This window comes from Macaca mulatta, chromosome 4, assembly GCF_049350105.2.
Source record: "Macaca mulatta isolate MMU2019108-1 chromosome 4, T2T-MMU8v2.0, whole genome shotgun sequence".
Taxonomy (NCBI): domain Eukaryota; kingdom Metazoa; phylum Chordata; class Mammalia; order Primates; family Cercopithecidae; genus Macaca; species Macaca mulatta.
The window spans coordinates 89,137,084-89,209,172 of NC_133409.1; the positions used below are offsets into that span (position 1 = coordinate 89,137,084).

At 38.9% G+C, this 72,089-nt stretch overlaps 1 long non-coding RNA gene and 1 pseudogene across 2 annotated transcripts; one reads left to right on the forward strand and one right to left on the reverse strand.

The window, feature by feature from the left end:
• The first annotated feature begins 15,643 nt into the window (after nt 1-15,643).
• On the forward strand, nt 15,644-54,292 carry LOC114677538 (uncharacterized). The gene is made up of 3 exons (XR_013417014.1): nt 15,644-15,762; nt 28,747-28,794; nt 53,245-54,292. It is a non-coding gene; the product is annotated as an uncharacterized LOC114677538 (long non-coding RNA).
• Nucleotides 23,509-25,960, reverse strand: LOC144329496 (cation-dependent mannose-6-phosphate receptor pseudogene; annotated as a pseudogene). The gene has a single exon (XR_013417013.1). The product of XR_013417013.1 is annotated as a cation-dependent mannose-6-phosphate receptor pseudogene (transcript).
• Nucleotides 54,293-72,089: the final 17,797 nt, after the last annotated feature.

Below are 72,089 nucleotides of genomic sequence, written 5' to 3' on the forward strand. Positions count from 1 at the left end.
TTAAGCATTGTCTACAACATAGAAATCATATCTGATTAACCTAGAAATTATAACATACCTGTGTTATGTTCAGACATTTATGTTATGTTCAGACATTTCCATTTATATAGATTAACTAACTGTAACTGATATTTTCTTAAAACATTGAAGTGAATATTTATATTAGGCAACATAGTCTGTGTTAAACCATTTAAGACTAAATTGTTTTATTAAATTTTTACAATACACTTGTGAGTTGAATGGTGAGAGAGGAAATATTGGCATTTGTGAGATATTGCAGAATGGCTTTTGGGCTAACTTAATTCACAGACAAGCTCTTTCATTTATCCAAGTGCGTATTTCCACAGATTTTGTATTCTGAATGCCAGACTACAGGGGAGAGAGAGAGAGAGAAAGAGAGAGAGAGAGAGAGAGAGAAGAGAGAAACCTCACCTGCTGGCCGCTCATCCCTGGGACCGTCTTGATCTGGACCTTCCTGTCTTGCACAGATAGTGCTGGCAGTGAGCAGGACATGATGGCTCCTGCAGGGCACCACTTCCTATCTGAGACCCGTATTCTCAGTTAATCAGATTCTGTTGGGGCAGGTGGAAGTTGGGTTTCCAAGTTCCACTCTAGATTGGGCCTCATCCTTCTTGAGGAGCCCTCCACTGAGCAACTGTCCCTTGAGCATTCACAGTGTATGAGAATATGCGAGAAGTTACTGCTTACTCTTCATTGATTGATTTCTTCCTCCATTTCTTGGAGGAAGGAGGGTTAAAGTAGGTTTGCTCCACTATTTCAATCCAACAGAATACATTTTAAACCAAAGTGTATTCTGAACCCTGAATATCAATATAGCCTACCCTTCTTCCAGGGGAAGAAAAAATAATCTGAGAAGGAAAATCTCCATTTCACAGGCTGATATCAGATTTACCCTTTGGATTTCAATGAAGATAAGATAATCACAAACATGAGATGTGTCCAGAACCAAAATAAAAACTAAATTGCTCCATCAGGCTCTAGTGCTTATGCTGTTAAACTTTCCATTTTTTGGTGCTTCCTATGAAAATGGTGACACTCAGCTATTTCCAAGTGGTAGGGATAGAAATGTTTGTCTAGGATACAATATAATAGCACACTTAAGATACAATTCCACCAGAATATATATTCCTTGTAGGCAAAAACTTTATTTACTGTTGTATTCCCAGTGCCTAGACCCTTAATAAATACTTGTTGAATGAATAAATGACTCTCAAGAGAATGGAATTTGCATTCAAACAGACCATGTATTAGTCCGGCTTTTTCAGATAAATAGAACTAATGGGATATGTACTGTACATCTATCTATCTAGAGATTTAACATAAGATATGCGCTTATATAATTATGGAGGTGGAAAAGTCCCACAATCTACCATCTGCAAAGCTGGAGACCCAGGAAAGCCAGTGGTGTAATTCCAGTCGAGTTTGAAGGTCTGAGAACCAGAGGGAGTTAGTGGCATAAATTCCAGTCAAAGGGCAGGAGAAGACTGATGCCTCAGCTCAGCCAGGCAAGCAGGAAACAATAGGGGTAAATTCTTCCTTCTTGTACCTCTTTGTTCTATTCAAGCCCTCAGTGGATTGGGTGATGCCTCCCTACACTGGGGAGGACAATTTTCTTTACTGAGTGCACTGATTCAAACCTTATCTGGAAACACCCTCATAGACACTCCCCAATATAATATTCAACCTAGCACCCCGTGGTTGACCAACCTCTACCTGATACTCTGTGACTATTCACAAAACTCTATAAAGTCACACTGTCACACTTTGATATTGCGAAGAGATAATGCCAAAGCATCAATGTTTCATTGCCTTGAGCTGAGTATAACAAATGGGCATGATTGCATTGGCTACCTAATATGTATCAGCGAATGGCAAGTAAGCATTTATTTGATTTAAAAAATTGAGAAAAAGCCGGGCGCGGTGGCTCAAGCCTGTAATCCCAGCACTTTGGGAGGCTGAGACGGGTGGATCACGAGGTCAGGAAATCGAGACCATCCTGGCTAACACGGTGAAACCCCGTCTCTAATAAAAAAAACACAAAAAAATAGCCGGGCGAGGTGGCGGGCGCCTGTAGTCCCAGCTACTCGGGAGGCTGAGGCAGGAGAATGGCGTGAACCCGGGAGGCGGAGCTTGCAGTGAGCTGAGATCCAGCCACTGCACTCCAGCCTGGGCGACAGAGCGAGACTCCGTCTCAAAAAAAAAAAAAAAAAAAAATTGAGAAAAAATAATGTGGCTGAGTTTCATGTGTTTTTGTTTTGTTTTGTTTTTTTAGTAGGGGTAGGTGAAGACATTGATACAAAAAAAAATTGAAGAGAAAGAGTCATTAGTTTCACTTTGCTAAGTTGCCCCCAAATTCATTTCAGTTATGTAAAATGTATCTCTTGTGAAGTTCAAGGTCTGTTGGTGATAGCCATGGTCACCCATGAGGAGGTTAATCATGACACTTTCTTGGATCACCTGGAAAAACTTCACCACCTATGTAAACTGCTTCATTTTTTTGAGAATTTTGAATGTCTTCTAAAACACTTGTATCTTTTATCAAAACTTACAAAATTTTAGTGTGTCTTTTCAGCAATATTCTGCATTTTTAAAGCCTATTACATTTCCTTTAGAGTCTTACTTGATAGAGGCATTCCAAAATCCATGCTAAGTTGAGTGCGACCTATTTAGGAACATAGCTTCTACTCTTTCTAAAGAGCAGGCACCCCCCAATGAGAGCAGTAAATCTCCCACCGAAGTCCATGGCTTTGTATTTCCCACAGCTCTTGTATTTCTTCAAGCCCAGCGGGGAGCCCAGGACGCTCATCATTCTGTGCTACTTCCACTTCGTGCTCTGGATCTCTTTAGGCCTGTAACCCTTGCTTTCCTGAACAGCTTTGCCTTTTGTTTCTTTTGTTTCCACATATGTATCCAAGGTCTATTTCTAAACATATTTCTAAACTGGAGCTTGTAGTTGGTGCTGTCACCTTAGCTGGCCCTTTAGGGACCCAGTGAAGATCAGTATGTCCCCTGCTCTGTGCCTATCTCCCTAAACCTGGCTTTTGCTTATATTTCACATTCCCCTGCTTTGGGATAAGCTTCCTTACTTTGATGGCAGTACTAATATCACTTTCTCCTATCCCCTTTTCTCTGGATTATAGGTGAGAAACAGGATTATGGGGAAGCCACTGCTGGGTCATCAGTAATTTAAAAGCCAGGACACTGAAGCTCGGTTTGGGCTGAATTAGGCTTGCCCTAGCCCCAGAAATGAGTGCCATGTCCACATGGAATAAACTGCATGTATTGGAAGTATATAATTTCTGAGTTTTGGCATAGGTATGTACCTATGAAATAGCATTACAATCAAGAATATGAACATCTATATTACCCCTGATGTCCCCTCTTTGGTATTCCACCCTAGACTTTAGAAAATCAAATTAGTGTGACAAAATTTTAAAATGTTGATAAGAACCAGTGTTGGTGAAAGTAACAGGAAACAGTCTGTTTCATCTATTATTAATGAAACAGGAAATTGATGACTACTTTAGAGGAAAATTTACAAATATTTGACCAAAGCCTTTAAGTTATAAATCCTCTTTGTCCCAGAAATGTAAATAAAGTGCATAAAAGTGGTATAAGAATTTTTGTCAAAGTGCTTCATATAATACTAATAGCAAAAAAAGAAACATAGAAACTAAATTTATTTTTAAAATGGAATGGTTAAATAAGGAAAATATATACATTGAAAAAATATATATGCATTAAAGAAGATAGATTATATGTACAGATTTCAAAGTATTTTAATAAGTAAAAGGAGCAAGATGAATGACATTGTTTAAAAATGACTCAGTTTTTGTAAGAAAATCTGTATAAATGGTAAAAAGTGTGGCAGATATAAAAAGAAATATCAGCAGTGTGATTTTTTTAGGTGGAGACATTGAAGCTGATTTCCTCATTATTCCTTTTACATTTCTGTCTTGTATGGCCATTTTAAAAATTGAACATTTATTATTTTATAATCTGAAAAGAGATAAGGCTATTTTTATTTGGAATGAGATAAAAATCCTGATAGCCAGCCTGGAGATTTTAGAGGACCATAACAATCTGTGAACTATTATTTTAGCATATTTGCATGGGCCTGTATTGCCCGTAACTTCATTGCTTTATAGTTCTATTAGTGGATAATACAGTGTTGGTGGATTATTTTGTTCCCCAAGACACTTATATATAATTACAAAGTTATCAGTGACACAGCTATAGCAAGCAGTCCATTCAGACTAGGCAATTACACAATTAAAATGATTAGTTGCAATTATACCTAAATTTCCAACTTAAGGATTAATTTCCATATGATGTGCAGTGTCAACACATATTAATATTTAACTTTAAAAAGCTCAACTAAAGAACCTCCTGATTACCATTATCTGCCACTTACCATGTATTTACAGTATCCTGTAAACTAATCATACTTTGCCTAACTTCCAGTCAATGAATTAAATATATTTTAGTTGAATTTACTATTATTCTAAATGGAAAAAAGACAAGCATTCTCCTTTCATCAAGTATCTTCTGTGGGAAATATTTATTTCATTTAATAAAGTACTGAAATATACCAATTATGTATCTATGAACTGAGCTATTAAAAAATAGCCACTAAGAAGTTTTCATGATTTAAAAATGCAGGGATTTATTCATATACCCTTTCCTCTTTCTCTTTCCGGTCTCGCTCTGTCGCTTAAGCTGGAGTGCAGTGGTGTGATCGTAGCTCACTGCAGCCTTGAATTCCTGGACACGGTGATCCTCCGACCTCAGCCTCCTGAGCAGCTAGGACTACAGGTGGGGGCCATCAGGCTCAGGTGATTTTTAAATTTAATAGTAGAGATGGGGTCTTGTGATGTTGCCCAGGCTAGTCGTGAATTCCTGGCCTCAAGTGATCCTCCCTCTTCAGCCTTCCAAAGTGTTGAGATTACAAAGGTAAAATTTCACCTTGATGTTTAAAAAGATTTCTCAGTAGAAAATTGTGGCTTGGCATGGTGGCTCACACTTGTAAAACCAGCACTTCGGGAGGCCAAGGCAGGTGGATCACTTAAGGCCAGGAGTTCGAAACCAGCCAGGACAACATTGCGCAACCCCATCTCTGTTAAAAATACAAAAATTAGCTGGGTGTGGTGGCACATATCTGTAATCTCAGCTACTCAAGAGGTTAAGGTGGGAGAATCACTTAAACCTGGAAGGTTGAGGCTACAAGTGAGCCGAGATTGTACCATTATACTCCAGCCTGGGTGACAGAGCAAGAGTGTCTCCAAAAAAAAAAAAAATTGTATTCGCTTATGTGAATTTTTTGGAGACTGTCATTAGGTCACCCCTTTGAGGTAGACAACAGAAGATGTACTGCAGGAACATGTAATCTACCTTTAAACAGGTGTGTTCAAAAAGAGTAGTCATGGTCCAGTCCCTAATGGGAGAGCAGTCATAGGTAACAAGTGTCCTGAGCAGGCAGCATCCTCAGTGCGGTCAATTGTTACGGCAGATGTCAAAGTATTCGCATAATTGTATTACTGTGTGACATTGGGAAGCATCAATCACTGCAGGTAGGTAACATCATGATTTCTCTCTGCACCTGTTAATTACTCAGTGAGCTCCTTTTGAAGGAAAAGTATAGCCATTTTGATCCAGTAATTTTCTAAACTTTTTGTCAGTCAAATCTAAAGTTCATGAAACAAAAGAACATTTCATCTGACACCACTAAGGAAATGAGGTATCATGAATAAAAGTATTTTCCAGATAATGAAAATTTTCTGCTTTGAAGCTTAACTATTTTAAGTTGAAATATTTCTAAGATATAGCCCAGACTGTCTTACTTGTGTAAAAACATATTTAGAGATTGGATTTTTGTTTTACTTGGAGGTCACTACTTTTTGTTTATTTATTTGAGACAGGGTCTTCCTCTGTTGCCAAGGCTGCAGTGTCGTGGTGTGAACATGGCTCACTGCATTCTCAACCTCCTGGGCTCAAGTGATCCTCCTGTCTCAGCCTCCTGAGTAGCTGGGACCATGGGTGCACACCACCATGCCCTGCTAATTTTTGTATTTTTTATAGAGATGAGGTTTTGCTATGCTGCCCAGGCTGATCCCCAACTCCTCCTGAGCTCAAGCGATCCACCCACTTCAGCCCCTCAAAGTGCTGGTATTACAGGCATGAGCCACCGTATTCAGTCAAGGTCACTGCTTTAAGTCAATATTGAATGGTACCTTTAGGATATTGTGCATACACATAGTAATTCCCACCCATCTTCTGGGTCTCAGTTTAAACTTTTCTATATCTGTAAACGTTCCTTAACACCCCAAATATGGGTTTTAAGCAACATCTATAACTTCCTGTACTTCTCTCTTTATAATTTATCCTCCTTTATTACAATCATCTGCACATTTGTGTGATTTTTTTCCTACCACATTATGATTTCCATCATGGCAAAGATCTTCTCAGTCATGCTTACACAGAAAAGTAACTGGTATAAAATAGGCAATAATTAAATATAGTTCTGAATTTTATTCTACCACATTTGATGTAAAAACGTCACATATTACTGTTTTTAAGATTAATAACTCTGATTTGAGTTACTTTTTTCCCATTCCTAGTTCATAAGAAATTCAATCTGTGTCATGTATGAAAAGTTTCCTCCTTTTATCTAGCGTTATCCAATGATAGTGAGACTCTTAAATTATACAAAACAATTGGGAAAGAGCACAATGGTTTCAAGCCTTCACTGGTCACCTTTGATATGCACATTTTCCAAGCTCACAAAGTCCTTCAAAGGCATGAGTGTCCACTACTTCCATTGGGCGTGAGCTCTTATGTGAAACCGCATGCCCAAACTCCCTAGTGTACTATGCATCACCCCCACCCCCAGTTCTTTCACCTTCTTGTAGAAAGTAAAATTCTAAATAAGCCTCTTGCCAGTCTCACAATTTAGGATTGTTCCCTCAAGTACCTGAAAGCCAGATGGCTGAAATGTAATGATGGAGGAAGATAATGCCATAGCTTCCATCTCCAGGAGATTATAAGTGTAATTTCAGCTGTCACTTGACTTCAAAGTCATAGAGATATGAGAAAATCAGCAATTTTATCTTGGGAACATAAGTGTAATGGACTATACATAAAAGAGGAGGATTTATAATCTATATAAAAGAGGAAGATTACTTTCTATCTTTACAATGTCTTTAATCGATTGCCTGTAATGTGAATTATTACATTCTAAGTTCAAAGTTCTTTAATAATAAAATCATTCTTTTTTCCTTCTATAATACCTTTAGAAAAAGGTTTTCTGAGTTTGGAGGGGATTTTGTTCTTCCCTTGGAACACTTACAGACTCTGATTCCAACTACCCGTGGGACACTCCAACCATGAATCCTTTCCCCAGTCTTTTAGTAAATGAGCATACTGCCCTCATTTCTATTGGCAATTGCCAACTGATACATTTTGCCATGCAGCATAAAAACCCCAAGGCAAATAAACATGGCAATACCCTGAATGGGAAGTGATGAAGACATGACTTTGAGAACAAAACTGAAATCTATATGCCAGTTAGGAAGCCGCTGAACAAAACTAGAACTTGTACTGAGAATTACTTTTAAGGATAAATGAAAATGGAAAATAAGGCTGGGCACGGTGGCTCACACCTATAATCCCAGCACTTTGGGAGGCTGAGGCAGGTGGATCACTTGAGGCCAGGAGTTTGAGATCAGCCTGGGCAACATGGTGAAACTCTGTCTCTACTAAAAATACAATAAATTAGCTGGGTCTGGTGTTGCATGACCTCTAATCCCAGCTACTCAGGAAGCTGAGGCAGGAGCATCGCTTGAGCCCGGGAGGCAGAGGTTGCAGTGAGCCGAGATCGTGCCACTGCACTCCAGCCTGGGCAACAGAGCAAGATAAGACTGTCTCAAAAAAAAGAAAAATAAGAGGCTTAATTTTCCCTGTTGAAAATAAGGAAAACTTCTCCCCACTCCTACTTTTTTAAAAAGAGCAATTACTTTGGAAAACTTGTACTAAGTGCTTTCTCTTCTCTTTGAAATGTGTAGATACTCTTTTGAAAACTAGGTAGACCTTTTGTCAGCTTTGTGGCCACGTGAAGTCTTTCTCAAGAACCTGGGAGCCATCTCTTTGAAATGTAATCATCAAGGAAGATGGTACCCCTTATTTCCCAGTATCTGTGGGAATGTAGGAGCCTAACTTTGGTGGGCACCTCACTACAAGTTGCAAAACTACCTCCTGTTATGAAGATATGAGAAGTTTGTTTCTTCTCTGGATAAAGCCAGTTAACTAAGACGATGCAGGAAGGTTTCCAGGCATCTCTTCCTCCAGAAGGTCTACAATAAAAACAGTGACAACACTTAATTATAATGCTTAAGGTGACAGTGGTTGTTTGGTACAATATCCTCATTTTGTAAGTCAGGTAACTGAGACTTGGATACTTTATGATGTGCTGTGTTGAAAGTTACCCAGACTTAGAAAGAAAGTTCTAACATATTTGTTTTATTTTATCAAATTACAAATAGATGTGGCAAAGAGAAAATATGAAATATAGAAATAAAATGTAGTATAAAGAAGATGGAATTCCCAGTTTCTCTCTAAGTTTGAATTTTTTGTGTGTGATCTTTGCCTTTAATATTGTAAGTAAAACTTTAATTCATGTGAGGTCTACAAATAATATCCTTATTGATATAAAGGAATTTTTATTGAAATCCCATATCTAAGAATAATTTTAAATATACCTTGCTCTGTTTTTTAATACACTTATACACTAGTTTTAAAGGAGTCTTGCTTTGTAGGCCCATGCTATTGAGCTATTTTTATGTGAAATTACCAGGTTTATAAGCAGAATGTATATTGTGGCAATAAAAAGGAGCGTAGGGAAAACTGGCAATATACAGCCTTTGTGGGTGTTCACATTTTAAAACAGATGGAAAACTAAATATTTAAAGTCATGTTTTCCAATTACAAATAAACATTGAAGAGTAAAACAATTACATTTTGAAAATCCTGATAAAAGCATTCTTTCAAAGCATTTTATTTTCTCTTTAGATAAATCTGGTCTTTAAAAACCTAATAATGGTTTCTTCAATACAGGAAATGGTGTCATTTTGATATTTCAATTATAGCCTCCTTAGGAGACATAAATGTTTGTGTTTTGCTAAATGTATCAACATCTTGCTGACACACTATCAAGTTCAGGGCTCAAGACGTCATCAACAATGTTGCCTGACTGATGGGAAAATGGGCAAAGTGCTTTAAAGCAATTTTTATAGCAAATTATTGATGGAAAATGAACATAAATATAGAGTTCCTAAATAAAAGTAGAAATATAAACTTAGTTATGTAAAGATTGTTTTGTTTTCCTGATTTCTATGTTAATTGTATCACTTCTGTGGAAACACCTACACAAAACATATTTAGGGAGTTTCCCCTCTCAGTGCTGAGATTGCTCTATGAGTCTGCTGTCACAGTTAAACAAATATAGTAAGAAGACATTTATTCACAATATGTCTGTGCAAATTACTGCCAGCTGTCTTGGAGACCAAGAGTGCTTGTGTTTAGAATGGTCTTAAACAAGGAACTGGTTTCTCTTTGTGTAATTTTTAGCTGTAGCCAAGTTCACTTATAACTTTTTACTATTACCAGTTTGCAGGCAGAAAGGTTATTTTCTGTTTCATCGAGCAATCGTTTGAAAAAATGTCTGACTTATACAGCATAAAAGTGATATCCCCCTGTTAAAACTCTCTGGATATACATTAAAGAGTTCTCGGAGAGCTGGCACAGAACACAGTTGGTGGGGCCATCTCCTCATGTTTCTATCTGTGGGAGGACATTCAAAACAATTACACAACTGCCCTTCAGCTGGAGTCAGGCTTTCATTCTCCATTTCCTAATCTTTCCATTGGTCTTTCAGATACCTAATCTGCCCTTCCCAAGGTGAGATTTCTTTGAAAAGGAAGATCTAACTCCCATAATAGTTGCTCTTCTTTGTTCCAAACTGTGCTGCATGTATAGCCCCGTCCAGAAAGATGTTAATACGTATTTTGAGTAGTAAAGAGCTTTAGTTAGAAATCAGTTTGGGTGTGCTGCTGGTAAGCCCCAGCTTGGGTGGGGGGAATCACTGTATCAGGGCCTGTTTGCCCACCCCCTGACAGAGCCCAGTTTCAACTGCATGAAGTCTTTATCCAGGCACTCTCACATGCAATATGGAAAGCCCAGGGAGTTAACCCCTTATAGGGCCATACTTGGCTAATGGGCAACACGACCCAGAGGATAAAAGCTCCTTCCACCTCTTAGGTGGGATGTACAATGTTGAGGCACATTCTCTGTTGCCCCTCAGAGGGTTTCAGGGAGATCTAGCCCAGTTTCCCATAGCAGTGGCAGTCTCAGTAACACAACTGTGTTAGACTGGCTTCTCCAAAGAAACAAAACCAATAGGATATATTAGACATCTAGATATATCTATATAGATATAGATCTATATCTAGATATATAGATAGGCTTATGGGATTATGGAGGCTGAGAAGTCCCCCAATCTGCCGTCTGTAAGCCGGAAGCCCTGGAAAGCTGGTGGTGTAGTTCCAGTACAAAACCAGAAGACTTGAGAACCAGGGAAGACAATGGCGTAAGTAATACTCTGAGTCTGAAGGCCTCAGAACCAGGGGACCAATGTCTGAAGGCAATAGAAGATGAATATCCCAGGTCAAGAAGGGAGAAGGAATTCACTCTTCCTCCACATTTTTTGGTCTATTCAGGCCTTCAACAGATTGAATGATACCCACCTGCATTGGTGAGGGCATCTTCTTTATTCAATCTACTGATTCAAATATTAATCCTTCTGGAAACACCTTCACAGACAAACGCAGAAATAATATTTTATCAGCTATCTGGGTATCCATTAGTCCAGTCAAGTTGACATATAAAATTAACCATCACAACATCCTTGGATTTCTTCCTTTCCTATTTCACTGTCCATAGTATGCCTCTTTGGTTCCCTGGGGTAACTTGCAAAAATAAACCACCTCAAGAAAGCCTATGTCTCATAGATTCTACTTTTGAAAGCGGGAGGGGAAGGCTAAGGCAGGCACAATGAGCAGCAGCTTATTGACGTTTCCTGAGAACACTTGCATTTAAAAAGATAAAAAACAAATAAGCACACAAACTAAAAACAAAAGCAGACTTGTTCAGCACTGTGTCTCAAATTATAGCTGTGTAATGCTTTTTTTTTTTTAACCAACATATTAACAATATATTATGTATCCTATGCACTAGCACTCAGACCCTGCATTAGAAAGGTCCTGTGTTGGTTTAATGTTTTTTATTATTATTATTTTTTTTGAGATGGAGCCTCGCTCCACCCAGGCTGGAGTGCAGTGGCGCGATCTCGGCTCACTGCAAGCTCCACCTCCCGGGTTCACGCCATTCTCCTGCCTTGGCCTCCCGAGGAGCTGGGACTACAGGCGCCCGCCACCACGCCCAGCTAATTTTGTTTTTGTATTTTTAGTAGAGACGAGGTTTCACTGTGTTAGCCAGGATGGTCTCGATCTCTTGACCTCGTGATCTGCCCACCTCGGCCTCCCAAAGTGCTGGGATTACAGGCGTGAGCCACTGCGCGGGGCACAACTTCTAGTAATTCATGAAAAAGGGCTCCACATTTTCATTTTTTTTTACTATTATACTTTAAGTTCTAGGGTACATGTGCATAACGTACAGGTTTGTTACATATGTATACTTGTGCCATGTTGGTGTGCTGCACCCATCAACTCGTCAGCACCCATCAACTGGTCATTTACATCAGGTATAACTCCCACTGCAATCCCTCCCCACTCCCCCCTCCCCATAATAGGCTCCATTGTGTGATGTTCCCCTTCCCAAGTCCAAGTGATCTCCTTGTTCAGTTCCCACCTATGAGTGAGAACATGCGGTGTTTGGTTTTCTGTTCTTGTGATAGTTTGCTGAGAATGATGGTTTCTAGCTACATCCATGTCCCTACAAAGGACAAAAACTCATCCTTTTTTTTGACTGCATAGTATTCCATGGTATATATGTGCCACATTTTCTTAATCCAGTCTGTCACTGATGGACATTTGGGTTGATTCCAAGTCTTTGCTATTGTGAGTAGTGCCGCAATAAACATACATGTCCATGTGTCTTTATAGCAGCAAGATTTATAATCCTTTGGGTATATACCCAGTAATGGGATGGCTGGGTCATGTGGTACTTCTAGTTCTAGATCCTTGAGGAATCGCCATACTGTTTTCCATAATGGTTGAACTAGTTTACAATCCCACCAACAGTGTAAAAGTGTTCCTATTTCTCCACATCCTCTCCAGCAACTGTTGTTTCCTGACTTTTTAATGATTGCCATTCTAACTGGTGTGAGATGGTATCTCATTGTGGTTTCGATTTGCATTTCTTTGATGGCCAGTGATGATGAGCATTTTTCATGTGTCTGTTTGCTGTATGCTTGTCTTGTTTTGAGAAATGTCTGTTCATATCCTTTGCCCACTTTTTGATGGGATTGTTTGTTTTTTTGTTGTAAATTTGTTTGAGTCCTTTGTAGGTTCTGGATATTAGCCCTTTGTGAGATGAGTAGATTGCAAAAATTTTCTCCCATTCTGTAGGTTGCCTGTTCACTCTGATGGTAGTTTCTTTTGCTGTGCAGAAGCTCTTTAGTTTAATTAGATCCCATTTGTCAATTTTGGCTTTTGTTGCCATTGCTTTTGGTGTTTTGGACATGAAATCCTTGCCCATGCCTATGTCCTGAATGGTTTTACCTAGATTTTCTTCTAGGGTTTTTATGGTATTAGGTCTAACATTTAAGTCTCTAATCCATCTTGAATTAATTTTTGTATAAAGAGTAAGGAAAGGATCCAGTTTCAGCTTTCTACTTATGGCTAGCCAATTTTCCCAGCACCATTTATTAAATAGAGAATCCTTTCCCCATTTCTTGTTTTTGTCAGGTTTGTCAAAGATCAGATGGCTGTAGATGTGTGGTATTATTTCTGAGGACTCTGTTCTGTTCCATTGGTCTATATCTCTGTTTTGGTACCAGTACCATGCTGTTTTGGTTACTGTAGCCTTGTAGTATAGTTTGAAGTCAGGTAGCGTGATGCCTCCAGCTTTGTTCTTTTGACTTAGGATTGTCTTGGAGATGCAGGCTCTTTTTTGGTTCCATATGAACTTTAAAGCAGTTTTTTCCAATTCTGTGAAGAAACTCATTGGTAGCTTGATGGGGATGGCATTGAATCTGTAAATTACCTTGGGCAGTATGGCCATTTTCAAGATATTGATTCTTCCTATCCCTGAGCATGGTATGTTCTTCCATTTGTTTGTGTCCTCTTTTATTTCACAGAGCAGTGGTTTGTAGTTCTCCTTGAAGAGGTCCTTTACATCCCTTGTAAGTTGGATTCCTAGGTATTTTATTCTCTTTGAAGCAATTGTGAATGGGAGTTCATTCATGATTTGGTTCTCTGTTTGTTACTGGTGTATAAGAATGCTTGTGATTTTTGCACATTAATTTTGTATCCTGAGACTTTGCTGAAGTTGCTTATCCGCTTAAGGAGATTTTGGGCTGAGATGATGGGGTTTTCTAACTATACAATCATGTCATCTGCAAACAGGGACAATTTGACTTCTTTTTTCCTAACTGAATACCTTTGATTTCTTTCTCTTGCCTGATTGCCCTAGCCAGAACTTCCAACGCTATCTTGAATAGGAGTGGTGAGAGAGGGCATCCCTGTCTTGTGCCAGTTTTCAGAAGGAATGCTTCCAGTTTTTGCCCATTCAGTATAATATTGGCTGTGGGTTTGTCATAAATAGCTCTTATTATTTTGAGATACGTTCCATCAATACCAAATTTATTGAGAGTTTTTAGCATGAAGGGCTGTTGAATTTTGTCAAAGGCCATTTCTGCATCTATTGAGATAATCATGTGGTTTTTGTCTTTGGTTCTGTTTATATGCTGGATTACGTTTACTGATTTGCGTATGTTGAACCAGCCTTGCATCCCAGGGATGAAGCCCACTTGATCATGGTGGATAAGCTTTTTGATGTGCTGCTGGATTCAGTTTGCTAGTATTTTATTGAGGATTTTTGCATCAATGTTCATCAGGGATATTGGTCTAAAATTCCTTTTTTTTGGTTGTGTCTCTGCCAGGCTTTGGTATCAGGATGATGTTGGCCTCATAAAATGAGTTAGGGAGGATTCCCTCTTTTTCTATTGATTGGAATAGTTTCAGAAGCAATGGTCCCAACTCCTCCGTGTACCTCTGGTAGAATTCGGCTGTGAATCCGTCTGGTCCTGGACTTTTTTGGTTGGTAGGCTATTAATTATTGCCTCAATTTCAGAGCCTGTTATTGATCTATTCAGAGATTCAACTTCTTCCTGGTTTAGTCTTGGGAGAGTGTAAGTGTCCAGGAAATTATCCATTTCTTCTAGATTTTCTAGTTTATTTGCATAGAGGTGTTTATAGTATTCTCTGATGGTAGTTTGTATTTCTCTGAGGTTAGTGGTGATATCCCCTTTATCATTTTTTATTGCATCTATTTGATTCTTCTCTCTTTTCTTCTTTATTAGTCTTGCTAGCGGTCTATCAATTTTGTTGATCTTTCAATAAACCAGCTCCTGGATTCATTGATTTTTTGGAGGGTTTTCTGTGTCTCTATCTCTTTCAGTTCTGCTCTGATCTTAGTTATTTCTTGCCTTCTGCTAGCTTTTGAATGTGTTTGCTCTTGCTTCTCTAGTTCTTTTAATTGTGATGTTAGAGTGTCAATTTTAGATCTTTCCAGCTTTCTCTTGTGGGCATTTAGTGCTATAAATTTTCCTCTACACACTGCTTTAAATGTGTCCCAGAGATTCTGGTATGTTGTATCTTTGTTCTCATTGGTTTCAAAGAACATCTTTATTTCTGCCTTCATTTCATTATGTACCCAGTCGTCATTCAGGAGCAGGTTGTTCAGTTTCCATGTAGTTGAGCGGTTTTGATTGAGTTTCTTAGTCCTGAGTCCTAGTTTGATTGCCCTGTGGTCTGAGAGACAGTTTGTTATAATTTCTGTTCTTGTACATTTGCTGAGAAGTGCTTTACTTCCAATCATGTGGTCAATTTTGGAATAAGTGCGGTGTGGTGCTGAGAAGAATGTATATTCTCTTGATTTGGGGTGGAGAGTTCTGTAGATGTCTATTAGGTCTGCTTGGTGCAGATATGAGTTCAATTCCTGGATATTCTTGTAACTTTCTGTCTCGTTGATCAGTCTAATGTTGACAGTGGGGTGTTGGTCTCCCATTATTATTGTATGGGAGTATAAGTCTCTTTGTAAGTCTCTAAGGACATGCTTTATGAATCTGGGTGCTCCTGTATTGGGTGCATATATATTTAGGATTGCAGGGGCCTTTGAAAACAGTATGCTGAGAATAGATAGGGCTCAAGGACAGTATCTCCAATTGAACTTTTAATGAACTCCCGTAGGCACCAAGAAGGCGGGCAGATAAGGAAGAGCATAGAAACAAAGAACTGAGTAGAAGGTTACATCTGGGAAAAGAAAGTTTGTTTTGCATTGCATTCTTTCTGCTGAGGTGGGGTTTATGGAGTATAAATAAAGTGAGGCAGAGGCTCTGAGCGCGGCCGCCATGTTCTCTGTGTGTCTTTGTCTTTTGTGTGTTCTTTCATTCTCCACCACCCCCGGCACGGACCCCAACAAGTGGCTCAGCGAGCAGGGTCAGCACGGGTGAGTAGGGGAGAACAAGAAGGGGAACCCCCTAGGGGCGGGTAAGGCCCAGATATTGTTAAGGGGAACCTTCTTAAGCTTTCATTATGGGGAATTCCATCTCTCTGGCCTCAGAATATTTACGGCTGTTTCAAGGACTATTGCTGTCTATAGGAGTAGAAGTGAAAGAAAAAGACTTTGAAGTGATTGTTTGCCCATGTTGAACAACATTGTTACTGGTTTCAGTATCAGACTAAAGTGCAGCTGAATCGCAGAGAATGGTTACAGGTAGTAAAAACTCTGCTTAGAGCTCTCCAGTTAGGGGATATTATGCCTCTAAAATTGTGGACCTTGTGTGACTCTATCACTCAGACATTAGAGTTACTTGAGACTGATTCAGAGTGTGGTAATGTAGCCACAGGAGGAAAGGTATCTGAGGATTTGGAAAAAAAAAATAATAAAATAAAATAAATCTGAAATGGAGCCCATTTGTGCCAGGATAACAGAGGATGGTGGGGGTAGCAAAAGGGGAAGAAGAGAAAAAGCCAGCTCTTCCTTCTTCTAAGGGAAATTCTGACATGCAGTGTATTATGGAAATGCTTCAACAAATGTTACAGATACATTCTTCTAATTCACCTTTGTGAGCTTTCCCTGTTTCTTTTCCTTCTGCCCTGTTAAAAGAGGATTTTCCAGTGCCTCCAACCCCCTGGCTTCCTTATCTTTACCTTTGTTTGGCAAAGTTGAAGCCCTGTTCACATCAGACATACTTTAAATTTATACTAAACACCTGTTTAATATGTCAAAACCAGTGTATATGTATATCTTGTTGTTTGTTAAAATATTATGAGTATTTCAATAGTTAATAAATAAGCACATTAATATTAACTATTAATATTAATATAGTATTAATGACCCCAGCTAGGAAATTGTTATGTTATAGGGGTGCATAGGTTCCACCAATTTACACTCCAAACAGAAGTTGAGTATTCGAGCTGCTTAACACATTAACTACCTCTTGATATTTTCTGTGTTTTTAAATTTTAACCATTGTATTGTGTATGTAATGATTCTCAATTTGGTATTAATATACATATTTCCTAGTGAGTAATGATGTTAGACATATAGATTTATTGTCATTTCCTTGTTCTGCTACTTTTGGTTGGGTTATTTGCCTTTTCTTATTAATATGTTGAGATTCTTTATATTTGGGGATATGAGTATTATTATATATTATATATACTTTTAATTAAAAAAAAATTTAAGGAGCTGGATCTGTTTCCAATTATTTGTGCTTCTTTTGCTCCTACTGCTCAGTTTTCAAATCGTGGCAATAATGTCCAATTTAATGCCTTACAAATTAAATTTTTAAAAAGAAATGAAAGCTGCCATTTCTAACTATGGACCTCAATCTCCTTTTATCCTTGGTCTTCTTGATATTTTTCATCAGAAAATTTGATAATTCCTATAGACTGGAAGACTTTGGAGAAGGCTTTTCTTGATCGTTCTCAGTGGTTACAATTGCACAGCTGGTAAATGAACAAGGCACATGTATAGGCTAGGAAAAATATTATGTGTGATCCCCCTGGACCCACTGAGGAACAACTCACAGGCATGGGCCAATATGCTACTCTTAATGCTCAGGCTGGTTTAGATGATGTTGCCCTTACTCAAATCAAGACTTTGTTTTTAAGGGCCTGAAATAAGGTAGAGATAACAGGAAAATGTTCCCTTTCCTCTGTGAAGATTTTACAGGGCACAAATGAACTATATCCAGATTTCGTAGCCCGTCTTCAGGATGCTGTCTTCAAAATTGTGGGTGCTGGCCTTGCTTCAAAAATTTTGTTACAAACATTGTCTTTTAAAAATGCTTATGCTGACTGTTAAAAATTGTTAAAATCGTTAAAGGCTAATGGGGCCAATTTAGATAAAAATATTAAAACTTGTGTTAGTGTTGGAGGGGCTATCTATAATGCTCAATTATTTGCTGGAGCTTTGTCTAAAGCCTTAAAAGGAAATAACAAACAAGGTGTTTGCTTTCAGTGTGGTAAACCTAGACATTTCAAAAAAGAATGTCATAAAAATTGAACACTTTTATCCCTCAAGGCAGAAAGCTGCCTTCAGAGGTGTACAAATATTGTGGTAAAGGTCGACATTGGACAAATAAATGTCATTCCAAAACTGATGAAAGTGGAAATTTACTGTCTCCTCTCCTGGGAAACGGGAGCCGGGGCCCACAGGCTTGGGGCCCCAACAGTTGCAATACAAGTCTACTACAATATTCAGTGAGCAATGGCCTACAACATTAAGGAATAAATTCAAGTCCTCCTTAAGGATCCCACACCTTACCCCAGTTTCTCAGCTTTATGCGGCAACTAAGCAGAGCGCTGCTGCTGACCTAGCTATTACTCAGCCTTATACTTTGTCTCCTAATAGAGGAGTATATAAATTAGCTATTAGAGTGTGTGGCCCTTTGCCAAAAGGACATGATATTACTAATAAAATTTTTATTTTGGTACAAGTTTCACAATTTATATGCCTAGAGGCAGGGGAACGTATTCTCAATAGAGAGGGTTTCGTAGCACAGAAAAAACTGTTTGTTGGGAAACTTTAGTTTCTAATCAAAAGCCCTTATGTTCATTGCACATTAATGGGATAGTTTTAAAAGAGTTAATTGATACGAGGGTGAATATGTCTATTATTTGTTTAAATTAGTGGCCTATACAATGGGAAAAAAGACAAGTTTCAGTTATACTCACTGGCTTGGGTGCTGCTTCTGTGATTTATCAAGACGTAGAACCTTTAACCTGTGTCGGTCCTAAAGGTCAACAAGGTCAAGGGGTTTTTTTTTAATTTTTATATTGTTCCTATCAATATTAATTTTTGGGAACAAGATCTTTCACAACAATTTGCTGCTTTTTAAAACATTCCTCATATTTCCTCAGCTGCCAAAAATATGATGTTCAAAATGGGCTACAATTCTTTAAACTCATAGCCACCACTCCTATTTAGGTGAAACAGTGACCATTATTTAAAGAAATACTTAGGACTCTAAAAGAGTAAGTCAAAAAACAAATGGCTGAGAGGAATATAAAGCCACGTATTTCTGCATGGAATTCCCGTGTTTGTCTTGTCTTAAAACTATAAATGTTTACATTAAACCTAGGGAAAGTTTACAGCCTGGTCTTCCTAATCCTGCCCTTATCCCACAAAGTTAAAACCAGTGAAAAGCAGCAAGATGCTTTTGTATCATTACAAACTCAGCTTTCTTTCTACTCACTTAATATTGCCACAGAAAAAATTTAACTGGATTTTCTTATTCAATATTTAGGTTATACCTTGGGGGCACAAAATATTCTACCCCAAAAAATTCAAATTTGACGTGATCATTTAAAAACATTAAATGATTTTCAAAAGCTTCTAGGAGACATTAATTGGATGCGTCCTGTTTTAGGAATACCAACATATCAGTTATAACATCTTTTTTCTATTCTAGAAGGAGACAGTCACTTGGACAACTCACGCCATTTAACTCCTTTGGCTTTACAGGAACTCCAGCTTGTTGAGAGCAACTTCAAAAGGCCCTTCCTTTTGTTTATTTCATACTTTACCTTCTCCCACAGGAATGATTCATCAAACTAGTCAACCACTAAAATGGATCTTTTTGTCCAATAAAATATCTAAACGGTTGGCTACTTATATCGATCGTTTAGCTGAACTGATCATCAAAGGACGGCATCACTGTCGACAACTTTGGAGAGGAGATCCTTCCTTAATTATCTCTCAATTCACTCATAGCCAGATCACTTATCTTCTTGCAACTTCTGATTCTTGGCAAGAAGCTTCATCAATCTTGAGTTACAGTTTATCCTTATCCCTCGGTGCAATAGGGAGAATTATTTGCTATTCTCATGGTCTTACTGGATTTCCCTACTACTGGTTGTAACATTGTTAGTGATTCTCAATACGCCGTTTATGTTACTTCTTATATTTCTCAGGCCACTTTACCTCTTTGTGCTACTTCTTCTCTTCAGAAATTCTTTTCTTTGTTATCCTTTACTTTGAGCCAACGTCGAGCTCCTTTATTCATCACTCATCTTCGTTCTCATTCTCAACTTTCTGGACCATTAGTTCATGGTAATACTCAGATTGATTTGCTTTTAATCGGCCACCTACATGCTGCAGAACAAAAATATACTCTACATCACACTAATAGTTCTGGCCTTCAACGATGGTTTCATTTAACTCATAAACAAGCTCGTTCTCTTATTCGAGCTTGTCCTTCCTGTGCTCCTTTGAGCATTCCATCCTTCCATCCTGGGGTTAATCCACGAGATGTCCCTTCTTTTGGACGATTAAAATGTTCATCATACCATTGATACCTTTTCTCATTTCTGTTATTACTCATCTCTTAGTTTGTTTCACCATCATGGGCATTCCTCTTATACTTAAAACTGATAATGCCCCTGCTTATGTCTCTCATAAATTACAAGTTTTCTTACAGCAATGCAATATTCAACATATCACCGGTATCCCGGGCAACAGTCAAGGTCAAGCCATCATTGAGCACGCAAATTTAACTTTAAAAACTTAACTATTAAAACAAAACAAAAAGGGGGAAATGAGCCCCCCAGAAACCAGATTTTGAAACCAGATTTTGAAGGTTCTTTTTACCTTAATTTTTTTGAATCAATGGAGACAATTGCAAGATTCCGCTGCCGTAACCCATCTTTCCTCACCTCCCTCGGTGATAGTCCCCGCTGACAGTTTAAAGGTTTGGTATCCTAATGAAGAAGGTAAGTATGTTCAAGGGCAAGTTCTAAAACAGGGACGGGGCTATGCTCTTGTCCTTACAGGGAGCGGACCTGAGTGGTTTCCTACAAGATGATTGAAACCCTGTTGAAAAGAAAACTGGATTCAGCATGCATTTCTTCCTTTGTTGGATGTGCCTCGGTGGGGGACTTATTTCTCTTAGTGAGGCTTTGTATGAATATTGGACTTATATTCCCTTTCCACCCTTGTATCAGGGAGTCACCTGGGGGGAGGCGGAAATTAAGGTTTTCACCAATGACACTACTTGGATGCCGTCCCCCTATATAGACAAGGACAATATAGAACGGGAAATGGGAATTATAAACAACACATATCAGTTTGGAGTGGAAGGAGTTCCAATATGTATGGGAAATAGTTCTCATTGTCTCCGAAGATCGCATGAAGCCTGGGCTGTTCATTATAATCATAGTCATGTGGCTGCTAATACTGTTATTATTGTAACTAGAAGTTTTTAATATAATCATACTGTATATAGTAATGAAACTATTCATAGTTCTTTACTTTTTTGTCCTATTCTAGAGGTTTCTCCTAATATTGAGGTGCTGGAGTGACAACAATGTCGGGGAACTAAACCCCAGATTTTATTAGAATACAATGGGATGCAAATAACTGATTGAAGTGTGCACGGTGACTTTCAAACAAAATTTAGTCACATACCTTTGAAATGACACTGGGTAAATGAAAGTATTGCTGCTAACAGTAATGAAACCTTGGTATGGCGTGAAGGAGGCCTGAAGTACAGAGTTATTTTTGGAAGTTGTTAGCTGCAGGCGATGCCATTAGCACTTTTGTGGGGAATATGCCCCTTAATCTTTCTAACCCGAATAACTCCTTTCATATTCAGTTATATTGAAATACCTCCTGATATATTATTGCTTGTGTCCGTAAGCCCTACCTATTATTAGCAGGGAATTTGACATGGGATAATGATACAGGGATTGTTAATTGTACAGATACGTGTACATTTTTGTCTTGCCTCAATCATTCCTGGTGGCACAACTTTACTGAGGATATTTATATCCTCAGGGCTCGTAAGGAAATTTGGCTACCTGTTAACCTTACGCAACCTTGGGGGGCATCACCTCTTGAGACTTATATTTGGACTTCTCTCCAGCGAACCCTCCGTGCCCTTGGACTTATAATTACCTCGGTGATGAGCCTTGTTGCCATCGTCTCCACTGCGGCCATAGCAGGGCTCGCTCTTCATCAAAGCATACAAAATGCTGAATTTGTGCAGCAATGGCACGAACAATCTCACCGGTTATGGCTTCAACAACGAAACATTGATTCTCAGTTTGCTGAAAGATTGGACAACATGGAACAAGCCTTGACATGGCTTGGAGATCAGCTCACTGTCCTCAGTACTCGAATAACATTACAATGTGATTGGAACTCCACTCAATTTTGTGTAACGCCTGTGCTTTTTAACATCTCTCAAAATTGGACTGTAATCCAAAAATTATTAATAGGCCATAAAAATATTAGTTTGGACATCCAAGAGCTCACTCAGAACATTTCCGAAGCATTTCGACAACAATTACATGTGCTGTCCGGAACTGTAACCCTTCAGGAGCTGGGTCAGTGCCTTGCTGCCTTTAACCCATGGACCCAGATGAAGACATGGATTTCTACAATCTCTGGAAGTATATTGCTTTGGGCACTTGGATTGGGTCTACTTCTTTTGGTGATTCGATGCTCCCTCCATCGCCTCCAAACACAAAAGAAAACACAAGAACAAATATGGGCTACCTTTTTAGGATTGAGGCAAAACAAAAAAAAAGGGGGGGGGGAAATGCAGGGGCCTTTGAAAACAGTATGCTGAGAATAGATAGGGCTCAAGGACAGTATCTCCAATTGAACTTTTAATGAACTCCCATAGGCGCCAAGAAGGCGGGCAGATAAGGAAGAGCATAGAAACAAAGAACTGAGTAGAAGGTTACATCTGGGAAAAGAAAGTTTGTTTTGCATTGCATTCTTTCTGCTGAGGTGGGGTTTATGGAGTATAAATAAAGTGAGGCAGAGGCTCTGAGCACGGCCGCCATGTTCTCTGTGTGTCTTTGTCTTTTGTGTGTTCTTTCATTCTCCACCACCCCCGGCACGGACCCCAACATAGGATACTTAGCTCTTCCTGTTGAATTGATCCCTTTACCATTATGTAATGGCCTTCTTTGTCTCTTTTGATCTTTGATGGTTTAAAGTATGTTTTATCAGAGACTTGTATTGCAACCCCTGCTTTTTTTTGTTCTCCATTTGCTTGGTAGATCTTCCTCCATCCCTTTATTTTGAGCCTATGTGTGTCTCTGCATGTGAGATGGGTCTCCTGAACACAGCAGACTGATGGGTCTTGATTCTTTATCCAGTTTGCCAGTCTGTGTCTTTTAATTGGACCATTTAGTCCATTTACATTTAAGGTTAATATTGTTATGTGTGAAGTTGATCCTGTCATTATGATATTAACTGGTTATTTTGCTCGTTAGTTGATGCAGTTTCTTCCTAGCATTGATGGTCTTTACATTTTGGCATGTTTTTGCAATGGCTGATACCGGTTGTTCCTTTCCATGTTTAGTGCTTTCTTCAGGGTCTCTTGTAGGGCAGGTCTGGTGGTGACAAAATCTCTCAGCATTTGCTTATGTGTAAAGGATTTTATTTCTCCTTCACTTATGAAACTTAGTTTGGCTGGATATGAAATTCTGGGTTTAAAATTCTTTTCTTTAAGAATGTTGAGTATTGGCCCCCAATCTCTTCTGGCTTGTAGAGTTTCTGCCGAGAGATCTGCTGTTAGTCTGATGGGCTTCCCTTTGTGGGTAACCCGACCTTTCTCTCTGGCTGTCTGTAACAGTTTTTCCTTCATTTCAACTTTGGTGAATCTGACAATTATGTGTCTTGGAGTTGCTCTTCTCAAGGAGTATCTTTGTGGCATTCTCTGTATTTCCTGAATTTTTTTTTTTTGTTTGTTTGTTTTTTTAATCATTACGAGTTTTTGTACAAGAAGTGATGTTTTTTTTTCTTCATTTTAAAACACCAGGGTGTGGGGGGGAGGGATGCAAACAAATAACAAAAAAGATGCTTTTGTAACATTATTTTCCCTGTTTAGAAAGAAAAAATCACTCCAATAGTATTGAAAAGTCCAAAGATGAAATAGTTTCATTTTCTTTTCCTAAGGCTTAGAAAAGGCCCCCTGCCTATTGATTCCATTCCTCTTTTGTGTCCAGTGGAGCCATATTACTCTTCAGTGGCCCAGGGGTTCACTATTACAGAAAGATCAGTCCAGGTTTCTGGGCACATGGCCTAAACAGGAACATGGAAGCATCGGAGGATTAAAAACCTTTCCCCACAGAAATGTGGGCAAGAAGACACTTCCCTGAGCCAGCAGAAGGGACAGGTGCAGCAGCATTCCACACCCAGCGCAGAGGACAGCAGAGCCCTCGATGTCCCACTTCTGCTTCCATTCCCTTTCCAGAAGATTGAAAAAAAGGTCAAAACCACATGCCTGTGGAGAAAGTGCGACACGTTTAGAAATACTGGTATAGGGAACCAGGAGTAAGAAAAGCTTTACCAGCTTTTACTACAAATGGAAGAAAGACATCAGGATCCCACCACCGCAAGGTAAAGTGACTTCCCTTTTCTGGAACCCCTGTGGCACAGGAGTTCCAATTTTCCTTTCCAGTGGACTGGATTTCTGGATAGGCATTTTGGCTGTATATGGACAGATAAGACCACAATCCATGGCCCAATCCCAGCTATACAGTTACCCCAATTTCCACAAATGATGTGATGGTACCGTATAATCCTGTAAAGGGAAATTTCACATTTTTCCTGTCCTAATCCCAGAGGTGGGAGAAGCAAGTCTAGAACATCTCCAGGCTCAGACTAAATGAGAGTACTTGGACTGCAACCAAGTAATCACTGCAAAGTAGTTCCAAGCAGCAAGAAATACCAGATTCTCATGGAGACTACTATAGGGTACAGAATAACAACATGAAAGCAATCAAACCTGTATAAATAATGTTTCTTGGCATTTTTTTTTTAATTAAAGAAATCCAGTGTCTCAAAAACTTGTGAAAATGTGTTTAAAAAACAAAGGGCCAGTGAGCCTGCCACACCATTTTGCCCATATGCCTGTTGTACCTTGTGATGTCAAGAGACAATGCAAAAGCCTGTTTTCACAGGCCCTATTAATATTAAGTCTGACTTACAACTGTACCTCGCTAGAGAAAAAACAGAAAATAAGGAACAAAGGGAAGGCAGTTTTACTAGTGAGAAGATGCAAATCAAAAGCAAACTGGAAAGCAAGAGCAATAGTAAGGGTGAGATGAGAGACTGGAGTTGAGACTGCTTGAGAAATCTGGCTGTGTAGCTTTGGTTTGGGGGACTGAGGAAGAGGCTGGACATATAAAGTGCAATCTACATTGGTAATAAATGGTCATCCCTTTCTTCTGACTCCTCCCCCAGCTGGTCATCCCCCACACCACGATATGCTGCAGGCACATTTCGAGGTTTAGAACGGCAGACAAAGTCACAGCCATCTGCTACCAGATTTCCAAGATCCTGCCAGAAGGCTAAGTGAGGAAACTGCTCCATTCCTTTGGCTCCCACCACCAGTTGCTGGTATAGGAACCCCCCAACAACATAAACAGCAACCAGTGACGCAAACGTGACAAGTAAGATAGAACCCACACTGAGGTGGGAGATCTCTGGGGAACAGGCCAGGCTGCTATCCATCTCAAAGAGGTAGAAACAATCTTGGACTTTGCCCCGCTCCTCAGACACAGGGTTAAAATTGTCCGCTAGGGTGTGTCGATTGCAGGAGATCATCACCACTGCACGACGCTGCTCCTTGCCACAGTGGTTGTCATATTCATCACCCCCTTTATAGATCAGCATGATCCAATTACTTCCGTTGAAGATGTGAGTCTCGTTGAGTCTCCCTACCACTGTCTCCTTCCCATTACTTTTGTTGATTTGCACCAGGCCTGCCCCAGAAGTGTGGTTGCCAGCTTCCCGGCACACCCTGAAGATGTAGATGTATGTGTCTGAACCCTGGCCCACAGTGCTCTCAAAGCTTTTATTAAACAGTGGTTTCAGCCTCTTCACTAGAGCCAATTCTTTCTCTGACTCTTTACCCTTTTCTCCTACCAAGTCGCAAGTTTTTTCTTCTGCCTGCCAGGATTCTCTCACTGCCACGGCCAGAAGTAACAGCAGTAGCAGTCCAGTCCTCCAGCAGTTGTAGAAAGGGAACATCATGTCGCGGGGAACTGGAGCAGCCAAAGCTCAGAATCCCCCGTGAATACCCGTCTGGGGATGGGAGACGGGGCCAGCTAGGGGCCGGCCGCAGACCCCGGTCCCAGAGCTAGTTTCAGAGGCCAGCGTTCCCCCTAGCGCCTGGATGTGCCCCACCTATTTCCTGAATTTGAATGTTGGTCTGCCTTACTAGGTTGGGAAAGTTCTCCTGGATGATATCCTGAAGAGTGTTTTCCAACTTGGTTCCATTTTCCCACTCACTTTCAGGCACCCCAATCAGACATAGATTTGGTCTTTTCACATAATCCTATACTTCTTGAAGGCTTTGTTCATTTCTTTTTCCTCTTTTTTCTTTAGACTTCTCTTCTCACTTCATTTCATTCATTTGATCCTCAATCGCTGATACTCTTTCTTCTAGTTGATCAAGTCGGTTACTGAAGCTTGTGCATTTGTCACGTATTTCTCTTGTCATGGTTTTTATCTCTGTCAGTTCATTTATGGCCTTCTCTGCATTGATTATTCTAGTTATCCATTCTTCCATTGTTTTTTCAAGATTTTTAGTTTCTTTGTGCTGGGCATGTAATTCCTCCTTTAGCTCTGAGAAGTTTGATGGACTGAAACCTTCTTCTTTCAACTCGTCAAAGTCATTCTCCATCCAGCTTTGATCCATTACTGGCAATGAGCTGCATTCCTTTGGAGGGGGAGATGCGCTCTTATTTTTTGAATTTCCAGCTTTTCTGCCCTGCTTTTTCCCCATCTTTGTCATTTTATCTGCCTTTGGTCTTTGATGATGGTGACGTACTGATGGGGTTTGGTGTGGGTGTCCTTCCTGTTTGTTAGTTTTCCTTCTAACAGTCAGGACCCTCAGCTGTAGGTCTGTTGGAGATTGCCTGAGGTCCACTCCAGACCCTGTTTGCCTGGGTATCAGCAGCAGAGGCTGCAGAAGATAGAATATTGCTGAACAGCGAGTGTTACTGTCTGATTCTTGCTTTGGAAGCTTCGTCTCAGGAGTGTACCCTGCCGTGTGAGGTGTGGGGTGTCGGTCTGCCCCTAGTGGGAGATGTCTCCCAGTTAGGCTACTCAGGTGTCAGGGACCCACTTGAGCAGGCAGTCTGTCCATTCTCAGATCTCAACCTCCGTGTTGGGAGATCCACTGCTGTCTTCAAAGCTGTCAGACAGGGTTGTCTGCATCTGCAGAGGTTTCTGCTGCTTTTTTTTTTTTGTTTAACTGTGCCCTGTCCCCAGAGGTGGAGTCTACAGAGACAGGCAGGCCTCCTTGAGCTGCTATGGGCTCCACCCAGTTCGAGCTTCCCAGCGACTTTGCTTATCTACTTAAGCCTCAGCAACGGTGGATACCCCTCCCCCAGCCTCACTGCTGCTTTGCCGTTAGATAGCAGACTGCTGTGCTCGCAATGAGGGAGGCTCTGCGGGCATGGGACCCTCCCGGCCAGGTGTGGGATATAATCTCCTGGTGTGCTGTTTGCTAAGACCCTTGGTAAAGTGCAGTATTGGGGTGGGAGTTACCCGATTTTCCAGGTGTTGTGTGTCTCAGTTCCCCTGGCTAGGAAGAGGGATTCCCTTCCCCCTTGTGCTTCCCAGGTGAGGCGATGCCTTGCCCTGCTTCAGCTCTCACTGGTCGGGCTGCAGCAGCTGACCAGCACCAATTGTCTGGCACTCCCTAGTGAGATGAACCCGGTACCTCAGTTGAAAATGCAGAAATCACCAGTCTTCTGTGTCGCTCATGCTGGGAGCTGGAGACTGGAGCTGTTCCTATTCGGCCATCTTGCTCCCAATCCACATTTTCGTTTTGCACTAGACCCTGCAAATTGTGTTGCTAGTTGTGACCTGGGATAAATTGAAATAAATTGTTCCTACATGATTCTTCATATTTGTTTGTTTTCATAACACACTTGAGCGATTCTTCATACCAAAGGCACCTGAGCTTCCCCTTTCTCTCACCTTGGGGGATTATAGACTGTTCTCCCATCTTCTCTCACCTGTAATACTTTAGCTGGACATACAGAGACACAATAAAAAAAGAGTTGCAGGAAAGGAAAGTTCAGAGGAAAGGGGAAACTCAAGTGGTTTTAATATGAAGACTCACTCAAGCATATTATGAAAATAAGCAAGCAAGCAAACAAACAAAGCTAGTTATTGAACCACCCATTATTTCAAGAAGAAAAAAAAACAGCTCCACAGAGAAACATTTCTGGAACAATCTGGAGATTTGCAAGGCTTTGGTGGAATACAATGTTTTTATTTGTGGAGAGAATAAGAAATCAAAGACAAGGCTTGAAAGGAGAGGAAAACAACCTTGTAAAAATGATGATTTTTTAGAGACCATAATGTGACAAAGCTCCGGTCGATATGCAAAATAGGTTCATGAATATTATCTGATGGATTGAAAAGATGCATCTGAATTCCTTCCTAGATTTTTGTCTGATAATGTAGAAGCAAATTGTTAACTATCTGTTGAAAGTTGGAGTCTTTTTAAAACCTAGCTTTTACATTATTAATATGTGCTTCATTGTGTTTTCCCCACATACCAGTTATTTCTGGGGAAAGCAGCATGTTAGTTGCAAGCCACTTTTCTAACAAAATATGTGACTGTTTTCACCCCTTGGGACCCTAGGGACTTAAAAAAAAAGAAAAAAAGCCACTTTTTAAAACCACACACTAATGTTTAATTATTTAAGTTCAGGGAGTGTCAATGAGAGGTCTGTAAAATTAAGTTTCTATTTTATTTTCTTTTAAAAAGTAATAATGTAAGAGCCAAACTCTGTGCCCTCATGTGCTGGTTTCTGCATTAAATGTGATTCTGCAGGACCAATGCATCACTTTGCATGGAAGATATCAGCCAATGGCATTTACTGACAGCAATGCATGCCCTCATCAGCTGCCATGGTCACCAAACTTTTTATTCTTTCTTTTCAGCCTCATTCAACCTCAGAAATGTTAGTCCTTTTCTTGAAGCGTAAACAGGTCAGTACAGGTCAGTAAAGTAGATGATATCAGTCTGCAAATCTTATGTGCTTTTATTGTTTGCCTGATTTGGTATCAGGATCTTCCTCTGTATCTGATAACTCGAGAATGTGCCAAGCCTTTGATAAGCTGTTTTACCCTCAAATACACTTTCTGTTCTAAATCTCGGTTTTGTTTGTCACTATGTAGCCTCATGTGGGCTTTATTAAATTTTGGTAAAAGAAATGAGGTTGACAGTTCCAGTCATTCTGTTGATCAGGGGGATGAGCTTTTATTTAGACATTAAATAAGTGAGAAAAGAATGAATTGCATGGATTCGATTTTTACTTTTGTAAAATCTAACACAGGAATTTCATTGATATTCTGTATACTCAGAACATATATCAACAGAATGGCCTGCTGAAATGATTACATTGTGTTGAAAGCGAGAAAGTGAATCTGAATGAATCTACGAATCTTTTGCTGATTCTCCATTCTATTACTAAACTATATTTCATGTTTTATATTTTTATAAAACATGAAACATTTAAATACATGATAAAAGGGTAGCATCTTACCACTTAAGATTTATGCACCATATCTTAGCCTAGCATATGAGTTATGCCTCTCATTATTCTAAATCTTTATAGATTTCAGATAAATGTATAGATTGAGAAATGGGCTCAAAAAGCTTAAATATCTTGCCTGTAGTCTCTTTGTCTAGAACTCATGAGTCTTTTTAGTTTAGTATTTGTCAGGTTGATCATTCTGCTGTTCAGGCACTTTTTTTCATTTGGGCCATTTTAATAGGTGTACTAAAAAAAAGTACCACAGAGATATTTTGATACCTATCATATATGGAAAAGTATAATCTGCCTGCCTTATTGAATATATTTTTATGATGAAATATTTAACTGAAAAAGTATAATTATTAATGAATTTTGCAGTGACCAATAAGTTATTTAAAGTATAAAATTCAATTCCTTGAGTATCTAATGAAATGAATTTTGGATACATGTGGCGGTATATAATCTACTACCTCATAAGTTCTCTGTGGAATTAATACATTGTTTTTATAACATAAGCCTTAATTTCAATTCTAAAATTGACATTTGTCTCTTACTTAAAGCTTAGCAACTCTTGAAAAATCAAAATTATTGCTTTATTTAGTAGCTTATTAGAACAATAACATTCTTCTAGCCTTGGAACTCTATGATAAGAACTGAGATGACCATCTGCTGAAATCGCAATAATTTTGGTGTGTTTTAAAAGGAGAATTATATAACATGTACAGAAAATACTTGAGAATGAGTTTTACCCGCACATGCATGTACACACTCTCTCTCTCTCACACACACACATACCTACACAAAATATACTTTAGTAGGGTGGCCATATACCAGTAATGTTTACATAGGGATAATAACAAAAGTAAATATTGAGTGTATGTGTGTATGTGTGTGTGCGTGTGTGTATGTGTGTGTGTGTAATAGCTTCCAATAATATTGAAAGCAATATTCTACTGTGAAGTATTTCCTGAAATTTCTCTGGATTCTAATACAAATTCTACTCTTAACTCTGACCTGTCAAATGTTAACAGTTACTGTACACTTTTCCCTTTTGGATCTCCATTCTCCTTGATCTGTTCACTTTTTTGCTTTTTTGCTTATCTCCTCTTTGGTAAGTTCTGTCCTCCTATGGACTTGGGTGCTGTGAGCACTGGGTTATTCTCCTGGCTCAATAATTGTTTTTCAGAGTCTGCTCTGTCTCCTCATCCTCTCCATATCCTGCTTTGTAGTCTTCCTCAACTTCAGTCCTCAACCTTTATTCTTTCTTATTCTCATTCTTTCTACTCTCATTCACGCTCTTGTCTTCAACCCTTTTATTTTAGAAACAAATGGTGCTTTTGAAATGGCTTTCAATAAATTTTTCTTTCTCAAATATTTCCTTTGCTTTCTCTGCAGTCTTCTATCCTTAAGGCCAAGTCATGAGACCTATGCTTATTGCTTTAAGGAAGGAAATAAAAGATTCTGTCTACAACCAAGAAGTCACTGTGAAGCCATTGCTCAAATATGACATTTAAAAATCCACAGAGAGACAATAAGAAAACTAGCAGTCTGTTTTAAAATATTCAGATAAATTTGGAGGATTCAGGGTTGCAAAGGTACAGTTCAAGAAAGCCTTCCTGAATCTCAGAGATATCTGCATTTAACACTATCATGTCCATCACGATGTGGGAATGACTGAGTAACAAAAACAGAGGGAGGCGAGCTAAGCCATTAGGCTTGATGACAGCTTCACTGGATCTAGCACACTTTAGAATGATGCAGAGGAAGCAACTGAGAATTCCAAGGGAATTATCTCTAAGAGGCAGGGGATGTGCTGGAAGGAAATACAAGATGCCTTTGATAGGGATGAGGAGGTTGTATCACCTTGGTAGCCTGAGATCATGGTACCTACAACAGTGCCAGAATGATGCTCAAGTGGCCACATGGAACAGTCCCAATTCAGCAGAGATGAGTGAAAGACACCCAGGGACTAAATGGGCCCGGACATAGTTCAGCAGACATATCAAGACCTAGAGGAAGGCATAGTACTGGGCAATGCTTCCCATCTAAGCCACATAGATATATACCGTTTCTGAACCCAAATGCAAAATTGGAAAGAGGAGGAGGGGATATCGCTTAACAAAGAGATAAACCCTTCAACTAGACATTTATCCCAAAGAGACTGTTTTCAAATCAGAAATGTCTGAAAGATATTTTAATTTTTTAAATTCTTTTATTATACTTTAAGTTCTGAGATACATATGCAGAACCTGCAGGTTTGTTACATAGGTATACACGTATCATGGTGGTTTGCTGCACCCATCAACCTATCATCTATGTTAGGTATTTCTTCTAACACTATCCCTCCCCTAGCCCCCCACTCCCTGACAAGCCTCAGTGTGTGATGTTCCCCTCCCTGTGTCCATGTGTTCTCATTGTTCAACTCCCACTTATGAGTGAGAGCATGCAGTGTTTGGTTTTTTGTTCCTGTGCTAGTTTGCTGAGAATGATGGTTTCCAGCTTCATTCATGTCCCTGCAAAGGACACGAACTCATCCTCTTTTATTGCTGCGTAGTATTCCATGGTGTATATGTGACACATTTTCTTTATCCAGTCTATTATTGATGGGCATTTGGGTTGGTTCCAAGTCTTTGCTATTGTGAATAGTGCTGCAATAAACATATGTGTGCATGTGTTTTTATAGTAGAATAATTTATAATCCTTTGGGTATATACCCAGTAATGGGATGGCAGGGTCAAATGGTATTTCTAGTTCTAGATCCTTGAGGAATCACCACCCTGTCTTCCACAATGGTTGAACTAATTTACACTCCAAGAAACAATGTAAAACCTTTCCTATTTCTCCACATCCTCTCCAGCATCTGTTGTTTCCAGACTTTTTAATGGTCGCCATTCAAACTGGTGTGAGATGGTATCTCATTGTGGCTGTGATTTGCATTTCTCTAATGACCTTGATTTTTTTTCATATGTTTGTTGACTGCATAAATGTCTTCTTAAATGTCTTCTTTTAAAAGTGTCTGTTCATATCCTTTGCCCACATTTTGACGTGTTTTTTTTTCTTGTAAATTAGTTTAAGTTCTTTGTAGATTCTAGATACTAGCCCTTTGTCAGATGGATAGATATCAAAAATTTTCTTCCATTCTGTAGGTTGCCTGTTCACTCTGATGATAGTTTCTTTTGCTGTGCAGAAGCTCTTTAGTTTAATTAGATCCCATCTGACAATTTTGGCTTTTGTTGCCATTGCTTTTGGTGTTTTAATCATGAAGTCTTTGCCAATGCCTATGTCCTGAATAGTATTGCCTAGGTTTTCTTCTAGGGTTTTTATGGTTTTAGGTCTTATGTTTAAGTCTTTAATCCATCTTGGGTTAATTTTTGTATAAGGTGTAAGGAAGGGGTCCAGTTTTAGTTTTCTGGATATGGCTAGCCAGTTTTCCCAACACCATTTATGAAATAGGGAATCCTTTCTCCTTTGTCAGGTTTGTCAAAGATCAGATGGTTGTAGATGTGTAGTGTTATTTCTGAGGCCTCTGTTCTGTTCCATTGGTTCTAGACATTTTATTAGCATGATCAGGTATCTCCCCTATCAACAGCCATGTTCTTAGCATCTACTACATGAAGTGTGCTGTGTTTGGGTTTATAGATAATGATAAAAGGATTTTATTTCTACTTTCATGGAGCTCACAATTAGTTGGCAGCATATCCAAGCATCTCTCTTTCTCTGGTAGTCCATCTTCTGTTGTGTAATGGATGTGACCTCAGATAGCTAAACTCAACATGTATAGCACTTAATGTACCATTTTCCTTAACACTTACTATTCCACCTACATTGTTCTCTCAGTTATACCTCTCACACTCATAATTTAGGTATGCTCTTTGAATCTTTCTTGCTTTTCTGAGTTCCTCAGAGATAGTCTCTAGGTGTTTCTACAATTTTCTTCCTAGAATCCTAGAATCCTTCCTAGAATCCTAGAATACCTGCCTCTTGGCTCCATTCTCAATGCTACCACAATGGTTCAGATAACTGAATAACTGTAACAATATAATTCAGCTTCATAACATTAATTTATGTCCATTCTAAGCTTATAAAAATTCAATGCATTCAGGGTAGATTCTTAGTTATTTAGTATGGCCCTCAAGCTTCTAATGCCCTGGTACCCTATTATTAGTTTCCTATTGTTCCTGTAACAAATGACCACAAATGGGTTGGCTTAAGACAATTCAATTTTAATCTCTTACAGTTTTGGAAATCAGAAGTCTAAAATCAGGTGTTGGCAGAGCTGCATTCCTTCAGGAGGGAATCTGTTTCCTTGCCTTTTCTGCTTCTAGAGGCTGCCTACATTCCTTGGCTCATTGGCCCCTTGCTTGTATCACTCTAAATTCCTACTTCTGTCTTAACATCTGTTTCTATTCCCTGACCATCATTTACAAGGATGCTTCTGATTATACTGTGCCCACCTGGATAATCCTAGATTACCTCCCTCTCTCAAAATCCTTAATTAATTCTGCAAAGACCCATTTACTGTATAAAGTAATATTCATAAGTTCCAGGATTGGACATGGATGTCTTTGAGGAGTGTGGGGGACATACACTATTCTATCCACTACACCCACTAATCATTCTAGGCTATTTTATAATCTGTCATTCTGTTGTAGTCAGAGTCCTCCAATTGCAAACCAATGGATAGACCTTCTGCATTCTCATCTCTAAACTTTTACTCTTAGCTTTTCCCATATTTGAAATGCTTTTGCCCACTAACATCAGCAGCTTAAATTCTACACAACCTTTCATTCTAAGCTTCTTTTCCACCCTATGCTAGCCCACTATGATTTTCTTCTTCCTGACTGATCTATCATCTATCTATCTATCTATCTATCTATCTATCTATCTATCTATCTATGTGTCTATCTGTCTGTTTAGAGACAGAGTCTTGCTTTGTGACCTAGGCTGGAGAGCATTGATACCATCATCGCTCCCTGCATCCTTGACCTCCTGGGCTCAAGCAATCCTCCCACCTCTGCCTCCTGAGTAGCTGGGACTATGGGCACACACCACCATGCCTTGCTAATTTTCAGACTTTTTGTAGAGGCAGGGGTCTCATTATATTGCCTAGGCTGGTCTTGAACTCCTGACTCAAGCAATCTATATACCTCTGCCTCTTGAAGTACTGGGATTATAGGCATGAGCCACCATGCCTGGCCTTCTTGACTCTTCTAATTGTTATTTTATATATCACTTGGGGAGGAAGACATTTATTATAATTTTATCTTGTATTTTGGTCACAATTATCTTAATCATGAAACAACATTTTACTCAGAATCTATCATGGAAAAAGCATTGGTTTTTAGGTGTTAAGGGAAATACAGACATATCTAAAGATGATTACTAACTTAACAGAATGTATAAGATGATAAGAAATTTAAAAATTATTAAGTCATTATGGTGTTTAGAAATAACATAGACTTTTGAATCATAATGTTCTGAGTTGAATTGTAGCTCCAATCTGTGGTAACTTATTTATCTCCACTGAAATTCAAGTCTTTTTATATTAAAATGGAGATATTTTCATTATAAGGTTCATTCAATATGCAAACAAAATATACCTTGTAAAGTATCTGGCTCATACTGGAAAGTCAAAAGTTTTCCACGTGATTTTTGACATTAAATAGTCTTCAGGTGTCCAGAGGACTGAGAGAGGACATCAGGTCATGGAAGGCCATATGGAGAAAGAGAGATTTGAGTTAGACTTTGAAATCTGGATATAATTTTCTCATTGCAGATAGCAAATAGGACCATTGTTACAGGAATTTGGTTTCTAATGAGGTACACAAATTGGCTGTTTGAAGGAAGTGTGGTAAATTCCTACAAGAAAGGCTTAAAATATAGGCTGAAGAATTTGAAGGCCAGGCTAAAGGTCCATCCTATTTTCAGAAGGGATTGCCCCATTCACAAGCCTTGGTTTAGGCCTCATCATTTCTTACCAGTGCTATTAGAAGCTCTATAAAGATAGGAACTGAGTCTGTTCATTCCCGTATCCCTAGCATCAGGGCATGCCTTGTCACATATTAAGCACTCAGGAAATGCCTGTGGAATAAACAGATAGAGAAGCATAGGAAGATAAACATGCCATCATAGTCCCCCGCACCAACTTTTTTTTCCATCTAAAACAGAGCAAAATAATCTAAAGATTCAGATATGTTGTAAACAGTTTCCAAGTTTTGGCTCTTTTTCTAAAAACTTATAGTGATGGCTACAAATGTGAGGATACTAATTATTTGCTGTGCTGGAAGGTGGAAAAGAGACAAGCAGTCGAGTGATTTTAAAAATAAAATTGAAAAAAAGTGTCTTGCCTTATGAGTTTTAGGATCATCCTTGTAAAAAATTAGCAGTCATTAATCTTATTTGTGTGATTCTAAAACTTTGCTTGGCTTGGAAGTTGATGGTGATAATTTTCTAAGTAGATGTGAGAGGATGGGTCTGATAAATAATTGAAACAAATGAACATTTAATTTGCTGATGCTTTGTGGTATTTAAACAAATTTATATTTTTGAATAATTCATACTATTTTGCACCAGGTTTCTCTCTTCCCAGGAAATTATAATGAATCTCTGATGCATAAAATGCTTATCCATTTACAGCTGATGAGAAAAATAAAATTAAAACAAAACCCATAGGGGACATACAAGAAGTATCTTCTGAACATCAGAGCCTAAACAGGCTTCTAATACATAAACTTTTGTTTGAGAACTTTGGATCTTGTAATCTTCTAATACACTGAAACTTTTCCATTTTAAAATATGCATTCTAATAAGTATAAAAGGAAGCAAATTTAATCATTAATAGGTGGATAACCATGGCAACATCATAGCTATGCTGCTATAACCAGCATCATTTTCTAACTGAGCTAAGAATAGCATAACATGTTGAGAGCTTTACTTTAAGTATGATTTCTAAGATTGGAAATCTTGAGGTTGGTAAATGAGAAGTTTAAATGCCACATTATAATTGTTCAGCCAAACTTTTACATTTTCTCACAGATAATGGGAATAAATTATTGAGGTGACAATGATATCTACATCAAATGTTAGTATATTTCCACCAAATTGGGCTACATCTTAAAGGAATATGTAAGATTTTAGTTGATAATTTTCCTAGTCAGGATTAGGGAAGTAGCCACTAGGAAAGTGAGAAGAAATTTTAAAAAGGTCTCAAAATCTTTAACTTCATTACTTCTGCAAAGTTCCTTTTGCCATATAAGGTAACATTCACAGATTCGGAGATTAAACATGGAGGTCTTTGGTGAGGGGATTATTCTATCTAGTACACACACTATTGATTCCAGGCTATCTTCTACCGTATCATTCTCTGCTGTAGTTAGACTCTTTCAATTGCGGAAAATAGAAAAAAAAAAAAAAAAAGAAATCCTTTTTTTTTTTTTTTTAAATGTTTGTGGCAAAGCTTGCATATAGGTGGGGCCATGAGACTAGTTCTTTCCTGAAGAACGTGAGGCAAAATGATGAGTGTCACCATCCAGGCTGAGATGGTGAGACCAAGTGAGGTCACACCTCTTCACTTTTCCCTAGTGAGCTGTCCCAATGGAGAGGATTTAACAAAGGACTCCAAGGTGCTGGACAATGATGGAGTCACAAGATAGAAGGATATGAGGTCCCTGAATCACTGCATAGAACAGATCCGTCCACCCACCCTCACTGCACTGTTACATGAGCAAGAAATATTGTATTAAGCTGCTGAGATGAAGGGATTCTTTCTTTTAGCAATGAGCCTGACCAGCATGGATGGAGGACTTTGAAAGTCAGGAAATCCCTTGTTCTTCTGACGGCTCAGGCTCAGGAAGTGACGCTGGCACACGCTTCAGAATAGGTTCACAGGAATTCATTGCTTTCTTTTTTGTCCAAGGAAACGTTGCTGAGGCTGTGTAGGTCCTATTCATCCCTGTCTCTGCATCTGTGCTTCGAAGGTGCCTGTCCCCAATTCACAATGGACACACCATGTGCTCTGCCTTGAGTGTCTGACATAAAGCTGAATTTGGTTGAAGTAGATTGTCAAAACCATTACATGTTTACAAATTAAGAAGCTTAGATAAGCAGCCAGTTAGAACCTATTAGCACTGTCTCTTTACTATTAAGTATGACACCAGTAAAATAGCTTCCTTTCTTTTCTTATTTATGAGTGTTTGATCCCTGGATTTACTTTTCTTTTTATATGGTGTAGAGATATGACAAACTCCTTTATGAAACATGAATTATTTTATATAACTTCCTTTAATAATATACCTAATATTCAAGAAAGAAAGCAGTTGGCAACTTTTAATTTAGAGTATACAATTTTTTGACATCTGGGAGTTCTGAATAAGCATGAGGAATATGTATTCTTGTGTATAAATTTTTTAGCTAGTCAAAACATCTTTGTTGTACTTTTTAAATGTTTCTTCAAGATATATGAAATGGGAAGAGAAAGTTATAGAATCATCTGGGTCTTGGATCATCTATCTATCTTGGGCTTACATTTAAAAAGAAAGTATGTTTTTAGTAAATTCATCTATGAAGATGTTGCTGAGAATATTTGGAAGAAAGTGGCTCACAGGAACATGACATATAGGATAATTTAAAAGTGATCTTTCTACATAAAAGCCATTTCTCATCTAGCTTTTGGATTTACGGATACCATCTGCTTGGTTCATAGTGAGAGGATCTGCAGCTCCAAATCTGAGCATCAGACACGAGCACATCCTACCTCCTGCAGAACTGGGAATGACAGATGATCTTTGCACAAGGCTGTGAGAGGCAGAGAAGAGTAGGGCAAAGGCAGACAGATGGTAGTAAGCATGTGTGGGTGCCTCTTCCCATCTCTTAGGGATTTGAATGATATAATCTTTAATTTAACCTTTGAGTGCAATAGAAAGGTCAAAGCATGTCCTTGAATAAAACATATTCCTCAAGAATAGGTTATATATCCTCTTAAGGAATGATTGTTCTTAAGGTCCTGAATAGTTTCTAACAACAACAACAACAACAACAACAACAACAACAACAACAACAACAGTGTTATAGGGAAAACTCAGCTAAAACAGTATTTAACTACCTTTTCTCTTCAGAAGGAAAGAGGCAGATAATGAAAGTTTGCACACCTGTGGGTGTGTGCAGCTTGGGTATAGTGGGCACATAAATAAATACTTTTTACTACTCAAGAGTATTGGGAATATTTCAATTATTTCTTTCGTATAACAAATCACCTCCACACTACCCCCATACCCTCAAACTTAGCATTATAAGACAACTATTTTATTATGTCCATACTTTCTGTGGTCAGAAACTCAAACAAAGTATAGCTGCGAAGGCATATCTTCTCTCCCCATTGCTGGGGCTTCATCTGGAAAGATTCAAAGCCTGGGTCTGTTTACCTGAGTCCCTATTTGTAGCCTCTCCATAACGGGCTCAAGCTAGCCGAACTCATCAGGCAGCTTAGGGCTCCTGAGTGAGTTTTCCAGCACACCAGGCAGAAGTGGCCTGGGCTTTTAGGATTTACCATCAAGTCATTGTGTCACTTCCTATGAACCCTGTGTGATGGATAATATTGAGTGTCGACTTGATTGGATTGAAGGATGCAAAGTATTGTTCTTGGGTGTGTCTGTGAGGGTGTTGCCAAAGGAGATTTGAATCATTTGAGTCAGTGGACTGGGAGAGGCAGATCCACCCTCAATCTGCCAGCATGGCTAAGCTAGAATAAAGCAGGCAGAAGAAGGTGAAAGAGCAGACTTACTGAGTCCTCCAGGCTTCAACTTTCTCCCGTGCTGGATGCTTCCTGCCCTCGAACATCAGACTCCAAGTTCTTCAGCTTTTGGACTCTTGGACTCACACCAGTGGTTTGCCAGGGGCTCTCAGACGTTTGGCCACAGACTGAAGACTGCAATCATTGGTTTCCCTACTTTTGAGGTTTTGGGACTTTGGGACTCAGACTGGCTTCCTTGTTCCTCAGCTTGCAGACGGCCTGTTGTGAGACTTCACCTTGTTGTTGTTGTTGTTGTTGTTTTTAGAGAAGGTCTCATTCTGTCACCCAGGCTGTAGTGCACTTGTAATGGCTCAATCTCGGCTCACTGCTTCTACCTCCCAGGCTCCCAGGCTCAAGCAATTCTCCTGCCTCTGCTTCCTGAGTAGCTGGGACTACAGGAATATGCCACCATGCCTGGCTAAAAGGGACTTCACCTTGTGATCGTGCAAGTCAATACTTTTTAATAAACTCCCTTATATATATATATATATAGCTATCCTATTAGAGCTGTCCCTCTAGAGAAAACTATTACACTCTATTTGTCAAAGAAGCCACATCTTGGCCGGAATCAAGGGGAGTAGACATAGATCCCTACCCAGCCCAGCAAAGAATTTGTGGCCATGTTTTAAAATAGTCACAAGAGGATTAGATGCAGATGACATCTAGCATCCAAAAACATAGTCATATAAATTTTTTACCATTTTAAAGATCAAGTACTTGAATATTAACTTTTCTCTTTTATCTCTCCCTCAACACCCACACTCCTACATTTTGGATTCCTGAGAATGTCCAATTTTTTTTCTTCTGTGATTTTCTTTCCACTTCTGAGCTTTAGGAAATACCTACAAAGTAGCATTAAACATTGTTTTCTTTGTGTTTAACTTGTGACAAGTATGTTTACTAAGATAAGAAGTTTTACCTAGGGAGTTGGACATAGCATTGACACAGTGTTATAAATCTCATGGAAGAAAGGGAGAGGACATTGGTCTCTCTGGAGAAATGGAGAAATGTCAGAGAGAAATACTGACTGAAAGATGGCACCCAGCTGCCTCAGTCTTCCAGGCACTGACCGGATGTGCTTTTGATTTATCCCTATCTTTGTCTTTCTTTGATCGTCTAGCTCCTGGTTTCTGTCTAATATCCTAGAAATATTCTCCAAGTCTGATCATTGGTCATATCATTCAGAAACTTCAGATCTCCTCGCTTTCTCTGACTTTGTGCTTGCAGCCTTCCTTGTGTATGTGACACGTTGTCCAGCTCTTATGAATCCTGGTGTCTCTCTGCTCTCCTGTCATAGGCGATGATTTCTCCCTGCCTGACAATGATGGAGGCTCACCCTCCCCATGGTCCAGCATGACAGAAAGGAATGCAATGCTAAAATATTTCTGCATTAACTCTGGCCAGATGAAAGGAAAAAGATGGAGCAGGAGGGATTTTGATTGTCAGTTTTATTTAGTGCTTTTAAAGTTTTAGTTCTATGATGTGATAGGGCCACGCAGTCCCTTGGGATAAGCAGTACTTAAAGAAAAATACCCAACCTTACTTTTTTTGATTTGCATGTGAAATGTTGTTGTTGTTGTTTTGTTTGTCTGTTTGTTGCTACCAAACTGATTTAAATTGATTTTACCTGTTGCTATAAATGTATAATTTAATTTTATGGAAAGTGAATGAAATGTGAACGGACAAAGAGTTGTGACTTCTTGGAAAAATAAAAGAAATGCATTAGTTGCTTCATTAAATGCTTCATTGAGATAAATCTGTAAAATCAAGCAAGGGAGAGAGAAGTTTGAAAGATTATAACATTATTGTAAAATTGTAGGAGGATTCTGTATTAAGTTTGCTACCTCATCTGATATTTATCTTATCCTCAATAAATGGTAGTTATTGTTTATTGTTTTGAAGAATAAGTAACCAGGTAGACAAAAAGTTAGTGCATATCAGGTTCCTTTTCATTTATCAGCAGATTGACACTTGAAACAGAGTTTGGATGAGAGGATGGAGGTTATGTTTAACTTCTGAGGCATGGGAAAATGTGTCTCTAACAAATGTTTTAAAATTATCTTCTCAGGAGGCTGTGTTGATTTTCCCAAACTTTGATGGAGTCAGTCTTTCAGATAACAATTAAATATCTGCTTGAATAATATTCTCCAAGGAGAGCATCATAGGCCCAATTTATTGTATTACAATTTTTGTATACTCTAAAATTGAACAAAGGAGTTTGACATTACTCAACTGAATTACAATAGGTTAAATTATTAATTTACAGGGCATCCAAGTGATTAAATGGAATGTCATGATGAGAATTGCACAGAACAATGGAATTTTCACCAACCGCCCTATTTAAAATTGCAACCCTTTCCCCACCCTTCATTCATGGTTCTCCCTACCCTCTTTCCTGATCTACTTTTTGCCATAACAATTATTACCTTCTTATACCCCATGTAATGTCCTTATTTATTTTATTGCCTATCTTCTGCTACAGTCAAGATTATATATTTACACACACGAATTCATCAATCAATAAATTTGTGAATGAATTAAAAATGTGAGTTAGTTATATCAGTAATAGAACTTTCCCAGTAGATAAAGCTTGCCATGAAGTTACCCTAGGATTAAATAAAATACACACACACATTCTCTGTCTCTAAATCATGAGGTGATATATAGTAAGAAGGATCAGTGGTAAATACTTATGTTTATTAGGATAGCTTTGAAGATGATGTTGAATTCAAGGAACAAATCCATCTCAAAATGACTTAAACAATATTTATTACTTCATATAACAAGAAGTTTCAGAAACAGTGTAGCTCCAAATTGTTCAGTTTAGGAGTCCAGTGAGCATATCACGGACTCAGCTTCTCTGAATCCTTATGTTCTTTCATCCTCAAAATATCAGATCTGCTCTCAGGATTCAAAGAAGCTGCAACAATCCAGGCATCACAGCCAAATGAAATCACATTCAGAAAAGGAAGAGACTTTTTCTGTGTGTTTCCTTTTAAAAGTTAGGAAATAATTCCTGGAAGTTAGTAGTTATCCTCATGTCTCATTGGCCAGAATTGTACTGCATGCCTACGACACTAACCAATCGTTGGTGAGGAGAATGAGATCACTAGGGTTAACTAATTAGGAGTTACTCTCTGGAGTGAGGCTTATCCTGAAGCACATGGCCATGAGAAAAGGGCTAAAAACTGGAACAAAATGGATTTCTTTGGAGTAGAAAAGAGGGGTAGGAACAAATGTTTGGTAGTGTCTGCTAGTCTGCTACAATATTAAACGCATTTATATGTGAAGATAAGGCAAAATAATAATGGGATTGGTTTTCAAATAAAAATAGTGCTTTAACTCAAATCTAGAAGTCAGGAGAGGGAGGCACTATGAGAGTAATATTTTCTTATCTTTCATAGGGGAGAGTCAATTGACATTGTTGACACTTGAAGTATATAGTTTAAAATGACATAATGGAACCAAATCTTATAATGATTTTTGGATTTTTCCATAACCTTAACCAACTAATTCTTTGTCAGAAGACACTTGTTTGTCTGACTTCGTAAGTTCTATTAATTTTATTTCAATTTATTTTTCTAGTGTTTAACTTAAAGTAAAATCACATTTTTATTTAAATATTATTTATATTACAAAATTATTTTATAAATATATCCATATATCTATCTCTTTTTTATTCTCCATATTTTTATACACAAATTAATAGCTAGAATGAAGTTCATCCAATGTTAATGAGATGTATTTTTAAGTATTTACATTATATATATTTGCCACCTCTTTTGTACTCTTCCGAATAGCTTAAATATTTTGGAATGAGGATGTTTCATTTTTATGCAGATGATAACATTGTTTTAAAAAAGTAAAATAAAAGACAAGTAGACATATAAAATTGTAAAGGTATCTCCATATTGTTAAGTTCAATAAGCAAATTGTTAAACAAAGTGTAGTATAATCTCATTTTATCAAAAAGGGGGAGAGGGGCTATATTATTAGAGAACTAAAAAATTTCTAGACATTTGTGTATCACATAGATGACAGTGTTTATTTTTGGGTACAACACTGTGGGGACTTTGACTTTACACATATTTCTGTATTGTTTGAATTATTTTTCAATGATTGTACAATTCTTTTGAATTAGAAATTATAATAAGTATAAATGTAGGAATAATGATTAATCTAATCCCTGAGTCCTGTTCATTAGTGTACTGTCCCAAAGCTGTAAGCCCCTGATTTCCAGCTGCCTCTGTAAAAGCCACCATCAACCTCAGTCATTCTCTGCTGCTTGAAACAGTTCCTGTTGAATCACTCTAAGGTTGCAGAAGTCAGTCACAGGTGCCTCCTCACCTGAGGTAAATACTGGTTCACTTAATCGTTGCTGGGGCCAATTGGATAAGAAGCATGATGTGACTCTGGCCTGTGCACTTAGACTCTCTGCTCTGCCCTCCTTGTGCTCTATCAGAAGGTGTCTGGGCAAGAGGGTGCTATGCCTGCACTCCAAATAGTGACCCTGAATCATTACAGTAAAATTAATAATAAAATTATTCCCTCCCTTCTAGTGTCCTGAAGGTATCATAAAGTCCAAAAATGTGCAGGCAGGTGGAGTTTCCTACAACTGAGCCTATCAGACCTTAAGACACAGGGGTTTTTAGGTGTTGGTTTCCTGAAGTATGTGCTGCACTTTACGTCTAGTCTTTTCCCTGGTATTATTGACTACGGCTCCGCAGTTGATTTGGAATATTCAGTTTTCAATGGAAAATTGTTTCCTAAATGCTTAAACATATTAGATATGAGAGTTATAGAGTATCAGCTTTAGGAGCACCTGGCACACATTTTTAACTTTCCACTGAAATATCAATGACTAAACACAGAAAGACAAAGTAAACCACACACCACCATCAGGACACTTTCAGACAAGTTGTTGCCATATCTTGGTGGCATTTCACAAACTATAAAGATGAGAGAACTGCATTGAGAATTACTGGCCTTGAGGAAGCAGAGTGCAAAGAAACATCGCAGTGAGAGTAGGGATTCATTCTACCTGTATTAGTTTCCTAGGACTGTCAAACAAAATACCACAAACTGGATGGCTTAAAACAACATAAGTTTATTCTTTCATAATTCTGGAGGATAAAAGTCTGAAATCATGGTGTTGGTAAGGCCACGCTCCCTCCGAAGTTTCTAGGGAAGAATCCTACTGTGCCTCTTCCTAGCTTTTGGTAGTTTCTGGCAGTACTTGGCACTTGGCTTGTAGATGCATCACTCCATCTTTGCCTCCGTCTTTACATGGCTTTCTTCCCTGTATGTATCCAGTCACTGGAGTTAGAGCTTACACTAATCCAGTGTGAGTTCATCTTAACTTCTGCAAAGAACTTCTTTCTGAGTATGGTAACATTCACAGATATCAGGGACTAGGACTTAAACTTACCTGTTTGGGGATACAATTCAACCCACGACACTAACTGAAACCAAAACAAATACATTGAGTGAATGCATATTAGATGCTGTGTTAAGTAATTTACACTAAATAAGGCAGTGGTAACAAACCACCCCTGAATTCTCAGTGGCCTACAATAATACAGGTTTATTTATGTCTAATGTTGCATGTCAACTATGGGTCTGCAAGGCCCTGAAGGCTTTGCTCTGCATGTCTTCTTCATTCTTGGATTCAGGATGAAAAAGCAGTTGTAATTTCTGACACTGTTATGGGGTTGAATTATGATCCCCTCCAAATTCATATAATGAAGTTCTAATCCCTAGTACCTCAGAATGTGACCTTATTTGGAAAGAGAGTCATTGCAGATACAATTAGGTAAGATAGGCCCTAATGCAATATGAACGGTGTCTTTATAAAACAGGGAAATTTGGACACAGAGACAGACACACACAGAGGCATGTTGATCTAAAGTGTCAAATTCTGTAAAATATTTGAAGAGATTTATTTTGAGCCAAATATGAGTGACCAGTGGCCTGTGACACAGCCCCAGGATACCCTGAGAACATGTGCCCAAGGTGGCAGGGCTACAGCTTGGTTTTATACACTTTAGGGAGACATAAGACGTCATCAATACATGTAAGATGTACATTGGTTCTTTCTGTCAAGGCAAGACAAAGCGGGAGCTTCCAGGTCATAGGTGGACGCAAAGATTTCCTGATTGGCAATTGGTTGAAACAGTTATTATCTAAAGACCTGGAATCAAAAGAAAGAAATGTCTGGGTTAAGATAAGGGGTTGTGGAGACCAAGGTTTTTTCAAGCAGATGAAGCCTCCAGGTAGCAGGCTTCAGAGCTCTTATCAGACCTAAATAGGTGCCAGACTCTTTGTTAATTCTCTCCTGGGTCAGGGAAGAAACCTGGAAAGGAACAGGGATTCCCTATGGAATGTAGATTTTTCCCCACAAGAGATACTTTTGCAGGGCCATTGGAAATATGTCAAAGAAATATATTTTGAGGTAAAATACTTCTGTTTCTTTTAGGGTGTACCAGTGATCTGTCATGTGATGTGACCCTAGAGTCAGGCTGGAATTTGGGGTCTTATTGCTACAAAAGTCTGTTTCATCAGTCTTCAGGTCTGTGTTGCTGTTAATGCTGGTCAGCTGTGCCTAAATTCCAACGGAAGGAAGGTATAATGAGGCACATCTTACCTCTGTTTCCCATCATGACCTGAACTAGCTTTTTAGGTTAACTTGGAATGCCCTTGGCGAGAGGAAGGGTCTATTCAGTTGGTTGGGGGTTTAGAATTTTATTTTTGGTTTACAGGAGAGATGATGTGCAGAGACTCAGGGAGAAGACAGCCATCCACAAGCCAAGGAGAGAGGCCTGGACAGATCTTTCCCTCACAGTCCTCAGAAATAACCAATCCTTTGAACACCTTGATTTTGGACTTCTAGGCTCTGGAACTGTGAGGCAATAAATTTATGTTATTTGAGCTCCAGTTTTGTGGGTACCTTATCTGGCAGGTCTAAGAAATGAACACAGACATGCCAGTCTCATGGCAGAGGGAAAAGAGTATATGCATGGAAACATTCAGTGGTTTTTCAAGCTTCTGCTGAGAACTAGCTTACATAATTTCCTCTCACACTTCCCTGGCCAAACCTGACAATGGGGTGACTCTGATTGGAATCTAGAGGAACCACAAATGCATATATCTGCTAAGTGCTGAGGATCGGGAAGGATGGGGCCTGGAGAGAAAAGCAAAAGCAAATTTATTCCAGTTTTCAGGGGCTTCAGTAGATGAAGCCCTGCTAGAGGAGAGACCTGTAACAAACACAATCTCCAACATGAAGCGAGCTGGGTTTTCTATAAAGCTGTATCCGTCCTGAGTCAGCTCAACTCCTTATTAGAACCAGGCGTTCGGCCCCTCACCTTATTTGCCAGACAGAAGAAAGGCAAGTCCTGTCTGAAAAAAGGGGATAATTTTGACATTAGTCTCTACTATCCTTTTATAGACAATGTCTGAAAGAGAGAGAGAGAGAGGGAGAGAGAGAGATGAAATGAAGTAGGAAAATGTGACCATAACCAAGAACAAATGTAATTAGTCAGGTGTTAGGTTTGGAGCTAGATAGTTTTGGCCCTACAGTTTTTTAGGCAGATCATTTTAGTCATCTGTGTTAACTCAGTGTCCCTGCAGGCAACTGAGTTTTTGACTTACTACTCCCTCATTAGAACATGAAGCTTATATTCAATATATAGGAAGAATGGGAAAATAATATAAATTTAAAATTTTAAAGCATAATTATATTTTTAATTATGTGCTTTGAAATGATCAGGACCAAAAGGAAATTGAAGAAAACTCTTTAGCATCTTCAGTAGCTATCCCATGTATTTATTTGTTCAACAAATATATGCTAGGCATTGTGCTAAGTGTTAGAAATTTGGGAATGAACAAGACAGACCCAGGTGATGCCCCAGTGGAGTTTAGAGTGCAACAGGCAGAACCATTAGCTAAGTAAGGAAAATGAAGGCAAAAGGCTAGGGTAACCACAACAACAACAAAATAGAGTGCTAAGACCAAAAATGGTGTTTATGGCCCCCAGAATGTAGTGAGGGTGGGATTCATCTGAATGGCATTGCTCTGTCACGTGAGTGGGCCTGTGGGTCATTGGCCACAGGGGATATGATCCCTAGATCCCTCTTCCTATGAAACTGCTTTCACTTAGGAAGACTCACTCCCAGGAGAGATGGCTGCCTCCAATCCCTCATTGTTTCAGCTGGAGAATCACCTCAGATTTGTGAATAGAAATCCCCGAGAGTCTGGTGAGGACCAGTACCTCTGCCCCTGCTCCCCAGAGCACCACTGCTCCTCAGCTCTTGGATGTCGGAAGCCTTGACTAGCTTTAATTCTCCATTGTTTTTGGCCGAAGTGAGAGACGTTTCTACTAACGTATCCTTATTCTCTTTTCTGCCCTGGTGTCTAACAGTTTCTTCTGCTTATTATGCCCATATATTTACTTCTCTAAACTTAACAGCACTGATAATAATGGCGCCAGATGACCCAGGTAGAGCATTTACCACGTACAGGCACTGCTCCTAGGATTGTCCATATATTAATTCATTTCATCCTCACAACACCTGGGTGTAGTGCTCCTTTATTATTAATTTATTATCATATAACACTATTGTTTATTTTGTATTCTCATCATTATTGATGTATTCTGACCTTCAAGACCTTATGTTTCCTTTGATATCCACATAATCCATTTCCTCAGAGCTTAACCTTTCTCCTGAGGATTATTTTTCTTCCTCCAGTTTAATTAATCTGTCTTTCTTGATTTATTTTCATGTTTCTACTGCTTCTGTTCTGAGATGAAGGCTGAACCAATTTCTTTTTAAAAGCCACTCTCAAGTCTTCCTTGACTTCTGAGCAAACTTAATTCCTAGAGGCAGAATATTTCAAGCCCAGGCCTTTTAAATTACCTTTCTTGGTTCTGCAATATTTCAATTGAGCCTAAGAAGGTAGCATTTGTCTCTATACTAAAGGCCCTATTTATTTTTATTTATTTCTTGGTGAAATAAACCACTCTTCTATGAATCCAGCTACAACTCGTGTCTTACACCATTTTTAAGCCATTTCAGAACTTATGCAATTAAAAAATCCAGAGTCAACTTGAGACTATATGAGAGATAGACTTTTAAGCATTTGTGGACAAGAGCTTAGCTAAACTTGTATTCAAGCTTAGCTCCTCTCCTATTTCCTACTTTTCATGAATGAAGTTCCGAATGACATGAAACATCACAGTATTTGGAGAAATCTATGCCACTCTCTACTTTGGCCTCACATTAACAAGTCCAAGCTAAAAATCCACACTATTTTTCTGTACTTTCTGTAGAACACAGTCGTAATTTAAGATTTGATCTAATTGGCAAAACAATACAAAAAAACAAAAAAAACCCCAAGTGGAAGCATCAAATAATTTATACAACTCCAAAATATCTAAAAAGCATGACATGAGAACACTTTCCTGTGTAATCAAGTCTTCTGCTTACTATGGCCCCAAGGCTGCCCGCACCTGCTCGGATTCTCTCGATCCCTCAAACTGCATTTTTTTGCTAAGGTGCCTGTGTGGTTTCAATGTGAAGCAATGGCAGTATGTCCCAGCAGATGCCCAGCAGCCTGAGAAATCGAGATATGCTGAGACCAAGGCACCCTGTGCTTTTGCTGAGGCCTGCTTGACTATTCCTAAACCCAGTGAAGAGGTGCAAAACACCTACTTGCCTGTGAACAAAGTTTCCATAAACTTCAGTGACATGTCAAGGAAAAACAAATCCATGCAGCTTTAAACTTTCCACTTTCTGCTCCAGTGTCCAATCTTTTATTGTTACTTTGTCCCTCAAATTCAGCTTTGTATATATATATTTTTCAAGTTTCAAACAGATTTTGGAGTTTTAGGAGGCCCAATGAATGACACCTTGCTTTCTCTACCTAAGATTGAACCAATTGGAGAGACAAAACAGTGAAAGACAGAGAGCAAAATATTACTTCTATTACTGAGGAAGGGTTTTGGGTGACCTCTGTGAGTAGCAACAGTGGGCTTTCTAACTTTGAACATTAGAACTAGGCAGACCTGCGCACTGGGTCCCAGGCAGTCCTGGAAAGCCCTATGCCTCCCAAATTAAGCTGTTCCTTTAAAACTTACAGCAAAGAAGAACAGATGAGATGAGCACTTATAGTATCTACAACAGCTGGACAGGGACACTGTGGAAAGAGTTAAGCTACACATGCTCAGTTCCTTATCCCAAACTCACCCATCAGTCATTCTTCATCCCTAGGGCTAGAAGGATCACGAGGGCAAGAGCGCCAGAAGTGGTTGACAGTGGAGCTCCATCCGCACAGAGGGAACTAGCAAGAGTGAGAAAGTGCATCCCCCTGCTTACAATTCAATAGGGAAAACACTAACAATGGTGCTAATGAGGCAAAGAACAATATAAAATAGAGATTTTTCTATAGAAAATTAGGCAAAAGACAGACAATTAACAGAAGAAATCCAAAGTATAAATAGCTGAAAATTGTTCAACTTCACTTGTAATCAAATAATTGAAAATCAAAATAATTATGATACTATTTTTCCACTGAAGTAGTGAAAAATGTTATAAAATTTCTAGAAATTATTTCAATCAAGATATTTAATGTGTTTTAATGCATTAAATTCAGTTCTGGAAATACGGTAAAAGTAAATGATGATAATGTGGACAAATATTTAAGGGCAAACATGTTTCTAATAGCGTAATTTATACTAACAAAAATGTGATAATAACCTCAATATTTAACTGTGGAATACTGGCAAATTAATCGTAACGATGGACTATTATGTGGCTATCAACATTAATCTTTAATAAAATTTAACAACTTTGAGCAATGCCCGTGATTAAATATTAAATTAACAAATCAAGATATACAGATCTCTGTGTGTATGTGTATTTAGTAATGTAAACTTATGAACATCTGTCTGTATGCCCAGCAAAACATAGTAAGAAATATATAAAACCTAAATCCTACTTTAATTTTAATTTTTCTCTTTATACTTTTATATTACTATATAATTGTTAATTACATATAAATTAATTTTCTACAACAAGCATATGTTACCCTTTTACAATTAGGAAAACATGAGCACTTAAAACGTCATGAATTTTAACACAGTTTAGCCCACAGTCATCAATTACACTCCATAGAGAAGAAACCATCATTAATTGCACTCCATAGAGCAGGAACCACAGGAAGTAGGAGGCTTTTAGGGAGCAGCAATAAGAACCACAGAGCAGAACTGAAGTGAAATAGAGGGTGATTCAGTACCTAACCATGGCTTTTAGCCGTCAGCATTGTTATAGTCATAGTGAATATTCATCTAATTCTTACTGCATCCCACACAAAATTTTTAGAACCTTGCATGAAATAACTCATTAAATCCTCACAACTCTATGAGAGTGGTACTATTTTATTAGTTTTAGTTGACAGTTGATAAAACTCTGAGGCAGAGTGAGAGTTTTAACTTGTCTGAGTTCTGATAGCCGGTAAGTGCAGAGAGCAGGCTCTTATTTAGGGCAATCATATCCTAGAGTCTGTGCTTTTAATTCCACTGCCTCCGTGCTGGCATTTGTTCCCCCATGTTATGGTCCAGGAAGGTATTTTTGGTACAGTGGGTACTCTTGTAGGTTCTTTCCATACAACAATCTTTATGACCTTATTCATTGTGAGGTCCCCAGAAGTTTGATAAGAGTCAACTCCAGGATATTTGAATCTAAATTCCACATTCTTCCTACCTGACCATGCAGAATACCAGAATAACAATTCTCTTTTTGTTATTATGAGAGTGAATTTTCTCATTAGTAGGATAGTTACACTAAGAGGCCGACTTTGCTTTGTGTCCTGTGTCTTGATACACACACTCCTCCTTATGAAAGAGTTAAAATTTTGATTAATCATGAACCATTTGTGTTTTATTTTCAAAGAGGGTTAAGAAATAATAATGTAATGTAATTAGAAGACCAAATTGTATTATTTTAAATATTATTATTTAGTTGGATTGTGAATACTGCTTAGAGAGAATTGGACACAAGAAAATCAACTTCCAAAGTTGAAGGAACATATATTCCCACATACCTCGTTACTTAAAAAATTAGTCATCAAATTTTGTAAGTAGTTTGTATAGATTAAAATAACATGGTGAAAAATATTAACTCAGTATCCTGAGCTTTCATATGCCCCTTATGAAAGGTAGCCAGATATGCCATTCAAACACAGTCTGAAAATAAAGGAACCTCCTTTCTTTGTGTCATAGTAGAAGCCAGCTTTAGGAAGCCCTGAACACACTGTCAATACATAATGAGTTGAGAATAAATTGAAAAGCGAAATAAATGACAGCTCATTACTCTCACTGATGAAAACAAATTAATTATAGCAACTGGTTGGCAGAAATAATGCTGTACAAGGCAGGCAAATACGATCTATTTAAGTAGCTCATTGATTGCAAAAGAAATTTAGATCATATGAAATTTCATTAAGGAGCACTAGGTGCTTAGAGTCTTTGTTACCACTGACAGCTTCATACTATGTTCTCATAGTACTTTATATTTTTCCAAATATTTTGCCTTAGTAAAAATTATAGGTTTATAGTGCTTTAAATGCAATCTGTGGACCAACTCTTGTGCTACAAGTCCCCCCACTTCTTGCAACACTCAGCCGTCTTAATGATGTCAATTCTTAGCCGTTCAAAGAAAGAAAATAATTTTCGTGATGGACTAGGTGATTTTCTCTTTTCTCAATTAGATAGGCAACCTGTTATTAAACAAATATGTTCACGAGAAAACTTTAATTTTGAAGATACTATCTTAGACAACTTGCAAATGGAAATTAGGGAGGATGCACCAGTGAAATGGATGGATGATTAAATATCAGACTTGATTAAACTCATTCCACCAGACCCCAACGTGGGGAGGTGATGATATTGAGGAACAGCTGACCCCCACCCAATGCTTCCCTGTACCCCACACCCCATCAGAACATGGTTACAACTCTAGGGAAATTGACTTATGTTAGGTTTCTGCTTCTTAAAGGAACAGAGATTAAAAATAATAAAGTTTCAGAAAAAATAAAATTTATGTTTTTTTGTTATTTAAGTTTGCAGACCAGTGAGGGAGAGAATAGACAGTTAACAGATTTTACACACACACACACACACACACACACACACACGGTATAATGCTACTGAATTTCAGGAGATATCTCTAAATTATGTGAGCGAGAAAGGCCTATCTGAAAAGGTGATATTTAAGAGGAAACAGCCATGTGTTGCTAAATCATGGAGATATATTCTGAGAAATGTGTCCTTAGGTGATTTCTTCATTTTGTGAACATTATGGAGTTTACTTAGACAATCCTAAACCTAGATGGTACAGTCTACTACGTGCCCAGGCTATATGGTATAGCTTATTGCTTCTAGGCTACAAACCTGTATGGTATGTTCCTGTACCGAATACTGTAGGCAACTGTAACACAGTGAGAAGTATTTCAGAATCTAAACATATCTAATATAGAAATGGTACAGTAGAGATACTGTATTATAATCTTATGCAACTACCATACTATCATCATACATGTGGTCTGTTGCTGACTGAACCATCATTATGGTGCATGACTGGATGTCATAAAATTTTTGGAAGAAAGAACACTCTTGGCAGAAGCTACAGTACATGGAAAGCTTTGAGGCAAGACAGACGTTGTGCTTAAAGAATCTGCAAGATGCTTGTGTGTGTGTGTCTGTGTGTGTGCACGTGTGTGTTTGTATCATAGTGAGAGAGGATGTGAGTAGAATAGGATGAGGGGAAACACATTTCCTTCCCAGAATACTCCACCCACCGGTAGCACTGCAGAAGTAAATTTAACTTAACCAGACCCCTGATCCAACTTCAGTCATGTTCTTTCTCTCGGAAATTTGGAATTGGGACACAGATTCTGGGGCAGTCAGGGGTGGTGGGGAGCTGTGCTGCACTGTCACATTGTGTGGGCCAGTGTCAGCTTCAGGGGGAGTTAGAGCCACATGGAAGTCAATGTCATGGAAAGTCAGAAAGAGCAGTTTTCAAGAAAAGGCTTTTTTTTTTTTTTTTTTTTTTTTTTCAGAGAGAACAAAGGAGCACATGCTCAAAAAGAAGTAGAAGTGGGAGCACCTGTGGACCCAGAGACTGACCATCAAAGAAAGTAGTTGCCTGACAATTTTCCAGTTTCTGCATTCCTGCTCTTCGTACTCCATTTGAGTCTACGGTGGACTCCTCCCTCCCCATTTTGGTCTGCTTAGCACTCATTTATTTCTTCTGCTACTTATGAACTCTGGTGAGACTGTTAATTGTAGTGTCTCTCTGGCCTTTTGGTCCAGACATGGGCGTGTGACCCAGTGAGGGTTGCTCCTAGATTTGGTATGTGGGCACTGGGAGAAAAAGCTCTCTCTTCTTTTTGAAGCATGAGCTATACGGGATGTAGGTTTCCAAAGGAGCTCCTTTCTGCCATGTGTTGAGAGGTTGCCAATAGTAAAAGGATGAGGCCAAAACACAACAGAAGCCTAGACAAGTAAAGCTGAGTGGTTTGAGAAAGAGACAGAGAACCCATACAACAGTCAGAGATTCAACACACATTAGCCAAAACCTCACCCTTCTACCTGAACTATTTTGAGAGAACCTCTGTTCTTTGCAAATAAATTGTCCTTAATGGAGTACTCTGCAATCATTGAATTCAGTTTTTGTTTTATTTTGCAGATAGGAAAGTTAAGGCCCAGGGTGGCTAAGTGACTTCCTCATGACATTTCAGCATTGACTTGTGGCCTCCCAAACACAAACCTAGGACCTGTGAATACCAAAATCTGGGGATACTCAAGTCCCTTATATAAAATGGTATAATATTTGCATATAACCCATGCATATAATCTCTAGATTACTTATAATACCTAATACCATGTAAGTGGTATATAAATAGTAGTTATACTTTATTGATTTTTATTTGTATTTTTAGCTGTTGTATTGTTGTTTTTATTGTTTTTTTATTCTGAAATATTTCCCATCTGCCATTGGTTGAATACAGGATGCAGAACTGGAGGATATGAAGGGCTGACTGTAGTTAGTAAATTCATAGATAAGGATCAATCTTATCAAAATCAAATAAATGCATGTTAAAAATGTAATGTCTTAGCTACTAAATTCATTTTCCCTAAAATTAACAATATCTAATACTAGAAGCAGCATCTTCAAAATTGGTTGTTCATCTGGGAGACTGTGGTTAAATTTCTTTTTTAGGCTTGAAGGCGTCATAATGCCCACAATATATTTATTTTCTCTCTTCTTTGGGAAAAGAAAAATTGTGACTTTCCTATTATTCTGAAGTAATTCCCACAAAGACTTCAATACACCTTCCTCGGAAAGACACATTTTGCATCATTGCAACAATAAGTATTCATACATTGTAAGGCTTGCAAACTTCCACTGAGAACGCATTGCTCAAAATATTTGCCAGTTTGAGGTTTAATGACACCTCAAGTGACATTATGTGTTTGCTGTCACTCACATTTCCTAGACGAATTTTTAAGGGATGGAAAGAAATCCTCTAGGTTGTAATAGAACCCCAGTTTTGAGGGGTTATTATTTTGGACCTACAAAAAAATTTATAATCAGATAGCTTAAATCAGTGTGGTAATATTTGCATGCTGTACTGTAATATTGTTTTGCATAAAGAATAAAGGGACAATGAAATAACACTTTGATAGTTTGTTTTAACACTTGAAATTTTAAAGTATTTGTTTCATTGTGTATTTTTCAAAATGCAGACATTAGGCCTGGCTTAAACAGTGATCCTGTTTTGGCAGGCACTCAATAATATTGTACGTGGCACCATTCTTTGGAAAATTTTTTTGTGTATCAATAACTTAAAAATATTATGGTCTGGGTGTGGTGGCTCACGCCTGTAATCCCAACACTTTGGGAGGCCAAGGCGGGCGGATCACCTGAGGTCAGGAGTTTGAGACCAGGCTGGCCAACATGCTGAAACCCCACCTCTACTAAAAATACAAAAAATTAACTGGGCGAGGTGGTGTGTGCCTATAGTCCCAGCTACTTGGGAGGCTAAGGAATGAGAATCGCTTGAACCCGGGAGGTGGAGGGTGCAGTGAGCCGTATATATATTTTTATATATATACACATACGCACACACACATATATATACACACACACACATACATACACACACACATATATACACACACATATACACACACATATATACATATATATATATATATATATTATGGCCAGCAGTCTATCAAAAAATTAGTATAAATTTTAGAAAATCTTAAATGAATGAACCTGTCCATTGCAGTAGTTTTTATAGTGATGAGCGGTATGTACTGAGATTCATGCACTATGCTGAGGACCCACAAGTGCTACTGCTTACTATAAATAAAGTAGGCACCATGATGGCACTATACACACACACACACACACACACACACACACACACACACACACAGAGAGAGAGAGAGAGAGAGAGAGAGACAGAGAGAGAGACAAAGAGAGAATTTATTTTAAGAAATCAGCTGACATGATTGTAAGGCTAGCAAGTCCAAAATCTGTAGGCTAGACTAGCAGGCTGGAGACCCAGAAAAGAGTTGCAGTTCTTGTGTAATTCTGACAGTCTGATGGCAGAATTTCCTGTGTGCATGTTTGTGTCCTAATACCCTCTTCTAATGAGGACACGGTCATACTGGATTAGGGCTCACTAATTTTGGTGGGCCTTATGGACAGATATGGAGTAAAAGTGATTTGCCATATCAGTAGCTACATACCAGGTACTAGGGGATGAGTCAATTTGTTCAAGTAATGGAACCACATCTGGTACAAAACTGCAATTGAAGTCAACACTTTGTTAAGCTTTCAATAAACCACTGTCATCCTCCAAGATCCTGCATGGGCCAAATACACAAATTGAATTGGGGATGCAGAGGGAATCACCACCCCTGCATCCTTAAAGTCCTTGATGGTAGCACTAATTTCTGAAATCCCTCCAAGAATGCAGTATTGTTTTTGGCTAAGTATTTTTCTGGGTAGAGGCAGTTCTATTGGCTTTCACTTGGCCCTTTCCACTATAATAGTTCTCAGTCTACAGGTCAGGGAACAAATGTGAAGATGCTGTCAGCTGCTGAGTATACCTATTCCAATTATGCATTCCAGAACTGAGGAAATAACCACAGGGTGAATTCAGGGACCCAATAGGCCCACTGCAAGATTAACCTGAGTGAAAACTCCATTGATCACCTACCTGACCTCCCTAAGTCCCTACTGCGAGTGGTGAGCCAGAATGATATTTTGGGTCTCCTGGAATTAATGTCAGTTCAGAGCCAGTATCAAGTAATTTTCCAAAGCTCTGAATATTTCGTTTTCCTCAATTTACAGTTACCCTGGTTAAAGGCCAGTGGTTCCTTTGGGGAAGTCCGAGAGAAAGATTAATAGTATAAATTTTTGGTAGTGACCTGTGTCCTTCTTTAAGGGGACCCAGACTCCCCTTTATTTCTAAGGGGCCTTGGGTTTGTAAACTGGCTCAACTCTGGGAATTGATTGAGGAGCTGTGAATCTGTTTTTGTAATTCAGGTTAGACTTTTGTTCACTTCAAGTAATAATTTACTAGAGTTTCTGTCTATTTCATTTCTAGGAAGTCTGTGATAAACCTGCCAAGGTCATAGGTCTGCATGTATAGACTATTCTGATTGCTGCTTTGACTCTGTTGTCCGTTACCTGGACATGTAACCATGTCCATCTTGCTTTGGTGATAGAGTGCTGCCACTTGGCGCCTATGACCCCAGGATCTAATTACTCCCATTGCACTTAGGTTTCCCAATCCAGTGGCTACCGTCCCCATTGTAAAGTCTGGCCTACAGAGAAAAGTGATCACAGGGCTCTTCAAGGATGTTGGGCTCCTCTCACAAATTTGTTTCTCACAGTTGTGAAAAGTATGTCTTCTGGATTCTCCTAGTGTGGGGGCGTAGGTCTTTAATGACAAATTCACTCTAATATTCCAATCTCTCTAAGCTTTTAATCCCTTCCTCTATATTACATGTCTGGCATTTCCAAATCACTCATCTTTTGGTCCATGTTTTATGCAACCAACTGACCAAACTGTTAGAGCCCTTTTTTGACTTTCTGTGCTGCAATATGATATGTAGAACGTCTGTATAGTGTGCTCATTCAACCTAATCCAACTTTATCTTCCTTCAACCATAATTCCACACTCTTAATATCCATTCCCACACATGTTCCTCTGATATGTGTCTGTAAAAATTAGAAAAATCAAATAGTTATTTTGAAGTCTAGTATGCATTTTTATGGGTCATACTTTGTATCTCATCTTTAGAGACCTGCTGGCATTTGAGTCTACTTGTAGGTCCAGAAGCAAAGAAAAGTGATGTGGATGGGTCTTGAGGGGAATTAGCATTGTCTTACATGGCAACTGCCTCAGGGGAAGTCATACTGTTTTCTCAGGAAATGTACAGTTAATCCAATCCCCTCATACAGGGGATACCACTAGGGGTAGGGAGACTACTTTCTCTGGCAAAGAAGACTCATCAGAATTTAGGAGCTCAATGTCCCAAGCTTCATTGGGTTCTTCATACATGTCTCCATCCCAACTTATAGAATCCCATATTTTTCCCAGTCAATGCTTTCACTTTAACAGTAGACACCCTGTGAGGTTGGGAGTTCAACTTACATTGTAATTTAGGCAGTCACTGGATGAGATTTTGCATTTGACTTTCAGCAATCTCAACCCTGCAGCTACAGAAGATAAGGCTTTCCTTCAGGGCACCCATAGAAGCCTTTAAGTCATTCATACAGCACTTGAACTGGGAAATTGAATCCCTGAGCTCATCCCATCCTTTCACCACTTTGTCTAGTGACCTTAGGAGTAACCAAACAAGGTCATTATATTTGTTTATTTTCTAAAAATGTTCAAAAGTACATACCCAGTTCCTTGTCTCTTATAAGTGGTTTGTTGGGTATCCGACGCATATATTTTTCATGTCTCTATTATAATTCATGCCATGGACTATCAGTGTGAAAGGACACAAAGATAGATGTGTACCCGCCCCCCACCCGCTACACCCTTGTTCTGCTCTCTAATCTTTGCACATACCAGAGATTTCGTAAGTTCTGTGAGTACCTGGTTTTCTGCACGTACCAGAGATTTTGTTTTGCACATACCAGAGATTTTGTAGGTTCTGAGGCAAGGTCACAAGACGTGTTTAAGTAAGATAAACTCTTGCTGCCATAAACCTGCTCTCCCGCCTCAAAGTTTGAACCAAAATATCAGAAATGGCAGGAACCAATCATAGTTAGCCAAATCGCCTTGTTCAAACACTAGCCAATCATATATCTGATTTGTATAATAACTCTATGCCCACTTTTCTTAGACTATATAACATTGTTCGGAGCTGAGTGGGGGAGCTCTCCTGCCCGTCTTGTTTCACGAGCAAGTGAGAGCTCCAGGTTCGAACCTGTAATAAAGATCCTTGCTGCTTAGCTTTGACTCTGGACTCTGGTGATCTTCTTTGGGGAATAAACGGTCTGGGCATAACAAGTGCACTCTTTACTATTGGAAATAGAGTCATTAGTGTCCTTAAATCTAATCATATTAGAGATCCAAACCCAAAACCAATTTAGGCAGCTCATTCTTAAAATTATCTTTCTCTGGAATCATTCTCAGTACTAAAATCTACTAAGGATTCTCCAGAGAAGCAGAGCCAATAGCATCTATCTATCTATCTATCTATCTATCTATCTATCTATCTATCTATCTATCTATGTATCTATATAGATATATACATTTATCAAGAGAGGTATTTATTATAAGTTATTGGCTCATGTGATTATGGAAGTTGAGAAGTCCCGTGATCTGCTGTCTGCAAGCTGGAGATTCAGGAAAGCAGTGGTGTATGAAGGCCTGAGAGCCAGAGGACCAATGATGTAGATTCCAGTCTGTGTCTAAAGGCTTGAGAACCAGAAACATGGATGGCAGGGGAAGATTGACGTCCTAGCTTGAGCAGTCAGACTGAGAATACATTCAAACTTCCCTGTTGTGTTTTGTCCTGTTCAGGCCCTCAGTGGATTGGTTAATGCCCATCTACATTGAGGAAAGCCACATGTTTTACTCAGTTCACCAATTCAAATAGTAATTCTTTCTGGGAATGCCTTCTCGAACACCCAGAAATAATGTTTAAGCAGACATCTGGGCATCCTGTGGGCCAGTCAAGTTGACACATAAAATTAACATCATACTGGATGAATAGAAATGCAAGTTTGCCTACTTTTTCTACTCAAATTAGGAATATGTTATGCTGAGAGGAGCCGGGCACATTCCTCAGCCCCGGGCTCAAAACAAACAAGCCCAATACAAACACATCCCATCCTCCCATCCCACCACATATCGCCATATATCTCTCAAACTTCCTGAGCCCAGTACAAACACATCCCATCCTCCCATCCCACCACATATCGCCATATATCTCTCAAACTTCCTGAGCCCAGTACAAACACCACCTGGAAAAGTCTCCGATAAGGAGGCAGCCATTCAAAGTTTTACTGAAAGCGCGGGAACCAAAAGAATTCCTTTGTTCCCCTGTAACTTTCGGGCTATAAAAAGCAAACACTCACATTGTTCGGGGCCCTCTTGTATGCTGTGTAATGGAGGGACCAAGTTCGAACTTGTCATAAAGATCCTTGCTGCTTGGCTTTGACTCTGGACTCTGGTGGTCTTCTTTGGGGAATAGAGGGTCTGGGCATAACCATGCAGTCAATTTTAGCACAGTTGAGGAGTCACAATGCTATGGCAACAGCTTGACCAGGGTCCAACTCCTGGTTTTAACTGCATGACTTAGGGCAATTTCTGAACCTACCAGCTTACTTTCTATGACATACTATTATTGACTTCATATTTGAAGCTTGAATTAGTTGATGTAGGTAGGACATTTAACACAGTTCCAGGCACATAGCTAGGGTTCAAGCAAATACTGGCTTCATTATTAAGAGGAGGCTCCCCTGGGAACTTTCTCCTGAAGACTTGGTGTAGTAGCCAGAATTACATCTTCCCATCTCCTGAAAAAAATCCACATCCTAATCCCCAGAGCCTGTGGTTATGTCAATTTACATGACAAACGAGAATTTGCATTTTTAATTAAGAACAAATATCTTAAGATGAGAAGAGTAGAGTATCCTGTGTTATTCATGTGGGCCCAATTTAAATATGAGTCTTTAAAATGAAGAAACATTCCTGGCTGAGTCAGAGGGAAATGTGACTATGTAAGAAAAATGAGAAAGGTATTTGACATTCCCGGTTTTGAAGATGGAGAAAGATGGTCACAAGCCAAGGAATGTGGACAGGCTTTAGAAGCTGGAAAAGGGAAAGGGACCTTTTCTTTTAGACCCTCCAGAAAGGAATGCAGTCACTGACAAATCTTTAGCCAAGTGAGACTCATGTTAGACTTCTGGCCTAGCTTAGTAGAGAGGTTGTGGAGTGGGGAGTCTAAACAGTACCATATCGAGTTGAAGGACCTTAGGAGGGCTCCTGACAACTAGCTATTTTGAGTGAAGTGGCTAAATTGACATCTGATGGTATTTTCCGTTTCTGTTCATGAAGTAGGAAGATTCCCAGACTGAGCTCAAGCAGTTTCCAAGACTAAATTTCAAACACATGTATGCATATCTAAAAACTGGTGGGTTTAACATGGAGGGGATTCGATGTGTGAGAAGAAAGGCAATCAGTGAGGTCAGTCCAGTAAGAAGGCTTGGAATTCAGAGGGGTGGCAGGACTCTGAGCACAGTAGAGCCGACTTCCCAGAATTATCTGAATTCTATAGCCAGCAGGGGGCTAAAGGTAAAACCAAGGAAGTATTTGTTTTTAGCATCAGCAGATAATAAACCAGATGGGGCAGACAGACTTCTCTTCCAGGGTCTCCCAGGTGCCTTTGGAGCTGGGCACTGTCAGGCCCTCCAGGGTTTGGGCAGTGGCAGTGCCTGCTGAGCAACTTCCAGTAGAGTGGAACCAGCAGAGCCTCGTGGACAAGATGGTGTTCAGGTGAGGAAGGCAGAGCAGCAGAGGTGAGAAAAACATGGGTGACATACAGTAGGTGAAAGGATGTGGCTCTGCCCATAGCTAAGACCTTCTACAGAATCTTTTGAAAATAACTAAGGGCTGGGCACAGTGGCTCACACCTTTAATCCCAGCACATTGGAAGGCCAAGGCAGAAGGCTCACTTGAGACCAGGAGTTTGAGACCACCCGGGAGACAAAGTGAGACTTAATCTCTACAAAAAATTAGCTGGTCATGGTGGTGTCTGTCTGTAGTCCTAGCTGCTCAAGAGGTTGAGGTGGGAGAATTGCTGGAGTGCAGGAGTTCGAGGCTGCAGTGAGTCATAATCTATGATTGTGCCAGTGCACTCCATCTTGGACTGAGGGAGACCCTGTCTCAATAAACAAACAAACAAACAAACAAACAAACAAACGGGGAACTTTGGAGAGTAAGAGGGATCATTGAAGAGAGAAGAGAAGTTCTGCAACTTAAAAACAGTTCACATAGGTACCATCTTTAGATGCAATGTTGATTTAAAAATTGATTAGATCTTCTTTCAGGACATCATGTTGAGTGACTGCAACTAGAGAACAGTGGGCTGTCCAGAATGGTACTGTTCGGGCAGGTTAATGACAAAGGAAGTCGGTTATACCCGAACAGTAGCTTGAACACCCACCCCAGGGTTTAATTGACAAGTTTCATGAACAGCCTAGCAGCGCTCTATTGCTTCATTAAGCAGGCCAGTGAAACTCTCATATTATCAGAATATTATCAGGATTCCTTTAACAGGTACTGAAGAAGTAATTTTCTAGGAAATAAAATTCTAATGGGTGAATAAAAAATCAACGAAACAAATACACATCACCCCTGGACAAATGCCTATTTACCCTTTAGAATCAATGTAATGCAGCTTCCTACAGGTAGTCACTTTTCACTGCGTTATGATGACCAAATAAGTAATTATAAGAAACCAGGCATCTTTGACAGTCCCACTGGTACACTAATGGATTGCCACATAGGTTGTTTACAGACAAATCATCGCAGAGAGAGAATAGATTAAGAAAGAACATTCTAAGAAGACCAGATTTAATCTTGGTTGACAGAGACATTCTTACCTATGATTGGCTAATTAGAGCACATTCAAAATATTAATGTAGCATATACACCTAGGGCATAAAAATTTTCCAGAAAACTTTCCAGACACACACCAACATATTTTTAAATTAATTTTTAATTTTTGTGGTTATATAGTAGATGTATATATTTATGGGTTACATGAGATATTTCGATATGGGCATATAACACATAGTAATCACATCAGGACAAATGTAGTATCCATCACCTTAAGCATTTATCCTTTCATGTTATAGTCTAATTACACTCGTTTACCTATTTAAAAATGTACAATTAAATTATTTTTGACTATAGTAATCCTGTTATGCTGGCAAATACTAGGTCTTATTCATTCTTTCTATTATTCAAACCCATTACCCTTCTCCACTTCCCTGCCACCAACCCACTACCCTTTGCAGGATGGTAATCATCCTTAACACTCTCTATCTCCATGGATTCAATTGTTTTAATTTTTAGCTCCCATAAATAAATGAGAAAATGTGAATTTTGTCTTTCTGTGCCTGGCTTATTTCACTTAACATAATGACCTCCAGTTCCATCTATGTTGTTGAAAATGACAGGTTCTCATTCTTTTTATGGCTGAATACTCCTTTGTGTATATGTGCCATATTTTCTTTATTCCTTCATCTGTTAATGGATGCTTATATTGCTTCCAAATAATGGCTATTGTGAATAGTACTGCAATAAACTCAATAAAGAGTGCCGATTTCTCTTATTTCCTTTCCTTTGGGTACATACCTAGGAGTGGGATTGCTGGATCATATGACAGCTCCATTGTTAGTTCTTTGAGGAACCTCCAAACTGTTCTCCATAGTGATTGTAATACTTTACATTTCCATCAACAGTGTACATCCTCACCAGCATTTGTTATTGCCTGTCTTTTGGATAAAAGCCATCTTAAATGGGGTGGGATGATACCTTATTGTAGATTTGATTTCCATTTCTCTGATGAGCAATGATGTGGAGCACCTTTTCATATACCCATTTTCCATTTGTGTGTCTTCTTTTGAGAAATGTCTATTCAGATCTCTTGCCCATTTTAAAAATTTTCCTATAGAGTTGTTTGAGCTCCTTATATAATCTGGTTTTTATCCCTTGTCAGATAGGTAATTCACAAATATTTTCTCCCATTATGTGGGCTGGTTCTTCACTTTGTTTCCTTTGCTGTGCAGAAGCTTTCTGACTTGATGTGATTGCATTTGTCCCTTTTTGCTTTGGTTGCCTGTACTTGTAGGGTATTACTCAGGAAATCTTTGCCCACTTAAATGTCCTGGAGAGTTTCCCCAATGTTTTCTTGTAGTAGTTTCATAGTCTGAGGTCTTAGATTTAAGTATTTAATCCATTTTGGTTTGATTTTTGTATATGGTGAGAGATAAAGGTCTAGTTTTATTCTTCTGCATATGGATATCCATTTTTTCCCAGCACTATTTATTGAGACATATTCCCCAATGGATGTTCTTAGCACCTTTGTCAAAAATGAGTTCACTAGATGTATGGGTTTATGTCAGGGTTCTCTCTTTTGTTCCGTTGGTCTATGTGTCTGTTTTAATGCTAGTACCATGCCATTTTGGTAACTATAGCTCTCTAATATAATTTAAAGTCAGGTAATATGATTCCCCCAGTTTTGCTCTTTTTCTTTAGGATAACTTTGGCTATTCTAGGTCGTTTGTTATTCCATATAAATTTTAGAATTGTTTTTTCTATTTCTGTGAAGAATGCCATTTATATTTTGATAGGGATTGCTTTGAATCTATAGATTGTTTTGGGTAGTATGGACATTTTAACAATATTGATTCTTCTAATCCATGAACATAAAATGTCTTTCCATTTTTTGTGTGTGTCCTCTTCAATTTCTTTCATTAGTGTTCTATAATTTTCATTGTAGTGATCCTTCATTTGTTTGGTTAATTCTTCAGTATTTTATTTTATTTGTAGTTTTATAAATGACATTACTTTTTGATTTCTTTTTCAGATTGTTTGCTGTCAATAGAATTGACATATAGAAATGCTACCGATTTTTGTATGTTGATTTTGTGTCCTGCAATTTTACTGAATTTGTTGATCAGTTCTAATAGCTTTTTGGTGGAGTCTTTAGTTTTTTTTCAAATATAAAATCATATTATCTGCCAACAAGGATAATTTGACTTCTTCCTTTCCAATTTGGATGCCTTTTATTTCCTTCTCTTGTCTGATTGCTCTAGCTAAGACTTCCAGTATTATGCTGAATAACTATGATGAAAGTGGGCAACTTTGTCCTCTTCCAGATCTAAGAAGAAAGGCTTTCAGTTTTTTCCCACTCAGTATGATACTAGCTGTTGGTCTGTTATATATGGCTTTTATTATGTTGAGGTATATTGCTTCCTTTTTTAGAAAATTTTTTATTTCCATAGGTTATTGGGGAACAGGTGGTGTTTGGTTACATGAATAAGTTCTGTAGTAGTGATTTGTGAAATTTTGGTGCACCTATCACCCAAGCAGTATACACTGTACCCTATTTGTAGTCTTTTATCCCTCACCCCCTTCTCACCCTTTCCCCCTGAATCCCCAAAGTCCATTGTGTCATTCTTTTTCCTTTGCATCCTCATAGCTTAGCTCTCACTTATGAATGAGAACATATGGTGTTTGGTTTTCCATTCCCGAGTTACTTCAATTAGAATAATAGTTTCCACTCTCATCCAGGTCACTGTGAATGCTGTTAATTCATTCCTTTTTATGGCTGAGTAGTAATCCATCACATTTATACCACATTTTACTCACTCATTGATTGATAGGCATTTGGTTGGTTCTACATTTTTGCAATTGTGAATTGTGCTGCGATAAACATGCATGTGCAAGTATCTTTTTTGTATAATGACTTATTTTCCTCTGGGTAGATATTCAGTAGTGGGATTGCTGGATCAAATAGCAGTTCTACTTTTAGTTCTTTTAGTTCTGATTGGTTTTTCTTTATAGGTTACCTGGTGCTTTGGTCTCACAGTTCTTAAAATTATTTCCTCTGTCTTAACTTTAGATAATCTGATGACAATGTGGCTAGGCATTGATCTTTTTGTGATGAATTTCCCAGATGTTCTTTGTGCTTCTTGTATTTGAACGTCTAGGTCTCTACCAAGGCCAGATAAATTTTCCTCGATTATTCCCAAAATGTTTTTCAAACTTTTAGATTTCTCTTCTTTCTCAAGAACACTGATTATTCTTAGGTTTGGTCATTTAACATAATCCCAGACTTCTTGGAGGCTTAGTTCATATTTTCTTATTCTTTGTCTTTGTTGGATTGGGTTAATTCAAAGACATTGTGTTTGAGGTCTGAATTTCTTTCTTCTATTTGTTCAATTCTATTGCTGACACTTTCCAGAGCATTTTGCATTTTATAAGTGTGTCAATTGTTTCTTGAAGTTTTGATTGTTTTTTATTCATGCTATCTATTTCCTTGAATATTTCTCCTTTCACTTCTTGTATCTTTTTTTTTTTTTTTTTCCCCCACATTGGGCTTCATCTTTCTCTGGTGCCTCCCTGATTAGCTTAATAACAAACCTCCTGATTTCTTTTTCAGGTAAATCAGGGATTTCTTCTTGATTTGGGGTCATTGCTGGTGAGCTAGTATGATTTTTTGGGGGATATTAACCTTGTTTTGTCATATTACCAGAGTTGGTTTCTGGTTCTTTCTCATTTGGGCAGGCTCTGTCAGAGGGAAGGTCTGGTGCTAAAGGCTGTTGTTCAGATTCTTTGATCCACAGGATGTTCCCTTGATGTAGTACTCTCCTCCCTTTTCCTATAGTTGTGGCTTCCTGAGATCTGAGCTGGAGTTGCAGTGATTATTATCTGTCTTCTGGACCAGTCACACAGCAAGTCTACCAGCCTCTGGGCTGGTACTGGGGGTTGTCTGCACAGACAACCTGTGATGTGAATTATCTGTGGGTCTCTCAGCCGTGGATACCATCGCCTGTTCTGGGGAAGGTGGCAGCGGGGCAAAATGAACTCTGTGAGGGTTCCTAGCTTTGGCAGTTTAATGCACTATTTTTGTGCTGGTTGGCCTCCTGACAGGAGGTGGCACTTTCCAGAGAGCATCAGCTGTGGTAGTATGGGAGGAACAGATGGTGGGTGGGGCCCTAGAACTCCCAAGAGTATATGCCCTTTTTCTTCAGTACCAGGGTGGGTAGGAAAGGACCACTGGTTGGGGGCAGGGCTAGGCATGTCTGAGCTCAGACTCTCCTTGGGTGGGTCTTGTTGCAGTTGCTGTGGGGATGGGGGTGAGCTTCCCAGGTTAATGCAGTTATGTTCCTAGGAGGATTATGGCTGTCTCTACTGTGTCATGCAGGTTGTCAGGGAAGTGAGGGAAAGCCAGGAGTCACAGCCTCACCCAGCTTCCACACAATCCAAAGGGCCGGTCTCACTCCCACCGTGCCCCCCCTCCACCCAACAGCACTGAGTCTGTTTCCAGGCAGTGAGTAAGCAGGGCTGAGAGCTTTCCTCAGGCTGCCTGCCTCCCCACTGTGAAAGCAAATATGGCTTTCCTTCTTCCCTCACCTGTGGAGACTGCACACCGGATTTACACCCTTCTCTGAGTTCTGGCCAGGAATCTTCTCAACCAGCTCAAATTGTTACAAAGTTCAGCTGGAGGTTTTCTTCTCCCTGTGGCCTTTTCCCAGCACCTCTGGTTGCCCTCCTGAAGGACGACTGTGAGGCCAGGAAAAAAGACTTGCTGGGAGACTCAGTGAGCTCGCAGGGCTTTTCCTGCTGCTTCCTCTACCCTGTATTTCACTCAGCTCTCTAAATTGACTCAACTCCGGGTAAGGTCAAAATCTTCTCCTGTAATGTAGGCCTTCTGTTTCCCCAGTGGGGGTGTGTGTTCCGGGGTGGACGATCTCCCTTTCCCACTTCCACAGTTTGGACAGTCACAGTATTTGTGTTGTTTCCTGGGTCCTGCAGGAGAAATCTGCTTCCTTCAGGGGGATCTATGGGTCCTCTCAGGTTTTCTGATTTATTCCTGCAGTTGTTCTGGAGCAGAAGTTCATGACGAGCCTCCACATCCTGCTCTGTCCATCCGAGTCGGAGCTACAACGCAGTCCTGCCTCCTCTCTGCCGTGATCCTCTAGTTGAAAAAGTCAGGGTATGTTCCTTCTATCCCCAGTTTTTTGATGCTTTTTATTATGAAGGGGTGTTGAACACTATCAAATGCTTTTTAAGCATCAATTGAAATAATCATATTGTTTTTGTCCTTCATTCTGTTGATATGATGTACTATATTGATCAACTTGTGCGTATTGAACCATTCTTGCATCCCTGGGATAAATCCCACTTGGTCAGGAAGAATGATCTCTTTAATCTGTTGTTCAATTCAGTTTGCCATTATTTCATTGAGGATTTTTGCATCGATATTCATTGGTGATATTGGCCTATAGTTTTCTTTCTTTTCTTTTCTTTTTTTTTTTTTTTTGCTTCATCTTTGTCTGGTTTTCATATTAGGGTAACAATGGCCTCATAAAATGAAATTGGAAGTATTCTCTCCTCCTCTATTTTTTAGAATAGTTTGAGTAGGATTGATATTCTTTAAATGTTTGGTAGAGTTTAGCAGTGAAGCCATTGGGTCCCTGGATTTTGTTTGCTGTAAGAATTTTTTATTATGGCTTTGATTTCATTATTTGTTATTAGCCTGTTCAGGCTTTGGATTTCTTCATGGTTCAATCTTGGTAGCTTGTATGTGTCTAGGAATTTATCCATTTCCTCTAGATTTTTCCAATTTATTGGCATATAGTTGCTCCTAGTAACCACTAATGATCCTTTGAATATTTGTGGTGGTGTTTGTAATGTCTTCCTTTTTATCTCTGATTTTATTTATTTGGGTCTTTTCTCTTTCTTTCTTAGTCTGGCTAAAGGTGTGTCAGTTTTGGTTATCTTTTCCAAAGACTAACTTTTGTTTCATTTGTATTATTTTTTTTCATTTACATTTCATTTATTTCTGCTCTGATCTTCATTATTTCTCTTCTTCTACTAATTTGGGGTTTGGTTTGCTTTTGTTTTTCTAGTGTTGTAAGATGCATAATTCGGTTGTATTAAAAGTTTTTCTACTGTTTTGATATGGGTGCTTATAGCTATAAACTTTCCCCTTTCACTGTTCCCATAGGTTTGGCATGTCATATTTTAATTATAATTTGTTTTTAAGAAATTTCTCAATTTCTTTCTTAATTTCTTCATTAACTCACTGATCATTTAGGAGCATATTATTTAATTTTCATGTGTTTGTAGGGTTTCCAAAATGTCTCTTGTTATTGATTTCTAGTTTTGTTCCATTGTGGTCGGAGAAGATACTATTTCAATATTTTGGAATGTTTTAATACTTGTTTGGTGACCTAACATATGGTCTATCCTTGACAATGATCCATGTGCTGAGAAGAATGTACATTCTGTAGCCAGTGGATGAAATATTCTGTAAATATCTATTAGGTCAATTTGGTCTATTTGGTTTCCATTGACATAGAATATCTTTTTCTATCCCTTTATTTTCATTCTATCTGCATCTTTATAGGTGAAGTGTGTTTTTTGTAGGCAACAGATGTTGAGTCTTTTTTTTTTTTCTCTTTTTAAAATAATCTGTTCAACAACTCTATGTCTTTTGATTGGTGAGTTTAGTCCATTTTCATCCAATGTTATTATTATTAAGGACTTACTTCTGCCATTTTATTGTTTGTTTTCTGGCTGTTTTGTGGTCTTCTTTTCCTTCTTTACTTCCTTCTTGTCTTTCTTTTAGTGAAGGTGATTTTCTCTGGAGGTATAATTTCATTTCTTGCTTTTTATATACCCTGTGTATGTTTTCTGATGAGATTACTATGAGGCTTGCAAATACTCTTATAACTCATTATTTAAAGCTGTTAAGAATGTAACACTACTTGCATGAACAAACTAGCAAAAAGAAAATGAAAAAAAACTACACTTTAACTTTGTCCCCTGCTTTTTAACTTTTTGTTGATTCTATTTATACATTATTGTATTGTTCATGTCTTGAAAAGTTGTTGTAGTTATTATTTTTGACTGGTTCTTCTTGTGCTGTTTCCATTTAGAAAAAGAGTAGTTTATACACCACAGTTATAGTGTTACAATATTCTATGTTTTTCTATGTAGTTACTATTACCAGTGAGTTTTATACCTTCTTGTTGCTCACTAACATCCTTTCATTTCCGATTGAAGTACTCCCTTTAGCACTTCTTGTAGGACCGGTCTGGTGTTGGTAAAATCCTTCAGCTTTTTTTAATCTGGGAAAGTCTTTATTTATCCTTCATATTTGAAGGATATTTTTACCAGGTACACTATCCTAGGATAAAAGTATTTTTTCTCCAGTAATTTAAATATGTCATGCTACTGTCTTCTGGCCTGTAAGGTTTCCACTGAAAAGTCTGCTTCCAGACATGTTGGAGCTCCATTTTATGTTATTTACTTCTTTCCTCTTGCTGCTTTTAGAATCCTTTCTTTTTTCTTGACCTTTGGGAGTTTGATTATTAAATGCCTTGAGGTAATCTTCTTTGGGTTAAATCTAGTTGGTGTTTATATTAGTCCATTCTCACATTGCTACAAAGAAATACCTGAAACTGGGTAATTTATAAAGAAAAGAAGTTTAATTGGCTCATGGTTCTGCATACTGTACAAAAAGCATAGTAGCTTCTCCTTCTGGGGAGGCCTCAGGGAGCTTTTACTCATGGCAGAAGGCAAAGTGGGAGCAAGCATCGTACATGGCAGAAAGAAGACCGAGAGAATGAGAGAGGTGCGACACACTTTTAAACAACCAGATCTCATGAGAACTCATTCACTATACAGTAGCAGGGGGATGGTGCTAAACCATTCATGAGAACTCTGCCCCTGTGATTCAGTCACCTCCCACTAGGCCCCATCTCCAACACTGGGGATTACAATTTTACATAAGATTTGGTGGGGACACAGATGAAAACTGTATCAGTGTTTTATAACCTTCTTATCCTTACATAACAGATCAAAACCATATCAGTGTTTTATAACCTTCTTATCCTTACATATTTATATCTTTCTCTAGGTTTGGGAAGTTCTCTGTTATCCTTTTGAACAAACTTTCTACCCTTGTCTATTTCTCTACCTCCTCTTCAAGACCAATAACTCTTAAATTTGCCTTTTTGCGGCTATTTTCTAGATCTTGTAGGTGTGCTTCATTGCTTTTTATTCTTTTTACTTTTTTGTTTTCTGACCATGTATATTCAAATAGCTGTCTTCAGGGTCACTAATTCTTCCACTGGATCAATTCTGCTATTAAGAGAACTCTGATGTATTCTTCAGTCTGTCAATTGCATGTGCCAACTCTAGAATTTCTGCTTGATTCTTTTAAATTATTTCAATCTCTTTGTTAAATTTATCTGATATAATTCTGAATTTCTTCTATGTGTTATCTTGAATTTCTTTGAGTTTCCTCAAAACAGCTATTTTGAATTATTGGTCTGATCTCTGTTTCTCCAGGATTGGTTCCCAGTGCCTTATTAAGTTTGTTTGCTAAGGTTGTGTTTTCCTGGGTGGTCTTGATTCTTGTTGATGTTCACCAGTGTCTAGGCATTAAAAAGTTAGGAATTTATTTTAGTCTTCACTGTCTCAGCTTGTTTGTACCTGTTCTTGGGAAGGCTTTCCAGGTATTCAAAAGGACTTGGGTATTGTAATCTAAACTATGTCTGCACTGGGGGAACCACAAGTGCAGTAATGCTGTGCTTCTTGAAGACTCATAGACCTATTGCCTTGATGGTCTTGGATAGGATCCAGAAGAGTTCTCTGGATTACCAGGAAGAGACTCTTCTTTTTTTCCCTTACTTTCTCCAAAACAAACAGTCTGTCTCTCTTTCTGTGCTGAGCTGCCTGGGGCTGGAGATAGGGTGACACAAGCACCCCTGTGGTCACCACCACTGAGACTGTGCTGGGTCATACCTGAAGCCAGCCCAGTACTGGGTCTCACTCAGTGCCCACGGCGGCCACTGCCTGGTGACTGCCTATATTTGCTCAATGCCCTCAATGCCCTAGTTGTTTACAATCAGCAACTGGCAATACCAGCCAGGCTTATGTCTTTCCCTTCAGGGTACTGACATCCCCCAGGCCCTGGACAGGTCCAGAGATGCTCTCTGGGAGCTAGGGACTGTGATCAGAAGCCTTATAAGTCTACCTGGTGTTCTAGTCTACTAGCAATACTTTTGTCTTTTTATTATTTGTTTTCTAGCTGTTTTGTGGTCTTCTTTTCCTTCTTTACTTCCTTCTTGTCTTTCTTTTAGTGAAGGTGATTTTGATTATGATTGAGTTGGTTGAGCTGGTTCTCAAACCACAAGACCCAGTACTTCTCATTCTTCCCTCCCCTTTCCACAGGCAAAGCAGCCTCTCCTGCCCCCAGTCCCTGGCAAGTATTGCCTGTCTACCACCAGTGTTCCCTTAAGGCCTAAGCATTCTTCAATTGTCTTGTGGTAAATGTTACTACCAGGCCTGGGAGTCACTCTTTAGGGAAGTGGGCTCACCTTTGTGGAACTAGCACATTTCTGGTAGCTCCAGAAATGCCATTCAAGAACCAAGGCCTGGAATCGGGGACCCCAAGAGCCTACTTGTTGTTCTACCCCACTGTGGCCAAGCTGGTACCTAAGGTGAATTCAAAGTCCCCTTTACTTTTCTCTGTACTGTTCTCAAGCAGAAGGAGTCTCTCACCATAGCCATCATGGCTGGGAATGTGGTGGGTCTCACCTGATGCCAGCATG